The sequence below is a fragment of the Lygodium microphyllum genome, chromosome 17, assembly GCF_053477565.2.
Source record: "Lygodium microphyllum isolate KBCC chromosome 17, Lygodium_microphyllum_v1.1.10, whole genome shotgun sequence".
Lineage (NCBI taxonomy): Eukaryota > Viridiplantae > Streptophyta > Polypodiopsida > Schizaeales > Lygodiaceae > Lygodium > Lygodium microphyllum.
The window spans coordinates 9,451,091-9,523,179 of record NC_141151.1 but is presented as its reverse complement, the minus strand read 5'-3'; the positions used below and the strand labels follow the sequence as shown (position 1 = coordinate 9,523,179).

At 40.4% G+C, this 72,089-nt stretch overlaps 1 protein-coding gene across 2 annotated transcripts; it reads right to left on the bottom strand.

Moving 5' to 3' along the window:
- Positions 1–26,188: 26,188 nt before the first annotated feature.
- LOC148021558 (uncharacterized) lies at positions 26,189–63,189 on the bottom strand. 2 transcript variants are annotated; one of them, XM_087696982.1, is made up of 6 exons: positions 62,497–63,189; positions 27,087–27,186; positions 26,855–27,009; positions 26,737–26,764; positions 26,546–26,651; positions 26,189–26,468 (listed from the first exon to the last, which is right to left on the bottom strand). In XM_087696982.1, the coding sequence occupies exons 1-6, from the start codon at positions 62,728–62,730 to the stop codon at positions 26,357–26,359; spliced, it is 735 nt and encodes a 244-aa protein (XP_087553108.1). In that variant the 5' UTR covers positions 62,731–63,189; the 3' UTR covers positions 26,189–26,356. The 2 variants fall into 2 exon arrangements, with proteins under 2 accessions (XP_087553108.1, XP_087553109.1); XM_087696983.1 differs by having other exon boundaries at positions 26,189–26,451; positions 62,497–63,186.
- Between the last annotated feature and the right edge of the window lie 8,900 nt (positions 63,190–72,089).

Sequence of the window (72,089 nt, the reverse complement as noted above, 5' to 3'; positions counted from 1 at the left end):
TGGACCAACCACCTGATCGAATACCCAACCATCCAATTGGACAACCTTCCCCAACTAGACCATCTAACCACGTAAATCAATCGGACCAAAAACTACAATTGGACCACACAAACAATCGGACCATCTTTCAAGGTCACCAGACCAGTCGAACTGTCCGATTCTGGGAATCGAACGAGTTGGATAGAAGACATAAGAACTAGTAGGACCACCCCCCTAGGGTAGGAACTATTGGGACACATTCTTGAACACCTTAGGAAACCCATTGTGGCTTGCCAAAGCCAGGAACTAGAGGAAACCATAACTATGTCACTTAGAAGTAGACTCTAGGAGCCTGGTCGCATGGCCGACCAAGTTTGTAGCCCAGGGATTGACCTCTTGACTATGACCTTGCCTTGATAAAGTGTAGAGGGAGTAGCATAGTTCTCGTACTACCCTCAGGAGCGACCAGAGACTGCACGCAGAGCCATACTAGGTCATAGACACAAAGGGGGGATAGCTAGAATTGCATGATCATTTCATCAGTGCACCCCACATAGTAATTTCTTCCACAAAAGTGCATTGGAAAAGGACAAAAAGCTTGATTTTGCACCATGCACAATGAAACACCCAGCACTCAGTTTACATAAGTTGAGGATTGTTTTCAATAACAAGGAATGCAGTCAAACTTAATAACTCAAGGAACACACTAATAGGAGGAGACCCCATAACATAGTCAGATACTTTGGAGCCCCATCAATAGGACCTTCGAAAACGAGAGTGGGACCAAAAGGATAGCGAGATTGAGGGCAATGCGCTACCATAGCTGCTAGGACTGATTGACAACCTAGTGGAGGATGAAGCAGGAATGGTGTCAAGAGCAAACATAGACTAGGGAGAGGACACAGCTAGATCTAGGTGAATTCCCAAATCCAGTTGGTGAACGATGTCAAGAGCAAACATAGACTAGGGAGAGGACCAATTGGATCTCGATGAATTCCCAATCCCAGTCCAAGAAGACATGGTTAACAAATACGACATGCTAACTAAGATAGTGATCCATGGTAGGCCAGTAGAGGAGGTGGTGGCAAACCTGGAGGAAGAGAGGAAAGCGGTTAGGAGAGCATTGCAGAGCATAACTGCCTCATAGCTGCCTACAACCGCGAGCAAAGAACTAGCAAGCTACAACAAGACATAGAAGTGCAAGAAGCTCGATGCATGCTAGCCTTACTTGGCAAAAACAAGGCAGGACCAACCGCAAAGAAAGAGAAAGCACTAGAGGCAGACTTCACACTGAGCAAGCTTGTGACCAAGCACCTCATCGACAACATGGCTGCTGAACAAAGTGCAGTAGCATTGGTGACCTCACTACTCTTAGGCCTAGGAATTACTCGGGGGGAAAAGAGCCAATCAAAAATCCCTACGGTAGCTAAGCAGCTGGACAAGCACCAACCTAGTAGCGACCCGTATAGTTTTGTTGAGCAGTTTGAGCAAGTTTGCAAGGCCAACAATCTCACGGGACAAGCACAACGCTCCCAAGATTTCGGACTTTGCTTGGGCAATAGGGGTAGGACATGGTACACCAACTTAGACACAGTAGAGTGGAAAAACTTTGCTCAACTAAAAGATCTCTTCATTAAGAGATTCTTGGAAGTGGGGTACTCTGATAACCTCATAGTCCCGAGTGATGAATGTCAGTCAAAAGCACAAGGAGGACATAAGAGGCTATGTCACTCATGTGCCCGGCCTCTTCAAGAGAATCCCAAAAAATGAGCAACCAAATGAAAGAGTAGTCTCCACCGTGCTCATGAACAAAATTTGCAATGAGGAGTTGTACAAGGCATTGGCAGGTAACTCTAACCTGCAAGCGAGACGTGCTGGCAAGAGTCTTTGATGAAGTAATTAGGGTGGATGAACAGCTGAGAGAGAGGAGCTCTCAAAATTCAAACCACGATAACTCCAATCAGAGGACCTCACTGGGGACCACCTCCTCCAGTAAGGAATCAACTCCTAGCATGCAGGACAAGGGAAAGAATGTAGACCAAGGCCAAGAGCTATCCGAGGTAAGGATGGAGTTAGCATGACTGCAGGAATTGGTGAGAAAACTAACACGACCACACATCCAATGCATGCATTGTGGCAGCAACCACCTCTCGACCGAGTGCTAGGATCCTATGTCTAGGCCTTGTACAAACTGTGGTAGATTTGGCCACGATGCCATACATTATAGGTTGACTAGGAGATTCCCCTATGTCCAACAGTACAACCTATCATACCTCAGGAATGGGCCACCAAATTTTCTTGGAAGAGGAGCCCAGATGATGCGAAGCCCATCATCCCTAAGATAGAGATCAACTAGACAAGCACAGGACCCTATGTGGCCCATCCACTGAGTGATGCCCCAATCCATTACATGGAGAAGCCTAATGAAGACGAAGCCTACGTAAGCCCTTACATCTCATACGACAAAGAGGGCAACCTAGTTCTAATGGACTATCGATTGGTATCAGTGATGGCATTGGGTAGAGGTAGGGGAAGAGGATTCATAAGGCTGACCCAATCTCGTGTTGGACTTGTGGTCATATCATCACGCTGTCTAGAGAGAGAACAACTAAATAAGGAAAAATCCGACCTTAGATGTGTCAAGTGTGGCATCAGTCACCTCTTTGTTGATTTCCCTAGACAAAAGCCATCCCCTAGCTCGACAAACATGCCCTTAGTGCTCTTGGGATTGTTCGGAGTCGAGACATTTGACAACGAGGACGACCCATCCCACTGCATGTCATGACTAGAGCACAGAAAAAGTAGGAGAATATCACTGCCACGACCTAGCAATGTAGATCCATCCTCAATAGGAAAAAAGAGCCGACAGAGAAGGAGAAAAAAGACTGATGCAAAGATCACTCTTAAGACTAAGGGTGTAACAATGCTAGTGACCAGTAAGACGGTCACAGATGTAGAGGCAGAAACTACCACTCCAAAGATGGCAAAGAAAGGGAGTGTCAAGGTAAGGGAGTGTCCCCATCCTAGGCACCAACTCGAGGCAATAGCCAAAGTCAAGGAGTGGGTAAAAGAAGCCCAGGAGCACCTTAAGGATGCTGAATCTATCTTAGAGGATGAGATTGAGGACCTCTCCAGTGTAAGCACGCCAGTCTCACCTACATGACCAAGGTCAAGAGACGCACCCATGCCACACGTGGCACCACTTCAGCCAAGTTTAGACGCCATGGGTTGGCAACCTAGAAGAGAGGCAAGCAACCAGCAACCTCCTCGTGACATTAGTGACCACCCCAGTGACCACGAGTTTAGGATGCCTCCTCAAACAGCACCCCATACTACGGCAAGAATTGAAATGCTGGGTGGAAGAAACAGTGGAGCATGCTGCCACTGACTTGTAGGATCATGATGCAGTCACGCAACAGCTTGACACTGCACTCAGTGCCGAAGTCACTACATGTTAATGCCTTTTGGGAAGGCACTGAAATGCACGCAGTCTTTGCCTATCCTAGCCCTAAGAGACATCACATGGAAAGGAATCGTAGATATCGGGGCAGGAGTGAGTGTGTTGAGCCATATTGTGCTCCAGGCTTGGGGAATCCTGCCCATCAAAACTGCTAGGTTCAATGTCACTCTAGCTAACGAAATGAAAGTAAGACCATTTGGAGTCTTAAAAAGTTGGCCAGTGAAGATTGCGGGTGTCTAGTTCTATGTGAACTTCATTGTCATGAAGGGAGCGGACTATGACATTCTGCTAGGATGACCTTGGAGGATGAGGAACACTCAAGTCATTAAAGATTAGGGCAATGGTCTAATGTTCCTAGGTAACTGAATGGAAGCAGTAAAGGTTGAGATGGACACTTGGAAGACAACCCCTATCAACTTGGATGTCATCTCTACCATGCTCATGGGTGACACCCCAATCAGGAAGTCTCACGGACCCTTGACCAAATACATTCCTTATCCTCACGAAGAGTGAGATTGGATGCATGTACTAGCAACCATCGATCTCTCACACAAGGAGGAGCTGTACAAATAGGCTACAAAAATTATAAGTGTCTCAAGGAGGGAGCCCGTATTGCCATTGTATGATGGCCAAGAGCTCAAGCAGCCAACCTAGACCTATCCCTCCCCATGCTCCTAGAAACAAGCTAGAATTTCATGAGCCCACCATGCTGGAAGCCCCTATCAATGTTCGTGTAGCCACCATCACTGAGCTAGAGGATGAGGATGAAGAGGTAGTAGCACCAACATACCTACGCATCATGGCCACCACTTGGCACACGCATACTTTTTATGTCTTGATTGACGAGGGAGCTGACTGTAACGTTCTGACTCATGCGCATTGGACCCTCATTGGTCAGCCACAATTACAACCCACCAACTCTAAACTTAGCCCATTCGGGGAGGTAGGTCATATGCACTCCTAGGAAAATGCAGGATCGCAGTCTCTATTGAGTTTGAGAGCCTATTCGTCATCTTCTACGTATTTCCGAACACAAAGGGTGCAGGTCAAGAATCGTTATTAGGACGCACCTTTAAGAAACAAGTCCAGTACACCATAGATTATGATCTACAACATATTCACCTGGTCATTGGAAATGTTCGAATCATGACAGCTTTCAGTAAGGGCAATGAGGCTACACCCAAGCCCGCCATGCCACCGATAGAACTACGTAGGACCAAGCCTAGGGAGGAGAGTCATGAGCCACCACAACCCACCCAGACTACAAAACCACTACCAACTAAGGCCATCCTCAAAGTCCTAGATCCCATGCTTAAATGGGTGTGTCGAAGCACCAAAAATGACCTCCCTGTAGCCAGCAAACAAAGCCCCGTACAACTCAAACCATCATTCAAACCCTAAACAACCGACCCGACACTATCGACATAGGCGCAGAGTCAAGCCACGGTGGATCCTAAAAGATCTATTGCAAGCTCAAGGATACTACAAAGGCAACACCTGGATATAGGTGCCCAAGAAGAAACATGTTAGAAGCATGGTCCAACCATGCCCACACATGCCCCCCATCTCCAGGAAGCCATGCTCCTGCTAATGCAGTAAACACCCAGAAAACCCGAGTGGCCAAGACTACAAAACCCACGATGGCTGCAGTCAAAAAACCCCAACCAACCTATCAAACCACACAGATGCACGACATCCCAAAATCATCTAAGGCTGGAGAGCTTGGCACCCCATTGTGGCTGCACATGAGGCAAGAAAAGTACCATCCATGCCCTTGACGCCACCCTCAATACCCCAAAGTTGCACCAGTCCCACTGACCAGGCTAAAGAACTACCTATAGACACACCACTATCATGTCATCCCTTCCTCGAACCATTAGTGTCTAGCTCCCTTCCACCTCAACCACTAGCAAGCCTTAGGCCTCCCTACGAGAGATGTTCATTTCTATCAATTGCCAAGGACCTTGCTGAGAATACGAGAGATGACTTGGTAACTTGCATCAAGCTCTTGGATACCACCTTCACCACATTTGCTAGGAACTACAAAAGACTTTACCTCGGCTTGCTTGATGAAGCCCTTGCTGCCAGGTTTGTTCCTTATCTTGCACTTGGGAAGAATACGAGTTTATAATGGTAACATCCCCCAAAGTCTCAAAGGAGTTGATCGATAATGGTGAAATCTCAAAAGAGCACGCATTCATCAGATAATTAATAACATCCTACCGCAAGCCCCAAAGGCATGCATCAACCGTGGATATTGAGGAAGTTACTCACCTCGCTGACTCTCACTCCTCGTTCCTACAAAAGTGGGATAACCTACGTCTCCAATGGGAGAAATGGGGTTGCCAAATAATGACTAATGCTGAGCAGTGACATGCCATCAAAACAACCGAGTCTGACCCAACCTACATAGCACCAACCTCATTTAGGGTCTTGGCCACCACTCGATCAAAACACTTAGATGACCAGGTCTTGGCCCATCCTTACATTGATCATATCTTTACGGAGAAAGAGCTACATGTAGCTAGCTGCATCAACTCGGGTGACTTTCTAACCAATGTCATGACTTACATTACCCAAGTATGCATTAGCCCTCGTAATCTCCATCAGCATGCCCAATTGGAATACAACCCTGATTTCTATAATTGGTTGATGCCCAAGTAAATAGCACCCTATGGTGGTCATCTGTCTTGCCTCTCCCCTATCCAACCCTGATTTCTATAATTGGTTGATGCCCAAGTAAATAGCACCCTATGGTGGTCATTTGTCTTGCCTCTCCCCTATCCAATCCTAGGAAGGATTCTTCTCTTTCCCAAGGGAGGGGGTAAAGGTGAAGAAAGGTGAAATTGGGGAAAAGTGTCATAAGATATTGGAAATGAATAGAACTGCACAAGGGGAAATTCTTTTTGTTGCTTAAATGCTCAAGGGGGAATTCATTTTGTTGCTTAAAGCATGTTCTTTTTGTCATAAAATCATGATCAATTCCTATTCATTTTCCAACAAGAAAATGTCTTAGGAATAGTAATGGTGAACCATGATGTATGATAGGAACTTAAAATGGCAGGGCAAGATAAAGGCAGCAAGCTTCAGTTCATGGAGGAAGAGCAAGCTAAGTATGGCTTGACGGTAGAAACAAGGGGCTACAGCCAGTTCACATTCAAGCATGTCGTGAACCTAGGGAACGTCATCATGGAAGAGCCACCCATAAAATGACTCGTGGACCAGTGCAACCTACAGAAGTACATAGAAAAGGTTGGGCATGTGGTCAACTATGAAAAATGAGCAAAGTTTTTTAGGAGCTTCAGTGCCGAAAGAAACTACGGCATGGTGACAATCAGGAAAGGGGAATAAGCCTACCAAGTAGAGGTGGAATTGAGCCCTGAGGTGGCGGAGAAGGCCCTAGGCTTAACTAGCAGGACCGAGCGACACCCAAAGAGGGACATGTACAACATGCTAGGGATGAACAAGGTTGTCGTACACACAGTGGATGGGATAAGTTTAGCAGATATTCCAAATCCTGATATCAAGCTGCAAGCAAAGATGGTCCATATTTCTTCTCCAGACAAAGGTACAATGCCCTTATGAATAGAATCGGGGTGCCGTTTTTGGAGAGCATTGCAACAGGATCCCTAAACGAAATAGATTGGAATGCCTACATGTGTAAATCTATTGAAAGATTAGCGAAAGCTTTGACCACTGGTAGAATGGTAACAGGAGGAGAATCCCCGACCTCCACAACAAGATCAGCTTGAAAGAAGTCCTCCTCCAAAGCATCCACCATTAGGTTCGGTGGGATCCTAACGACGATCATCCAGGAGGCCTTGAAGGATACAGAGAAAGATGGAGAGGCAGTAGGGGAAACCCCTAAATGACTACCTCACTGTGAACAGGTGTAGTCAAGCGAAAGGACTATAAGTGATAAGGAAGAGCCGGAGATGCAGTTCGACCAAGGAGATCCAAAGGCACAGACAAAGGAAACCCCATCAAAGCTGTAGAAGGAGACAAAAGAAACAATGACAAGGGAGGAATGGGCCGAGTTGAAGAAGGCCCAAAAAGGGTCCAAAAGGGCCAAGGATGAGAGAAAGAGAAGAGCCGAGAGAGAGGCAGAAGAGCTAAAAGAAAGGACGATGAAGACATGGCAGAGGCCATGCATAGGTCTGTAGAGAAGGCCTACGATTCCAAAGGAATGGCCAACTTGATCCCACGGCATGAAGGCGAACCAAGCGGCAGCACTGAAGTAGCCCCAATCGTCGCAAGAAAGGGTTAAGCCCGTGTTGCACCTCTCCCTTCAACCCTCACACCTCAAACCACCACCACCACCTCCACCACACACAGGAGACAATGTCTGCCATGGACACCACTCAACTCATGTCCATGATGTAGTTCCTGGTCACAAAAATATGAAAAATGGCTCTAGAGGCAGGAGCCAAAAGGTTGTCTATGGCGGACGTTGAGTCTAGCCAGGACCCCAAGTGGCAAAAGTTGGAAGCATCCACCACAGCACTGCCAACTATGCCCCCAGCTGTGAACTATGATGCCTATGTGGTTAAACTCCTAGCCCAACTAGAGAGGGCCAAGGAAGAGAAGAAGGCTACCACTGTGGAGCTAGAGGCTGAAAGAGAGCTTGCCGCGGCCCTACGACTAGAGATGACACGGCAAGCCTCTAAGCATTAGAAAGAAATTCAGAGCTTGAAAAAGCAACTTAGTGCTCAAGAAAATAAGGCTCTAGAAAATGAAGATCGCCTAAGGCAAAGACTAGAGTATGAAGCCCAAGACTTGGTGACGGAGCAACGGGACCACAAGTGGCTCATCTAGCAACATGCTGAGCTCCAACAGCGAATGGGACGGGTGGAAGCTATGCATGCAAAACTACAGGAAATTCCACAAGAAGGAGACCAAGCACCAAAACAACGACGCCAAGAATAGGAGGATGCCTTGGTATTCCATCTATGAACGGAAATGGAAGAGCAAGGAAGGATGGAGAGAGAAATGAAACCCATGTCAGAAATGAGGGACAAGGCCATCCACAAAGCTATAGGAAGCCTACAAGACGACCTGAAGAACGCCCGGGAGGAGATGGAGGCACTAATGGCCATGGCCATGACTGAAAGGAAGATGCATCGAGCAGAGCTTGAAAGTTGTGTGCAAACCACTGAAGATCTATCAGAACGGATCATAGAAACCTACCAACAATACTCTATGGTGGAGTAAGGTAGGAGGAGAGCCGAGGAGCAGCTAAATCATTGGGATAAAGAGAAAACCTAGATGATGGAAATCTAGAGCGAGCAACAACACGTGGTAATGATGTTGTCACTCAAGAGATGGAGAGGGGTAAGGAAAAGATGGAAGAAAAGGTACATCAACGGGAGGAACTCAACCTTGAAAGAGTGCAGGGACTGACAGAGCGCCTAGTAGTATCAGAATGTGAGAGGGTGCTCACAGAGTCCACAGCTGAGGCCACTGAAGCGTGCTCCAACATGTAGAGGCAAGCCTTTTTTTAGTACTGTGCTTCATATCACACAAGTTGAAGGAAAGGACTCGGTGGAGAGAATGAGGAGGAAGCTGGAACTGACAACTAGAGCTTTAAGATATGGCCTGCAAGAGTGCACACTTCCAACCAGCACAAGCATAACCAAGGAGTAGCAACATAGATACTTGCGGCAAGTCGCCCTCTCCACCAATCCAAAGAACAAGAGCATCCCCACCCACCCCCAATCCAACTCTCTATGGAACAAGACACTGAGGAAGGGCCTACTGACCTCAAGCAAGCATTCAAAGAAGAATTGCAAATCAGGAGGCCAATCCGCCCTTACCTAATATACCCCCAAAAGAGTTGAAGGGTACCCAGGTTCCCAAGCACGTTATTGCTACAAGAAGAAGAAGACGGGAACTTGTGGAGCAAGTCCAACAGAGGGCATAGGCATGGCCACAGTAGCTTCCTAACAAGCCCATGCCTCCAGCAAGGATTACCACCCCATTAACTGGCCGTAGGAGGTGATTATCTAGCAATAACAAGAGCTCCAATCTCAACCCTTCGAGTTCTCCTTCCTCTACCCACGGACCTTAAACCGAGTCTTACCCCTCAAAGTGGTGGAAGGAATCATTCGTTTGGGAAATAATCTAGCGAACCGATGGGTCAAGGAGCAGAGCATCATCATCACACAATTTAGACGGGAGCCCACAGACTACTAGCAGGACAAGGTCTATCAAGTTCCCAAAATCGTCCAAGGCTATGAGGCGCAGCCAAAGTGGCAGAGGAGGATTTGGGACACCAATTTTGATGCATGGATGGCCTTTTGCGACATGCTATACCCACAAGTGCCATGGGACTGGCACTCGTCTAGGAGGAGGGTAATGTTAACCCTCAAACAAAAAAGATGAAATATCAGGAAACTCTAAAGCAGAGGACAAGGCTAAGGCAAAAGTGAAACGGAAGACAAAGGAGTGCCAAGAAAAATATGGAAACACAAGAAGTGCTAAAAAGTCCCAAATCAAGGAGAAAGGCACACAAGAAAAAGTGCAAGTCAATACTTTTGTAAAAGAGCGCAAAGTGCACCATGATTTATTTTAAGAGCGCCTATGCAAATTGTAAAAGTAGATGGCGGTAGGAAGGAAGCTAGAAAGATAGAAGGGCGATGGGAAAAATGGCCTAGGCCATGGCCGGTCATGTAAAAAAGGGGATAAGGGGATGACCGCCCAAATTGGATTTAGGGCTTTGTATATAAAGTTCAAAAGATCAATGAGAGCTCATTCTTTGGTGTGTGACAAAGTGAACTCTTCTTCTTCTCTCCTTCTCTTCTCTTTGCTTGCTTGTGTGTGCTTGAGGGAGGGAGTGTGAGAGTGTGAGGGAGTGAGTGTGTGAGGGTGAGGTATCAAGGGAGTGAAGCTCTCCACCATCTCCTCTCGTCTTCTTCTCTCCTCTTCCCTTCTCTTCTCTTGTCTCACGTGTGGCTACAAAGGATGGAGCTTCGAGGTGGAGGTTTGAGGATGCTTGAGCTTGCATCAAGAATTGTGGAGCTATCGGAGTGCTTGAGAGAGGAAGCAACTCAATCGGGCATCAAGGTAAGCTCACTACACTCGTAGAGAGGGATAGCGCGTCATCTATGTGAGAGGTAGCCATTATTGCTTGCTTGAAACGCTTGAACAATAAGCGGTCCATGGGTCTTGGCATTAGAGCTTGCACTCGCCTCTACATTGCCTGTAAAACATTCTTCATAGGTCATACCATGAACTATAACTATCAAAGTTATGTTCATAATGTAGATAGAAATACTTATTATGCCAAAAATGCTTAGATATGTTCTTTTTAGCCACCACCATCAATGCTTGCATAACTTTTGCAATATTTTTATTTTTTATTTCTACAATCCCACTTTATTGTGGGATATGCATGCATGTAAAGTGATGTGTTATCCCATAAGACCTCAGAAAATCACTAAACTTATTAGTGAGCCCCTACATTTACCTCAATCACTTAACTTTCAGGCCTAGTTTTGTTTCAACAATAGCCTTGAAAGTTTTAAAGTGCTCAAACATTTCACTCTTTCCTTCACAAAATATACCCATAGTTTTCTATGACAACGATCAATGAATGTAAAAAAAATACTTATATCACCAATAGATACATTTTGGGTAGGCCCCAAACATCTATATGCACAACATCAAGTATATCATTGCTTACATATCTACTCATGCAAAAATGGTTGACTTGCTTCCTAAACTACTTAGCTCTAGTTTCTTTTCTTCACCTAAAACAAACTTGTAGAGGCCTTTTTCAATAAGAAAGTTGGTCACATGAAACTTCTATGGTGATGGGTAGTTATTCTCATCTAGCTTCTCAATAATTGAATTTTTATTATTCTCATCCATTATGACATAATTAAGTACCAAAAAACAAGCAAGTCATATGTAGCCTTTCACAAGATACGTACAACAAGTTATTAGCCATCCAGGATCCTACTTGCAACATGCAAGAATTATCAACAAACCCTATTTGCACAAGTTCTAATAACAAATCATTAGATGACCCCCTCCAATCTAGTGTCCAAGACTATTCGTCAATCTCCCTTTACATTTCTACCCTTCTTGTTGTGCATCTATTGTCATTTCTAGCATCTTAAGTGAGAATATCTTCCCTCATTTTGACAAGAGTCTATAGTTTCAAGTCTATGGTCTCTTGGCTCATTTCCCGCAAGTCAAATATAGTAGCAACTTTAAAGCTATCTAATGATTTGTGCAATTCTCGAGGTTCTTTCCCCATGTATCTATTTGTTTCCATGGTATTTGTTTTCTAGACTTATGAGCTTGATTACTTTTTCAATCAATGAGGGAACATGAGCATTTACAATCTCTAGTTCTCCTAAGATGTGTTTGAGGCTAGAATAATCCACTATGTATGCATCTATGTTTCTTACCTCTAGGTTAGCCTAATGGTTTGCTCTTGTTCTCTTGCAAGTTTTAGTATTGTTTTTCCTTGCTCTTGCAAGTTTCAACATTGTCCATCCTAAGCTTTTATTTTCTCTTGCAAGTTAGTTTTGCTTATTGTGATTATGTTAGTGTGTGTGTTTGTTGTTTTCTCTAGCTCGTATATTGTGTCCCTTGGGTTTCAATGTTTTCTTCAAGTTGAGTTTGATTCATGGTTTAGGGTATCACACATTTTTACTTAGGGTCTCCATGTCCCACTTCCTTTGCTTTTGTCCTTTCCATAGCCTTCCCTAAATTCATATCCTTTGAGTTTCTTCTTTTAAGTTGGTCTCTTTAGAGATTATGGTCTAACTTCTAAGGGTCTAAAGCACCTTGATGTTTTTTTAAGATCACTTATGATTGGACTTTTAATTCCAACTATGGAACTCCTAAGAGAACACCGAGAAATAGGGAGAACACTACAAGGAAATCTATCTTATAACACCAACAAGCATCTTTTTCTTAGAAGGTTGGAGCAAAAGATTGAATCATGGAGGAGGCTAAACATTGCATCCCAAGGAGATCTCCCCTATTCTAACATTTATCTTACCACACACTAAAAATAGAACCAAAGAAAACAACTTCACACAACATCATAGAATGTAACATACACACCCAACGTTGGCTAAGGGTATCATTTAATAGTCATTTAGGATCCAATTCGTGTTATTTTGCCATTCAAAATCTACCAAAATTCTTGGATTTTATCAACTAGATAGCCCTAAGGGCTAGTGAGTCTACTTCGCGACAACGAATTGCTCGATCTCAACCCATGAGTATCAACCTGAGGGATCTTACAGACCTAATAGTCTCTAATAGCATTTTTTTTACCCAACCACAATCATCACATTGTAATGAATTGAGACTAAGAGTGGGCTAATCACTGCACTTGGTTCAAAGAGAATGAGGGGGAGGTAGACTCGACCACTGTGCCCATAAGACAATATCTCGACTTCGATTCCTTAAAATGGCACTTAATCAAGATCTAAGATAGCAACCTTAGGAATTCTTTGATTGGTCTTGGTCCTATTTTCCATTAGTTGGAAAGCACCTAACCTATTAGATCTACCCAACCCATGTGCACTCTCAATAGGGGAGGTACTCACCTCCTTTCCATGCACACACCCAATTTATTTTAGTTTTCTAAGCAAGGTGTACTATGAACATTGTGTGACATTTAAAATAAACTCCATTGATTAATCCTTACACATGGTTCATTACACTCTCCATTAGATGTGCATACACAAAGCCAAAGAAAGCAATTCTTTTTCCAAATTGTAGTTTAATAACATCCAAGATAGATACAATCCCATACCACTCATTAGAGCTACAAGTCAATCAAATTTGACTAGAGTCCCCCTAGTTCTCACTCCACTATAAGGGGTAACCTTCCATACATGACCTTCTATCTAGACGTTGGCCAAAACACTCATAGGTAGACAAAGATTGGCTTAGATGTAAAAGCCCTAGCAAGGCCTTAGGGAGGCACGATGATAATTAGTTCCATTCCGCATCTAGGGCATGAACTAGATTTAGAATGTTTTATGGAAAAAATCATAGTCAAGGATTTTCAAACAATGTATTCACTTTTTAACAATGCAAGCAACCATTCTTTTCAAATCATGTTAAGAGATTGTAGTACTTTTTTACAAGGGATTTACCAAATGAATCATTGATGTGTAATTTGCCTACATATGATTATTTGGTATCCCAAGGTTCGCATTTCTTTTTTTCTTTGTTAAGTATTATTCACAAGCACTAGATTGTTAAATCATAACAACTATCATCAAGGAATCCTATATCATTATTTTCTAATTAATTTATTTACTAATATATTTTCCTTTTCCTTTCCCTAAATTTGCTAATTCACTCTACATAAGTTTATGGATCTTCATTTAATTTCATTCTTATTTTATGCAAGATATTTTTATGAATGTTTTTTATGGATTAATATTAGTAATTTCCAACAATGTAAAATGACAAATAAGTTAAGTAATATATCTATATCTTTTTCTATGTAATGTTAGGCAAGTTTGCCTAGCACTTTGAGTGGTAATATTATTATTATTCTATATATATACATATATACGCACACACACTCTCACACACACTTAATGCTTACCCTCTATTTAATAAATTTTTTAAATTATTAAATACCAATCTAAGAATTTATTTATTTTATATAATTTTCATTATGCTTGAATTGATTTATTAAATAAATATTTTAATTTATGTGTCGTCCAACATATTGCCCTTTTATTAAGAATATTTTTTCTATCTAAAATTTATTGATTTTTTCCCTAACCTATCAATAAATCAATTTATTTCTTCCTTAAAACATACCTTATTCCTATGGCTAAATTTTCCTTAGGGACTACCTCTTCACTTTTCAATTATGCAAATTAATTATCTACTTTGGTTATTTTTCTTTTATCGTTCTAAATAATAATCAATTAAATTAGTACGAAATGCATCTCATTATTATTTGGAGTGTTCATATGCGTGGTTGAGACAGTGGTGGTAGAAGATGGTCTCCCTGCATCCAAAGGTCTTGCCACATTCACCTGCTTACGTGGGGGCATTATTTAAAGAAATGACGGGGTAGGAGAGATTTAAAAAAGCAGCCTCCACATCATGTGTACTTGTCTTGTGGGGGGCAAGGGGGAAGGGGGGGAGGGAGGGACAAGCACATTAACTTACGCAATTCATCTCTCTCTCTCTCTCTCTCTCTCTCTCTCTCTCTCTCTCTCTCTCTCTCTCTCTCTCTCTCTCTCTCTCTCTCTCTCTCTCTCTCTCTCTCTCTCTCTCGTGTCATGAAGCAAACTAGGGAGAAGAGAGAAGAGTGCAGAAAAAAGAGAAAAGAAGAGAGAGAAAGGCTGACAAGGAGAGAGAAATACTAGAATGAGAGATAAAAGGAGAGAGAAGGCATGAAAGCTTAGAAGAGTTGGAGAGATGAAGATATTATTTTCGATGTTACTGAATGATGAAAAAATTACAAGTCCCTTACATCTTATACCAATGTCAATTTGACATGGCATTTATTTTCCCAAATATATCTAATATATAATTATTTCCAATTTCTTACATTACATCCATGCCCGAAGGTTTTTTTCCCCAAAAACAAAATGGAAAGATATTACAATGGCTGAAAGAATGGGCATGATAGAGTACTACTTTGTTTACAACCTTCCAAATGATAAAAATACTTGGAAAAAATCAAAACTTTAGCTAAAATGAAACTAAAGCAAGTCTCAATAATATATAGCATCCAAATGTCTTCAAAGAAATCTTGAGCCACAAAATCTTCAAGAAAGAGTATCTATAGTTAGTAGACAACTTGTAATAACAAACCATGCTCAACAAATTTAAAGAAACTTTCCAAGGGTTGGTCCAAATGAGCCATGCCACACATCAAAACAAATCTCTCAAGGAGTACTTTCAATATATGTAGGTAGCCTTTTGTTGAAAATTGCATAAAATAAAATGTGTTATAAAACAAGTCATGGTTTGGTGATGTCTGCAACAAAACATGTCCAATTGTGACTAGGTCTCAGCCAAGAATGCGTCTTGAAGGTAGGAAAACTCATCTAATATATATGAAGGCCTCCAAGAAGCCTCCTCAAATATAAATCATTTCCAATTAATCAAATACTCAATAATGGACCTAGAGTGAAGCTTATTTTCATACTAACCTATGACCTCCTCAAGAACATACTATATAAGACCTTCATCGAGAGGAGGTAACTTACCCACATTGTCAACCTGAGTGCCAAAAAAAGGCTTAAGTTGGCTAACATGAAAAATGTTGTGAGACTTAGTAGAAGAGGGAAGTTCCAATCTATAGGCCAAGTCTCCTATGCGCTTAAGAATCATGTATGGCCCAAAGAACCTATGGGCAAGCTTATTGCTTAAGCTATTTTCATAGTGGAGTAGTGAGACTTGGGCACTTTCAACAACACTAATTCTCCTTCCTAGAACTCCATAGGTGCACCTCTTCTCATCATCATACAAACTCATTTGTTCTTGATCTTTCCTAAGATTCACTTTGCACTACTAAAGAAGGGTCTACATGCACTCTAAGTCTTCTTTCCCATGAGGGTTAACCTTCTCACAAAAGAGAACTATAGGAGGCGCTTAGTGCTACAAAAGGCTTCAAAGAGAGAAACTTCAAATTGACACGAGTAGAATTATTATAGGAAAACTTAGCCAAGTGTAGCAAAAAATCCCATACATGTTGCAAATCGTGATAGAAGTGTCTAAGATAGGTCTCCAACCACTTGTTGACTCTTTCTATCTAGCCATCATTCTACAGATGGTAAGCTATAGATGGAGCTTACTTAGTACCTATAGAGCTGAATATCTCTTGCAAGAAATTACTCATGAACTTAGAGTCCCTATCATGTATAATAACCTATGGTAACCCATGCCATTTGAAGTATTCCATAAACTGACTAGCCATAGTTATGTACATCCGCTTTCCTTCAAGAATGGGTAAGGACTACAACAAACCACTTGGCTTATGAGTGATGTCTTCATTCTATTGACCGGGAATGCACCTAGGGACATAATCCTTCACATCCTTCCACAACCGTTCCAATGAAAACTCTTTGAAATCTTATCATAGGTTTTGAAAACACCTATGTCTAGCTAAAGGCGAAGAATGCATCTCCTCCATAATTTTTTTGCTTGGAATGAGAATAATAAGGGATAAAAATCTTTCCATTAAACCATATGAGAAAATTTTCAAACTGAAAATGAGAGTTTTCTTCCATAATCCATTGCTATAATTTCTAAAATATATGGCTAAGTTCTTTATCCAAAAGATAGGCTTCTTATAACTCTTCAATCAAGTCATTGTGAAGCTCAATAATTGCTGAAACTTTGTGTGTCCACATCCTAAAATGAAAATCAGCCACTATATTATATTTACCCCTCATATGTATAATGTCAAAATCATAATTCTATAGTGTACCCACCCACCTACATTGCTTAGGAGTGTGATTTAACAAAGAGAGGAAGTACTTGACCATGTGATCCCTCGACCCTAAATTGACTACCATACAAATAATGATGCCACTTTTTAATTGCATGGAGGATAGCCAACATCTCCTGGTCATGCACATTTATAGCCATCTCCTTCTCTATAAGCTTGCAATTCCTTCTCCTTCTCCTTCTCTATAAGCTTGCAACTCTCAAAAGCAATAACACCATGCTCCTGTAACATTTATAGCCATCTCCTTCTCTATAATCTTGCAACTCTCAAAAGCAGTAACATCATGCTCATGTAACAATGCAACACTTATGCCTTTGCGATTTGCATCACATTTTATAGCAAACTCCTTAGAGAAGTTTGGGTATACTAGAATAGGAGCAAAAGTGAGTAGATACTTCAACTAGTTAAAGCTTTTATCTACAATGGCATCCTAAATGAAAGCTCTCTTCTTCAATCTATCAGTCAAAGTGGCTACTATGGTTGCATAATGCTTGATGCATCTGCAGTAAAATGATGGCATACCAAGAAATACTCTAAGAGAGGTAGTATCAGTAGAGGTGTTGGCTAGTCTGTAACACACCATAGGTTTTTACAATTAGTTAGAGAACCTTCTCACTGACAAATTGTCTTGAATATTCCACGTATGTCTACATAAATGAGCATTTCATCTTCTTAGTAGAGAGCATGTGGTGTCTCAACACATCAAATACCTTCATTATATGAAAGAGATGGTTCTCCAACGATCTGTTGTAAATAAGGATAGTATCAAATAACAATAATACAAACTTGAAGAGAAACGGCTATAGTATCTTATTTGTTGAGCTCTGGAAAGTGTCTAGGGTGTTGGTCAATAAAAATGGCATAACCAAGAAATGGTAAAGCCCATGATCACTGCTAAAGGTTGTTTTCACCTCATCACCCTCTCTCGTGCAAATCTGGTGGTAGCTTGACCTCAAGTCTATCTTCGTGAAGTACTTTGCCCCCTTAAGCTCATCCAATAAATCATCCATTCTTGGAATACGGTACCTATTCTTCACTGTGATCTTGTTAAGATCTCTATAATCTATGCATATCTTAAAAGATCCATTTTTATTCTTAACCAACAATACGAGTGAAGCATAGGGTGAAGAACTAGGTCTAAAGACTCCCATTTCTAATAGCTCCTTGCTTTTCTTGACAACCTCTTTACACTCACATTTAAATAACTTGTAGGGTGGCTTGTTCATTTTTTTTGAGTGAGGCTCCAAATCAATGGGTGATCAGCTACTTTCTTAGGAGGTAATGTCATTGCAGGCACTTGGAATAAATCCCTATTCTCCTTAGGAAGGGCCTTAAATTTTGAATTATATATTGATTATTTTGATTGATCTATTATCTCTTTGTAAAGGTGCAATACAAATATTTATGAGCACTTTTTGAACTCCTTTAGTTACTTTGTAGTAGTGATAAGTTGAAAATTATATTTGCTATGGATTCCATGTAAATGGATAAGTTGTCTGTCACTAACAAACCCCATATACAACTATGAGAAATTCCATAATAACCTTTCCCAATGTCATCAACCAATCACACCTTAGTACCACATGTATGGGCTCCATTTCTAAAGCAATTGAATTCACTTTTACCTCAAAATTTTCAACCAATTTTATGTGAGCTTGTGAACACATGTGGGTGCTAACTTCTTCTTCACCATTGGCTCCTAATATCTTAATTGGGTTTTGTGAATCTATGGAAAGACATCTCAACATGTCAATAGCTGACTCATTGACAAAACTATGGATATTGTCACTAACTATCAAAATAGCTCTCACAAGTTGGGATTGCAAGGTAATTTTTGCTTTGATCATCATAAGGGATTGATTTCATAAGGATTCAAACTAAGGCTACAACTTCTAAAAGTCCATTTGTTAAAGTTGTATGTCTACATAACTCTATTTCAAGGAAATAAAGAACCCTTCCCACATTAAGTACAAATAATCAACATGTTGGTAAATTAGGATGAGTTGGGAAGCTCCCAATAAACTAGAAGAAGAACAGTGGCTCATGTAATATCCTATTATGATAGTACAATGGTACTAGAAGGTAAATGGTAGGTATGTATTGAAGCAAACTAAAAGAAAAATGATAGCCATGCATTGAAGTAGTGTTAGTAGATTGGTAACATTGTCCAAACATGATAGCTCTCAATCTGCTATTTCTAGCTAGTATTTGGATAAAAACACAATGTTAGCTTCAAATGGGGTACTAGATTAGAAGTAGCAAACCAGGTAGTTGACCGAAACTAGTGCCATTACCTAAAAAAGTATTGGTAGCTCTCAATACAATATCTCTAAACTGGTAGCAAGCTAAAAACAAAATGGTGGCTCCCAATTGTATGGCAAATTGAAAGTAGCACACTAGGTAGTTGACTAAAAGTGGACCATGGTATAGAGTGATAGCTACCAATATAATGGAGCTGAAAGTTAAATGGTAGTTGATAGTGGATTGGTGGCTAGTAAACTATTTGTAGCTTCCATCCCATAATCTCCCAGTCTAATAGCATACTAGTAGCTGACCTTGAGCATGGTAGTAGAGTGCTAGCTAACAATATGTTAACTTGCTAGTAGTTTGGTAGCCGTTAATCTTTGTTATATTGGTAGTAGAATGGTAGCTTCCAAAATATTAAGGTGGTAGCTTATACCATGTGCATAGATACATTACTAGCTATAATTTTGTAGTAGATTAGGATGTAATAAAAGACCGATAGTTGATTATGGTTTGGTAGCAAAGGGATACGTGATGTTGGACTAATTGATAGCATCCCTATAGGAACTCAATACAAGATCCCTATCAAGATGATACCAATTACCAGTGCATAATCATATATCTCCATGCATACTTGTATGTCTACTAATTGTTTGGGTGAGAAAGAAAGATGGAGAAGAGAGAAGGATTATGAGAGAGCATATTGAAGTGGAATCTTGGATATCTCCATCCCCACAAAGGAGGAGAAGAGAGAATGAAGAAGAGATGCATTCAAGGAATGCTTCAAAACCTTCTATTTGAGGAGCCATGGAAGCTTGACTCATTATCTCCTCTAACTCTCCTCTCTATCTCTTACTTACCTTCTTTTTATCCATCAAGAAGCTTAGCAATATCAATGTTGGACTATCCACACAAGTCTTCCATCATAACCTTTAAGAAGTGAGAGATGTGAGTCAGCTATGGTTGTCATTATGTGGAGGAGGAGAGTCTACATTTGTTGAACAAGATACAAAATAGACACAGGCTTGCTTTTTAAACATTCAAAACCATGGCCCTATCAAATAGTGCATTTAGGGCCAAGTTGAGACCACAAATGCTTGATTAAGACTTACGTATTGCCACCCCATCATCAATATGCCTACTTGCTCGAGTCTCATCCGATCTAGGTACTACAAACTAGTCTACTTGCTTGAGTCTCATCTTGCCTTGGCACTAGTCTACCTGCTTGCTTGTCTATCTATGCCACATCATCTCTAGTCTATCCACTTGTTTTTTGCTTGATTAAGACTAACCCTACTATATCATCATCAGTCTACCTACATGCTTGTCCAAGAACATGACTGAATTCAATGCATGTGGTTCTACATATGCCATATCAATAGTCTACTTACACAAGCCCATGATTGAGGTAGTCTAGTTTTATGCATGTCTACCCCATCTTTCAGTCTACATACATGTACTCTACCTACTATGTGAATGCTCTTCCACTTGCCCACGATTATATGCTTGTCTAAGTAAGTGCTTGTCTACTTGCCCACGACCATATGCTTGTCTAAGTGAGTGCTAGTCACCTATGTCACATCATCATGTCTACTTGAGTCCTAGTTCACCCAACTTGTCTACCTAGACCACAAATATACAAGACTAAGTCTAAGATTGGCGTAAGCATAAGACCATGACTGAGCAAGCATGCTTGCTTGACTATCTACTTTGGGGTCTTCTTACCTCTACCACATCATCAAAAGCTTGCTTACGTGCTTGTCCACCTACCTACTTGCCTAATTATCTACTTATTCAAGATTTGGGTGGTCTCTCTTTTTGTTTGTGAAATACTAAGAATCAAATGATAAGACTACATAACCTATTCATTCAAGGACAAGACCATGATATCATGTCAAGCTTTCTTGCTTACATAAGCACCTCCCAAGACTACATAGCCTATCTATTCAAGACCACATTTGTAAGATAAGTTGGCTTACATGCTTGTCTACCTACTTACACATCTACTTGTTTCCTTGATTGCATACCTTGCTTGCTTGTCCAAGACCATTATTGGGTAACCTAAGACTAAGACTGCTAGACTAGACTATGCTTGCTTATGTAAGACCAAGAATATGCCAATGTAAGTCCAATATTGCTAACCATGACTGAGTAGGCTTGGTTAAGACTTGGACTGTGTGAACCTACCTAAGATCAAGATTGTGTAGCTTACCTACTTTTAAGACATGACTAGATAGTCTACTTGACGATGATTATAACTTGAAAGCTACCCTTTTCTACCCAAGAAACCCTAAAGCCATCTGTCTTTAGTCATAATTTTGTATGTGTACTTGTTTTACAACTAAAACAATTGAACTTAGTATATTCAAGTGAACTGGTTGAGCACAAAGCACCATTGCATCCTCCATTTAATTAAGTCTTACAATGATGAAGGCTTACATCCATTAAGACTTACAATGATTACGTACAAGAAAAGCTAAAGGAATGGTTGTGCATTGGTGGAGGTGGTTGAACTAGTGTAAATTGTGAAGTCAAGCTCAATGAAGAAAGGATGTGGTTTACAAGCTAGGACACTGTAGAAGAAGCACCTTTCTCTACTCTTAGGGATCTCTTCATCATGTGTTTGGGAAGGGTTAGATAGGGGGACAATCTCATAGTAAGGCTGATGAATGTGAAGTAGGAGGAAGAGAACATAAAAGATTACATCTCCAAAGTGGAAATCCTATACAAAAAAATCCTACTATGGAAAGGGCTAATGCCATGGTTGTAACCAAGGCTTTCTTCAAGGATATTTGAGATGGAGGAATATACAAAGCCATGGCTAGTTGTTCAATCTAAATAGATCCAACATAAATGGAAAAATCGATGAGGCTATGAAAATAGATAACCTCCATAGGGAGAGAAGCAAAGGCAAATGGGGATGCGATCGTCAAATTCCTAGCCCACCAAAAGCAACACCTCAACATTACTCAAGATATTATGGCTACCTTTAAGTAGCAATAGTAAGAGCTCTTAAAGCTCATGGAAATAATCAAGCGGCCAAGGATACACATACAAAACATTTAGTGCATACATGGTGGTGACAATTGTCTACCTAAGAATAACCCAAAACTAGTTAGTTTTGCACTTACTATGATCACTTTCACCATGAAGCAACTTTCTATAGAGCCCCAAGAAGGCTCCATATCTTACGACATATGCTAACATCCGATATGAATAGTAAAATGGAGGGCCTTTCTATCAAAGACCTCAACAATTGGCTTTAGATATCCCACTTAGACCAAAGATTATTTGTGCCACTAGAAAATATCGATCCTTTACCAATACCAATACCTTCAAGTCTAATCGTAATTCACCTACCCAACAATGCTCCCATGTACTACATAGAAGACAACTAGAAGAAAAAGAAAACATGAATCCTTATGTTACATATGACGAGACTTATGGACTACCACTCTATTCCAGTGATGATGTTAGAACATGACCAAGCGAGAGGCATGATCCAAACCCAAGACACTATGAAGTGTTGGAATTGCGGTCAACTTCGGCACACTTGTCTACAAACTACCCACAAAAACAAGAACCCTTGAAGGACCAAAGAGCTAATTAGAGATATGCAGAATGCAACATCACATATCCCAAGATTTTCCTAATGAGGACATGATCCCTGAAAAATGCAATAAGAGTCACATATCCCAAGATTTCCCTAACGAGGACATGATCCCTAAAAAATGCAATGCTCCCATGCATTGTAGAAGGACAACCGGAAGAAGAAGACAGCATGAATCCTTATGTTACATATGACGAGGCTTATGGACTACCACCCTATTTTGGTGATGATGTTAGTAGAACATGGCCGAACGAGAGGCATGATCCAAACCCAAGACACTATCGAATGTTGGAATTGCAGTCAACATGGGCACTTATCTTCAAATTGCCACAAAAACAAGAACACATCAAGGACAAAAAAAGATAATTAGAGATATGTAGAATATGGCACCACATCCCAAGACTTCCCTAATGAGGACATGATCCTTGAAAAATGCAATAACAAGGGTTCAAAGTAAGAAGGGAGGTGTCAGTATACATGGTCCCTCTATAGCTAACAAGTTGATGATTGGATAGAAGAGCTCAAAGAAGAGAAAGAAGCATGTCGACACCAAAGTTTCGTTGAAAAGCAATGGAATTACAACATCATCAAGTCAACTTGCAAATATAGCACTTGAATCTTCTATGGCCTTCATCATTCCTCCTTGCCAACATCCACATGAAAGGTACAATTTAGGGCCTCTTTTAGATCTCAACATATTAATTCTTATTAAGCCCTCAAAATGTAGATCTTAAAAGAGTGGGGATAACATTGTTTCCATCCAACTATAACAAGCTCCAGTTCCCACCCTCATTGCATGTAATTAGGAGTCACGCACATCATTGCATATAGTTAAGAGTCACACACAAATTCCCAACACTTCAACTTCATTGTTAGCATCTTTTATTGGGGACATGACTACAATCGTCATATTTTAGATAGCACATGTCGCAACAACAAAGGCATTGGAAGGGCACTTGCTAAAAAAGGATGTCACTCAATGGGATTTGGCTCAGTAGTAGTGCCATCTATATGGCCCTATTCCATATATTTGGGCTTTTTCTCCACCTTTGACACTTCATAGAGGACCAAGTTCATGCATATTCAAAGCAAGACTTTCAGATGATCTTATGCTTACAAAGAAACTATGTTACATGGTTAAATGCCAAAACAGTGATGCAATATTCTTTAGGATGGTCTTCAACTAACAAAGTAGATGTATAAATAAAAGATGGCCCCACCATCATGTATATCTTTATTAGTTTATTTTATGAATTTACTTGTATACTTTTCATCACATGCTCGCAATATTTTGCTATGGTTAAGATTTAATGAAGTTATATGACATTTCTCCCTAAATCTTAAGAAATAAAACCTTTATGCCAACCAAATTCTTGTCAAAATTTGCTAATAACTGCATATTTTTCATCATCAAATACTCTCAAGATTCATATAAATATACATTATTAAAGGAATGAGATTCCCATGTCCTAGCCCTATAGTAGATATTTAAGGATAATGGGAAATCTATATTATTGATCTATATCTCAAATTTTATTCATGACAAGATGTACTATGGATAAATCTCATCATTTTAATATTATGTCATTACCCTTCAATAGAGCTCTCTCTCTTATATTATTCAATCTTAAGTTTTTTTCATGACAAATATACCATGGATAAATCTCATCATTTTAATCTCACATGTCATTACCCTTCAATAGAGCTCTCTCTCTCTCTCTATGCACAAGCACGATTTGGGCATCACCACCCATGCAAGCCCAATCAAGAGCCAAGCCCATGGAAAAAATATTTATATTGACAAGTTTGCAACTTAGAAGCAAAGAACATGGTTTGGGAAGACTTGACTTGCCAAAATGTTTATGCAGTCATCAAAACTTAAGGGAAAGCTGGTAATAGAGGTGGCTACAATCAATTAGAATATTAAAAATGAAGTCAATGAAGTAATGACCAAAGTACAAGAACAATACAAGAGAAAATCAAAGCAAGGAGGCAAATCAACAAGGTATGGCAAACACCATCTTTTCAATAGTAGTTGATGAAGTTATATTACCAAAGAAGATTGTATGTTTAGGAAGCCTCCCTAAGGGATGGCATGAAGAAACACGAGGAACTAGCTTATGAAAAGTATTAAGGATGTTCAAAGACATACAAGCTAGAGACAAAACTAAGGCCGATGCTAGAAGAAAAAGTTCAAGCGGATAATGCCATGAAAATTCATTGAGCACATAAAAAATCGAACTTCTTACGACTTCAAAAGTATGTAAGATAGAGTCGAAATATTAAAGCAATCAAAATGTTTCAAGGGAACTAAAGTATGGATCACAAATTAACTTACACCACCATAGCTCAAACCACAACCAAGTGACATTGCCAAAATCAAGGCAACCAAAAAGAAGGGCAAATGGATGGTGTATCAAGGTGACAAAGTTATCATAGAAGAGTAAGAAAGCCTAAAAGCATCAAGTTACTTTTGGGTCATGGTAGCTTGATAGTGTGTTAGTTGATTTTCTTTTTGTGCTAATAGCACCCTATGGCTCGCAAAAGCAAATTGTACCTAAAAACTTTGATACGTTTCTCTGTCCTATGCATCTTTGAGGCATCTAAAATGACTTTTTTCACACACACACACACTCTCTCTCTCTCTCTCTCTCTCTCTCTCTCTCTAAAGAAACCAACCATTCATACTACACTTTTCAACAATAACATTGACTCCAGCTCCAACAAGCACAAACTTAAAGGAAATGCCCATGTGCACTTCATGCATTTTCAAACTTGTAAATGAAACAAGTGCAAGACTTGCTTAGTTGATTGGCCGGAAGACTTTCTTTAGGAAGATACACAACATAGAAGAAAATGAACATCTATCATGACCTATATCGACAGTGACCAGAGCCTGGAATACACACTCAAGAAGTAAAGACCTTATTTATTTCATTAAACTCTGCCAATAAAACAATAGTATAGGAGCAGAAAATAAGGTTTTCGCATTTGAAACATTCTCAGAAAGTTTGGAATCCACCTGAATGACTGGAGTATCTTGGTGCTTAACCTTCCTCTTGATGCATTAGCAAAGTTATAATACTGAGCACAGATGTGTTGTACTGTGCTACCAACTTGACTGTATATATGGCCTATAAAGGTAGCACGGATGTGACATATTGTGCTACCAACTATTGGTTGTACTGTGCACCATAGAAAACCTTGATTATCCAACATCCAAAGAATCTCACACATTCAATAACTAGTGGATCACCACAAAACAAACAAAGAAAAACAAAACCATTCAAAGCCAATTTTCTCACTTGTAACAAAACCAAACACACATTAAACACACACAGTTTACTCCCATGCAACTATTCATCCACAGCAGATAACACACCACAATGTGTATTGTCTTTTATATACCATGACCAAGTGAGATAGTAAAATGAGTATATTGCCAATGTAACCACAAATTATGATTCATATAATTGAGCAGGCTTGGAAAGAAAAGAGCACATCGGCCTTAATCAGGCATACTGTACAAATGTTTGTATTTACACATTGAGGAAGGAAATTAGAACCCAGTATCGTTCCATGTAGCTAACAAAGAATCAGTAACCCTTTAAACCTGCACACTACATATATTTGGTGACAAGCTTGACTGATGTCCAAAAGGCATTAGAGGCAGCTTGAACCAAGGCTGGATTATTATACAAACTGCAACCAACCAAAAACTATCAGCAAACCCAATACATTCAGTTGAACTCCTGCTTGATGTCTGCCCACGAGCCACAAAGTGGAATATACTAACCTCACTGCAGTTGCCCCCCACGAAGCGGCAGTATACAGTACCTTACTACCATTCCACAACCTTCGTAATCTGCCTTTCTTCCGGACACCAAAAGCCTTTCTCAGAGCTGTTCAAAGACCCAAAACATTAGTGAGCAATAGAATCATAAGTTCCAAAGACGTCTTCAAATGCACTATTTCAAGATTGCGTACCATCTTGGAGCTGCTTGGGAGTCATTTCCTGTACGCAAAGTAACCCGCATCAGTCAGTCTTTCAAACATGTTAAATCCTAGACTCTAGTACAACAATCAAAGATTCAGATAAGGACACCTTTGTTTGAGGTAGCGAAGCAACATATTTTGCCATAAAACACGCCATTCCCTCTACGATATCTTCCTGATTTATTAGGACATAATTATCAGACCCCAACCCATTGCGTGAGTCCAAATCTGTCTCGGTTATAACGTCCCATGAGCCCTGAGCATCTGTGTAAAATCAAAACATACAGCCTCATTAAGAGCCTATTAAAACTTGAATCTCCTTGGTCCACAAAAGAAAGTACCTTGGCAGTCGGTATTAGCCTCAGGGCAAACTTCATGTATGCTTCCAAGCCTCTCAAGAAAATCTGGTGAGGCAATCTTCACCTCTAATTTGTCATATAACTGCACATTGGAATAAGTGGAGAATCTTGTTCAGTACCTATGTAACAAACATTTTCGAAATGGCTGACAAGGTCACTCCAAAAGCAGAATTATATAATATATTCACTATGAATTGCTCCTCACAAAGAAGAACAAAGCCAAAATTCTGATTTTACAGCTACTTGACTATTGTAGACGATCTACATTTCAGTCTTTAGAAGGCATAATCTGAAAGCCTCACACCTATGATCTCTGGAGAGACTCCAGAGGCATTGCCTCGGCACCATTATAATGTTTTATCTCAGCCTCCTGTGAAGATTCTTTGGATCCAAGACAAAAGAAAGTGGAGGGAATTTTAAAGAATGAGAGACTATAGTCAAGCCTGTCAGATATGCCCATTGCTTGTGATTGCTAGTCACATGTACTGGTGCTTGTCTTGGACAGTATAGTGTCAAAAGAAGCTTAAAAATCTTGTTCAGCACAGAAGCCAAGTTCTATAGTAGGCCATATCTACCTGACAGAATAATTCTTGAAATGGCTGACAAGGTCATTCCAAAAGGAAAATCGAATACCATATTCACTATGAATTGGTCCTCACAAAGATGAACAAAAGCCAAAACTTCTGACTTTACAACTGCTTGACTATTGTTGACCATCTACATTTTGGTCTTTAGAGGGCACAATTTGAAAGCTTCACACCTGTAATCTCTGGAAAGACTCAAGAGGCAGTCCTTCAGCACCATTCTAATGTTTATCTCAGCCTCCTGTGAAGAGTCTTTGGACCCAAGACAAAAGAAAGTGGAGAGAGAAAATGAAAGATAATGGTCAAGCCTATCAGATATGTTCAGTGCTTGTGATTGCTAATCTCATGTACTGGGTGCTTGTCTTTGACCAGAAGTGTCAAAGAACGACAAAATCTAATTAGGCCAATTTTTATACTTTTCTTGTCGAACTCCTTCCAAACTCAAAATGCAGGCCGATCTGTGTATAAAAATTATAAGGTGTATTGAATGCCATTAAGGATGATTTGAGAAAGAAGAGATCAACACTGCATCAGTCAAAAAGGGAGATCTGAAGAAACAAAAAAGGGATCTATTTGCAAGGTGTACCAAACAACAAAATGTGTTTTGCAGGTGCTTGCACATGCTTGCCAGATTGGTGGAGTCATACTCCAATTTTGTTGCCATGATTTCTGTGTAGCCACAACTTCAAAAGCTACCGTGTTTATCATAAAAGCACCTGATCTTTGCTGCAGGTGTCAACTTTCTCTGCAGTCGTTTCTATTTTCCAGCAGTCATTTTTGCTTTTCCTGCTGTTTTGCACATCAAGTAACTATTATTCCTAATTCCTAATCACTTTAGGCTCTGTTACCAATGATAAATTAAGGGTTGCTGATTGCTGATCTGATCAGTAATTAGGGCCTAACAGAGAAAACAGAGCAAAGAAAGTGAAGGAAACAATAGAGAATGGGCTGCCGATGGCGCAACCCTCTTTGTGATTACTTACCTTAATCCATGGCAAGTATATGTGCGTTGTTTAGTGTTCTATAATCTGTGCAAAGTTGCATGGAGCCATCTTTCTTTTTTACCAATAAAATTGCTGAACACTGAAGCCCATGATAAAATTGCTGAACACTGAAGCCCATGGTGAGTTACTGAGTTTAATAAACTCCTTTTCAAGATATCATTTTATCTGCCTTTCCACTTCTCGATGTTAGTTTATACTAAGCCTATTAACATGGTTTATATATTGGGTGAGGGTCTCTAATTAATTTCATTGGATTATCCCTCTTAATTGACAGTCTAGGTTTCAAGTCGTTAGGAAACACATCTTTAAATTCATCTAGCAATTCAGTTAACTTGTTTCTTCTATCCAACTCAAAAGTTTTTTTCTTCCTTATACAAAGACTTTTTAGTTATATTTTTAGTGAACAAATTCAAGGAGAGTTTGATACATCACATTCACCTTGAATTACAATAATTTTACTATCTTTTTTGTTAGGTTAGTGAAACCAGCCTTCCTTCTTGGAATGGGTGATGATAACCTGATTTAAGAGTTAATTACAGCAATAAATAAATGCATATAAAATGAAATACACACTTTACCATAACATTCTTGGATAGTAGACTCCCTGTTGGCCCCAAAATTGGCGCCCCTTGCGGTATTTCTTTAGTTTTCATTCAATTGGAAGGAGTAAAACTTGAGATTCTTCAATCTCCTCCTGCTAACCAATTGCTCTTGCTGTCATAAATGACCAGCAAGCCTTTTGGGTCATTTGCCCCTTGATTCACCCAGGACTTCTTCTCCAATTTGACCCTTGGCTGGCCAAATGCTGCCCCAAATCAATTTGGGATGGGCTGGCTCCAAAAATCCCTTGATAATCTTCAATTATCAGCTGCTGATTTCAGTCCCTTGAGCCTTCAATCTCTGGCACAGTTCCCAAGGTGGCTGCTAAAGTCTAATTTCTGCTGTAAATTAGGGTTTACTACAGAAATTACAGATCAGCCCACCAAAAATGGCTGAAATCTCCTCTGTGTAAAGGGAGAAGATTTTGAGATTTGTCCCGAACTGATCAAAATCAATTGCTGCCCTGCTGTACCAGCCCCAAATGGATACACCAACAACAATAGGAGCATCAAAGACTGTGATCTTCAGGAGAAAGTGCATTAGCAGCAATTGTCAGCTTCCCAAGGTCAAGAATATGCAATCTCCATCACCAAAATGGTCTCCAATGGCTGGGAAATGGCCCCAAAAACTGGCAACAACAGTCCAACACCTCTTCCCAACAGCTCCAAAATGAAAAAATGAGATTTCCCTCTCCCTTCAGTCCTATTTAGCCTTTCCCCCACTTGCATGGGAAAGTTTTGCCAAGTGGCAGCTTTCTTAATCCATTTTCAATAATTTCCAGTCATTTAATTAATTTTCAAAATTAATTAATTCTGAAAATTAATTCAGCCCTTAATCCATGCCCAGAAAATTGACCTTGCCCATCCAAAAATTAATTGGCTAGGCCATTTGCAACCCAAAGTGGTCCCATGCATTAATTGACCCTTGGACAAGCATTAATCCATTAATTAATGCCTAGTCCCTAGTGTCACCACTAACACTTAATGGCCAATTAATGGTCTTAAGGGCAAACTAACACCAAAATTCACCTAGAATCTAACAAGTGTAACTTGTTACAACTTTTGCCTTTGACACCCATCTTTTTCACAAGGTTCTTCGGCCTTCAACTGTGAAAAAGTAGCTTCCACCTCACATGTTCAACACATGTGCATCTTTTAATTGCACATTTACTAAATCCTTTAATCAAATGTCAATTAAGCATAAGCAAAGCATCAAATTTTCACATTCAAGTGACAATTAGGATTTAGCAGCATGCATGAGCACACACACACACTTACAATGAACAAGTGAACTGTAAACGCCCCGAACAACGTAGTATGCTTAACAATTATGATATTCTCTTGTTTTCGAGATTTAATATAAAAGAGAATGAACACTTAAAGCTGAAAATGAAAATTACTCACAAAATTACAGCCATGAAAATGTAAAAGTAATGGAGACAAGATTGAGGGTTGAAGATGGGCAAACCCCCCCCCCCACCCCTCCTGAAGGATATGTATTTCTGCTCAACCCAAGTCTCTTAGGGAAGAGCTCAGTTACAATCAACCTGAGAGTGAGGAGAAGTAATTCTCACTCTCACAAGATCATGCAAAGATGTACAAATACACATGCATTATCTATTATGCAATGATAAGAACTGATTTCTTTACAGTATGAGAGAAGAAAGAGGGAAAATCAGCCTTTCTCCATCGTTGATCAGCAATACATGGATAGGGCTTGCTTCTTGTTGCTAAAATGAAAGAAAGAGCTCGAGAAGGAGGTACTGTAATGAATTTACAAGCTTACTGTCCTGTAAAACAGCAGTGATAGAAGAGGGAATATGGAGGAATTTGATAATGGAGAAGTCGGAGATGATAATGGGGATGGACGGAGCCAATTTCTGGCTATCTGTGGGTGCTGTACATGAGTTTACAGCAAAGAAAAATGATGCTGAATGAAGAAAAACGAGCTCTTATTTATAGGAGAGGGAAGAGCTAGTACAAAAGGGGAAAGTGGAGTAGCACAAGACAAGTGTCCAGCCACATATCATGAGATGTGACAAGTGGTGGGACACTTGGAAACTTATGTGATGTCTCTTCTCTATGGCCTTCCTTTTTGGGCTGAATACTGTCAAGAATAGAAACAACCAAATTTAGTAAGCACAGTCAGAGCACAGAATTTACTATTTTTAGAATGACATCCCTATTTTTTAGAACGAGCATTTTTAGGCTAATTCGAGGCTCCTAAAATTTAGGGATCTCCTAAAATTTAGGGACCCCCCAATATGGGTGTCATATGAAAGCTTTTTCCGTGTATATCACAAAGACGGTATCAGAATCTTCATGTGACTTTCCTATGCAAAGAAATGTGCATTTCAAGCTTTCAACCCACACATGCACATTGTACAAGCATTTCATGATCATGCCATCTTGTTGATTGTAACTGTCTGTTCTGGCGGATCTAGCCTACACTTCAAGGCATCAATCATTTCTGTGTGTGCGTCTAACCCTAATATGCGTGAGTTCTGGTCACAGCCGCCCAATCGGGCCATATAGATGGAAGTGTGAACTATCTTTTCTCTAATCCACCGCGTGGGTCCATCATAACCTGTGACCACTCATCAGTGGCCAGCTCCAATGCACTTTTCTTAATATCTAATTAGTGCAAAGGAAACAAATTTAATAAATCATTATATAGACCAATTAATGAAAAAGGATACAAATTCTGTTTCTATAGAGTTGTGACAGCCCTCTGGCTTTTATTCAGCTGTCCTCAGCTGAAAAGCTTTTTAATATGGCTGCAGAATGTCTGGGTAATCCTTCATGAATTTTTCATCTACCCACTGTGCATCTGTTGTGGGTAGATTCTTGAATTTTAGTAAGAATTTTCGAGTCACAAGGCCACTTCTTGTGGTTCGATCCTTGTGAAACAAAATCTGTTCAGGTTCCAAGAGTTGCTCTGTTTCTTCAACTTCTGGGGGATCTTCAGTAATGGGTTCCTTTGGTTCTGGTCCTATGTAAGGTTTTAGCAAACTTACATGAAAAACATTGTGTATTTTTCAATGAGCAAGAAGCTGAAGTGGAAAAGATGAATTTTGACCGGAACCTTGTTTGAGCTTGCTTTTATCAAACTTTAGCAAGACATATTGACCTTTTTCAAAAGCCAAAGGTCTTCTTCGTTTATCTGCTTGCTTCTTTTGTCGCTCTTGGGCAACTTTGATAGTGGCTCGAACTTGATCCATTGCTGTTTTTAAATCTGAAGCAAACTCATCAGCAGCAAAAATCTTATCTTTAGTGCGAATAATTGGAGGAGGAATCACTTTACCCTGTACTATTTCATTTGGAGCTTTTCCTGTGGATGAGTACACTATATTGTTGTAAGCAAACTGCAATAATGCAAGATATTTCTCCCATTGTGACTTATGTTCACTAATATAAACTTTCAACATATCCAAAAGAGTGAGATTCATCACCTCTATTTAGCCGTCAGTTTGAGGATAAAAAGCTGAGGAGAGCTTTAAAGTGGTTCCCAAACTCTCAGATAAAGCACGCCAAAAGTTACTTGTGAATTTGGAGTCTCTATCTGAAATGATCTTAGAAGGCATACCATGTAATCTGAAGATATGTTGAATGAAAAGTCTTGCAGCTTGTGCGGATTTTAATGTTTCATGACATGGAATAAAATGTGATTTCTTGCTGAATCGATCAATTATGACCCAAATCATATCATGACCTTGAGGTGTCCTTGGAATACCTGAGATGGAGAGCTTTGGAAAAGATGAATTTTGACCGAAACCTTGTTTGAGCTTGCTTTTATCAAACTTTAGCAAGACATATTGACCTTTTTCAAAAGCCAAAGGCCTTCTTCGTTTATCTGCTTACTTCTTTTGTCGCTCTTGGGCAACTTTGATAGTGGCTCGTAGTTGATCCATTGCTGTTTTTAAATCTAAAGCAAACTCATCAACAGCAAAAATCTTATCTTTAGTGCGAGTAATTGGAGGAGGAATCACTTTACCTTGTACTATTTCATTTGGAGCTTTCCCTGTGGATGAGTGCACTATATTGTTGTAAGCAAACTGCAATAATGGAAGATATTTCTCCCATTGTGACTTATGTTCACTAATATAAACTTTCAACATATCCAAAAGAGTGAGATTCATCACCTCTGTTTAGCCGTCAGTTTGAGAATGAAAAGCTGAGGAGAGCTTTAAAGTGGTTCCCAAATTCTCAAATAAAGCACGCCAAAAGTTACTTGTGAATTTTGAGTCTCTATCTGAAATGATCTCAGAAGGCATACCATATAATCTGAAGATATGTTGAATGAAAAGTCTTGCAGCTTGTGCGGATTTTAATGTTTCATGACATGGAATAAAATGTGATTTCTTGCTGAATCGATCAATTATGACCCAAATCATATCATGACCTTGAGGTGTCCTTGGAATACCTGAGATGGAGAGCTTTGGAAAAGATGAATTTTGACCGGAACCTTGTTTGAGCTTTGTTTTTATCAAACTTTAGCAAGACATATTGACCTTTTTCAAAAGCCAAAGGTCTTCTTCGTTTATCTGCTTGCTTCTTTTGTCGCTCTTGGGCAACTTTGATAGTGGCTCGAACTTTTGATCCATTGCTGTTTTTAAATCTAAAGCAAACTCATCAACAGCAAAAATCTTATCTTTAGTGCGAGTAATTGGAGGAGGAATCACTTTACCCTGTACTATTTTATTTGGAGCTTCCCCTGTGGATGAGTGCACTGTATTGTTGTAAGCAAACTGCAATAATGGAAGATATTTCTCCCATTGTGACTTATGTTCACTAATATAAACTTTCAACATATCCAAAAGAGTGAGATTCATCACCTCTGTTTAGCCGTCACTTTGAGGATGAAAAGCTGAGAAGAGCTTTAAAGTGGTTCCCAAATTCTCAAATAAAGCACGCCAAAAGTTACTTGTGAATTTGGAGTCTCTATCTGAAATAATCTCAGAAGGCATACCATGTAATCTGAAGATATGTTGAATGAAAAGTCTTGCAGCTTGTGCGGATTTTAATGTTTCATGACATGGAATAAAATGTGATTTCTTGCTGAATCGATCAATTATGACCCAAATCATATCATGACCTTGAGGTGTCCTTGGAATACCTAAGATGAAATCTATTGTGATAGATTCCCATGGATCTTTGGGCACTGGAAGAGGTTGCAACAATCCTGGAGTCTTCTACCTATCATACCTGGATTTTTGGCATACTAGACAAGCCTCAATGAAGTTATGTGTATCTCTTCGTAATGTTGGCCAATAAAAGTAGCGCTCAATTGCTCTTAGAGTGGCTGCCCTCCCTCTATGCCCTGCATAAGGGGATTCATGACTTTCTTTAAGCACCTTTTGTCGAACAAGAAGAGTGACACAAAGGCGATTGTTCATGAGAAGGTAACCGTCTTTGATGGAATAATCTGGATGAGAACCTCCTTGCTGTAAATTTGACCAAATTGCTACAAAATCAATATCTTCATCATAAGTATTCTTCATCGTTTGAAAATCTTCATGATGAGCCACTGTAATAGTTGCAATGCGAGGCACTCTAGAAAGTGCATCAGCAACTACATTTTGTTTCCCTGGAGTGTACATAATTTGAAAATGAAACATAGACAAGAAATTTTCCCATCTTGCATGTTTCTCCTGCAAATGCTTTTGAGTCTTGAAATACTTCAAGCTCTGATAATCAGTTTTAATAAGGAATTCATTGCCTAAAAGATAATATTTCCATATATTCAAAGCATAAACCACTGCTAAGAGCTCCTTTACATAAATGTCATACCTTTTCTCCACATCATTTAGACGGCGGCTTTGAAAGGCTACGGCATGGCCTTCTTGATTTAGCACTGCACCAATACAATCACTGCAAGCATCTGCTTCCACCACAAATGGTTTTACCAAATCTGGAATGATAAGAACAGGTCCAAAAGTAAGAGCTGTTTTCACCCTTGAAAAGGCTGCCTTCTCTTTTTCCTTCCATTGGAAAGAGGTCTTCTTCTTTGTAAGGTCATGAAGTGAAGAAGCCATATGTGCAAAATGCTTGATAAAGCGGCGGTAATAAGAGCATAAGCAAAGAAACGATCGCACCTCATGTACATCATGAAGATGAGGCCATTCTTGGATTATCTTGATCTTTTCAGAATCCATCTGAATCCCTTCAGAAGAGATGACATGCCCAAGGTAATTTATTTTATGCATGAAAAATTCACTCTTTTTACCATTTACCAAGAGTTGATTTTGTTGAAGTAATTGTAGAACAATCTCCAAGTGCTGATGATGCTCCTATTCATTCTTGCTAAAGACAAGAATATCATCAAAGAAAGTACCGACATATTGTCGATGCTCTCTAAAGATGCGCTCCATCATTCGATTAAAGGTGACTGGTGCATTGGTTAATCCGAAAGGAACCACCAAGAATTCATAAAGACCGTATGAAGTGCGGAAAGCAGTATTGTGTACATCTTGTGATATTACCCTAATTTGATGATAACCACTCTTTAGATCAATGCGGCTATAAACCTTTGAGCCTCCTAGACGATCCAAAATCTCATCAATAGTGATTTCGTTAAGGGCTCGATAATCAATGCACATCCTGAATGTGCCATCTTTCTTTTGAACAAGAAGAACCGCTGAACAAAATGGTGAGCTACTTGGCCTAATTAGCCCACGGTTGAGTAGGTCTTCGACTTGCTTTCTAATTTCTTCTTGTTGAGGACGGCTCACACGGTATGGTGCTATATTAGGAGGAGAACTGCCCGGAATAATATCAATATGATGATCTTCTGGCCTTTCTGGGGAAAGCTAATAAGGAAGATCTTCCGAAAAATAATCTTTATACTTTTCGAAGAGCTGAAGTCGCTCTTGGTTTTCAGCATTCATATTATCTTTTACATCAGTGACATAAAGCAAACAACATTGAACACAATCCTTAATTGCTCTAGAGACTTGCATATGGCTTACCATAGGTATGGTGTCTCCAGAAACTCCAGCTTGGATCTCGTACTTCTTGCCTTTGTTGGTGAGTTCTACCTTCTTTTTTTTAGAGAAGATGGTTGAATCTACTCTATGATTCCAGGGCATGCCAAGAATCACATCACAACCATCAAGGTCTCCGATACAGCAGGTATCTTCATCACTGTAGCCTTGAATTTGAAACTTGAGCTTGCCAATGTAGGGTGTCACACTCTTCACTGTGTCACCTTCATTGGCATTTAAAGCTTCGCGAACTTTTGCCGAAGTGTCCATCTCTTCATTATTTAATCCAAGCTCCTTAGCTAATTGCAAGAAAATGACATTTTCATTCACCCCAAGATCTATCAAGAATAGTGCTTGCTTACCTTGCAACTGTCCCCAAGCTTTAAATAATTTGCGCATCTTTGGAGAGTGAGTTGTGTTTGCAACTACATCACTGATAGCATTGATTTTCACTAGCGACTTAGGCTTGTTGTCAAAAACCTTGCTTTGTCCTTTGTTTGGACATTGCTTCGCTATGTGGCCTGTTTGTCCACATTTAAAGCACTTCCCTTCTTTCATGAAGCACTGCTTTTCTTCTTCGGAAAGTTACTTTACTTGTGGGTATAGATTGGAGCAAAATTGAGAATCATTAGGAGGTGCATAGAGCTTCATCTTCTTTTGATTTGATGGCTGCTTTTGCCGCTGTTTTTGTCCTTCATTTGGGACTGAACACTCCTCATCATCAGCTACTCTCTTATTATCATTCTTTTGGAATGATTTGTTGCCATTGTGCTCCATTTCCCATGTCTCAGTATGGTCAATGAGTTCCCTGAGACTAGAACAATGATAATGATTAAGAGCAGTACGAAGTTTAAAATGCAAACCTCCTTGAAACTCCCTAAGCTTTTCCGAACTGCTAATCTTCTTGAAATGTTGGACCTTCAAAAGTAGTTTCCAAAATCTCTTGATATAGTCACCAAGTGACTCATTTTTCCTTTGCCAAAGCCGATTCCATTCCATTTTTACATCTCTTTTGAAATGAACAGGAAGAAATTAGCTTTATATCATGCGAACAAAGGACCGCCATGATTTTGGGACAGCATAATCATATTCCAACCCTGTCCACCAAGTATGGGCTAAGTCAATCAAATGTAAAGCTGTAAACTTAATCTTTTCTTTTTCTTTATACTTGTCACGACCATACAAAATTTGAAATTAACGAATAAACTTTAAAAGAAGATCAGGATTTTGGAAACCATCATACATACTGAACTTGATCTTCTTTTCAAGTTGAGATAGTGACTTAGTCTTCTTCTTCTTCTTATGCCTTCGTCCATGCCCGGATCTTGAGGTTGAAGATGATGAAGTGCTTGATGGGGATGAAAATGGAGACGAGGGTGAAGAATGTGGACACCTTTGACGATGATGAGGTCTTTCACGAGAAGGGTGTGACTCTTCGTCACTAGAAGAGGGTCCATCAGAGTAGGCGCCAGATGACTTTGAAAAAGAGGATGAGCTTCGACGCGATCTCTTTCTTTGTCTTCAAGTAGAATGGGACTATCTCTTAGAAGTAGTTGGACTTCTTGATCGGCTCCTTTCATTGGTATGGCTTTGTCTCCTTGAAGCAGATGGGCTTCTTTCCTTGAATTCTTTGGGATTCTCAACTTTTTCTAGTTTGAGAAGTTGCTCACGAATTTGCTGATTCTCCTCTCTAAGACTTTGAATGGCTTGAAGGATAGCACTCGACTGATCGATTGAGACTCTAAGAAAAATATGCTCAAGCACTCGATGCAAGGGCTGAAAACTTATAATTGTTAAGCACTACCAGTGTTGAGATGAGGACCAAGCCAAAGCTCTGATGCCACTGTAAACGCCCCGAACAACGTAGTATACTTAACAATTATGATATTCGCTTGTTTTCGAGATTTAATATAAAAGAGAATGAACACTTAAAGCTGAAAATGAAAATTACTCACAAAATTACAGCCATGAAAATGTAAAAGTAATGGAGACAAGATTGAGGGTTGAAGATGGGTAAACCCCCCTCCCCTCCCCGAAGGAATGTATTTCTGCTCAACCCAAGTCCCTTAGGGAAGAGCTCAGTTACAATCAACCTGAGAGTGAGGAGAAGTAATTCTCTCTCACAAGATCATGCAAAGATGTACAAATACACATGCATTATCTATTATGCAATGATAAGAACTGATTTCTTTACAGTGTGAGAGAAGAAAGAGGGGAAATCAGCCTTTCTCCATCGTTGATCAGCAGTACATGGATAGGGCTTGCTTCTTGTTGCTAAAATGGAAAAAAGAGCTCGAGAAGAAGGTGCTGTAATGAATTTACAGGCTTGCTGTCCTATAAAACAGCAATGATAGAAGAGGAAATATGGAGGAATTTGATAATGCAGAAGTGGGGGATGATGATGTGAGAGTGCACAACGGAAGAGGAAATACGAACACGGAGGGAGAGAGAGAGAGAAAGCAGAAAATAAGGAAGAGAAATCTGCACTGACTGAAATGAATGCTGAATACACTGAAATGGACTGATCAGTCCCTGCACGCAGCCCACAGCGTCAGTGAGAGCACCAGATCAGGCTGATGACGATGGCAGCACCACCACGGGGGAGGAGTGTCGGAATCTGCAAGAAGACAACTAACCAAGTGGGGAGGGGGGCTGCCAATAAATAGGCAACGGACAAACCCTAACCCTAACCCTAAAATGGGCGCCAACCCTAAAATGGGCGCAAACCCTAAAAGTGCCCTAAAATGGGCGCCCCACAACAGTGACCAAAAAGGTGGCCGGGCAGCCAGTGGCTGCCCACTAAAAGAGGCCAAAAAGAAATACACAACCTAAGATAGCCAATCAAGAGTGACTAGCCTCCCCCATCATAACACATGACAGACATGTCAGAGCTCCTAATGTCCTCGTCTGACTCAAACTGAGGCTCACAGGCAGGAGATGACAAGGCATGACAAACATGACTGCTAACACCTCCTCGCAGATCCTGGATGTGGCTGAAGGCCAAGGGAGAAACGGATCCTGGGGCGGCAAGAGGAATGCCAATGTCGATGAAGTCCGTCGATGTAGACTGCCGTTGAAGGAGCTCCTCACGATCCTGGAAAGCCCCCTCTAAAACACTAGGGGCCAGGGAATCCACAGCCGCATCACCGAGATCGTCCCCCTCTGAAAGGGATGGGAGGTACGAGGGAACCACCGGAGGAGAGGGTGGGGGATGGGAAGGAACCTGTGGAATAGAAGGTGCACAAGTGGAAACGGGTGTAGCAATAGACTGCCGCGGAGGACCCTGCATCAAAGAAGGGGAATGGAGCATGTAAAGCCCGCTCTCCTGCCAACCTGTAGATAAGACACCTCCTGTAAAAGAATCCTCAATAACAACGGCATGCTCGGTGAAGATCACTCGTGTGCCAAGCCTCGTAAGGCCATAAACTGAGAGGAGGGGAAGGCCCAAATCCGAAACATGTAGGGCCTGTGAAAGGAAGCTCGTAGGTCGGTCTGTAAACAAAGGCAATGTGCCAACACCACTAATAGGCACCGATAAAATGTCACCAACAGTGACTGAACCCTTTGATGGACGGAGATCCTGTAACAAATCACCTCGGGGAGTCATATGACTCGAAGCACCACTGTCCACTAACCAAGGCTACGCAGAAGACACTGCAGCCACGGAAGAAGGATCCTCCTCCAAAGCATGGATATGAAGGAACACTGACTCATGGGTAACAGCGGGTGTAGAGGTAGAAGAAGGCTCCGATGTAGATCCACCCGTCGCTCCTGGACGAAGGTGAGGGTACTTCTTCCAGCATTTCTCCTCGGGATGTGTCCCTTTCCCACAGTGTGGGCACTTCGGTCTCTCTGAATCTGAGTCAGAGCCTGAAGAATTGTCCTTCTTCTTAGCCTTTGACTTCTTCTTCTTCTTCTGTCCTCCCGAACCTGCAACAAAGGCTCTAGTGGAGTCGGATCCACTAGCACTGACCTCTCTGAGTCGCTCGTCATGCTCCAAGACAAGCGGAGATAGCTCCTCCCATAGAAGCTTCTCACGGGTCCTCGATGTAAGTAGGCTGGTATAGAAGACATCAAACCGAGGCAATGGCAGCTGAGTCAAAAGAATCATAGCCATGTCTTCAGAAGATATCGTCCAACCGAGGGATACAAGCTCATCCCTCGTATCCTGTAATCTATTGATGTGGTCCTTCACGGAAGGACTATCATCAATAGTGAGCATCCGCAACTTCTTTTCGAGAGATATCCGGTGGGCAAACGTCTTCTGCTGATAGAGAGACGCTAGCTTCTGCCACACGTCCGCTGCAGTCTTCAACCTGTGAACATGAACAAGGACAGAATCCTGCAAACTCAGAAAGAGGAAAGATCTGGCTCTAGAATTGAGCCGATCCCATAAGGCTGCACGATCCATAGATGTCCCATCTGCAGGATCCACCTGAGGCCGGGGAATAGGAACAGAAACAAGCTCCCAAAGATCGAAGGAGTCCAAGATACACTCCACCTTGCAAGACCATAGAGAAAAGTTGGAGCCATCCAACCGGTCCTCTTTGGGCAGCTGAGGAAGTACGGGTACCTGTACAAGGGGTACCAAAGGCTGCATCTTCGGCCCACTGGAAGGGGATCGCCGAGATACATGAATAGAAGGGGGACGGGAACAAGGAAGAGACTCCATATGACGATCCTCGCGATAGAAATCACGCCTCCGTTCAGATGAATGTCGAGACAAAAGCTCATCATCTGAGTCATCAAAACCTGTAGACTGATGAGAAGACATCTTCCAATCTGCAAACACCAAAACACAACAAGGGAAGGTTACCGGTGCCGAAACACAAACACCAGAAGCTCCTGAGCTGGCCGCCTTGCACAGAACGCAAGGATGATGTCAAACGCAAATGCTGATGATGTAATCACCACAGAAAAACAGCCGCCTGCCTGAAAACGCAGCCTGGGAAGAAGTCGCCAGCAGGAAAAGAGCCGCCGGACGATGGAACAACAGCCAGAACAGCAAGGCGCAGGCTGGAAGGGTGTCGCCCAGCTGGAGAAGGGCCACCCAGGCCGAAAACGCAAGCAGGAAGAGGGTGGTGATGACGTGGCAGCCACTGGAGAAGGCGCCAGCAGCAAACGCAAATTTGTTGATACCAAAACAGGCCGCCCTGATCAAGGAGATGGTGCAGAGGATGACGCCTCAGCTGTTGGAGACGTCTTGACCAGCAAACGCAGAGTGGTGGGTGTTCTCCCGCGTAAAACTCAGCTCCATGTACTCTCAATTTGGCGATGATACCATGTGAGAGTGCGCAACGGAAGAGGAAATACGAACACGGAGGGAGAGAGAGAGAGAGAGAGAAAGCAAAAAATAAGGAAGAGAAATCTGCACTGACTGAAATGAATGCTGAATACACTGAAATGGACTGATCAGTCCCTGCACGCAGCCCACAGCGTCAGTGAGGGCACCAGATCAGGCTGATGACGATGGTAGCACCACCACGGGGGAGAAGGAGTGTCGGAATCTGCGAGAAGACAACTAACCAAGTGGGGAGGGGGGCTGCCAATAAATAGGCAACGGACAAACCCTAACCCTAACCCTAACCCTAAAATGGGCGCAAACCCTAAAAGTGCCCTAAAATGGGCGCCCCACAACAGTGACCAAAAAGCTGGCCGGGCAGCCAGTGGCTGCCCACTAAAAGAGGCCAAAAAGAAATACACAACCTAAGACAGCCAATCAAGAGTGACTAGCCTCCCCCATCATAACACATGACAGACATGTCAGAGCTCCTAATGTCCTCGTCTGACTCAGACTGAGGCTCACAGGCAGGAGATGACAAGGCATGACAAACATGACTGCTAACAGATGATGGGGATGGATGAGGCCAGTTTCTGGCTATCTGTGGGTGCTGTACATGAGTTTACAGCAAAGAAAAATGATGCTGAATGAAGAAAAACGAGCTCTTATTTATAGGAGAGGGAAGAGCTAGTACAAAAGGGGAAAGTGGAGTAGCACAAGACAAGTGTCCAGCCACATATCATGAGATGTGACAAGTGGTGGGACACTTGGAAACTTGTGTAACAAGTGTCTTGACACTTGTCTCTTCTCTATGGCCTTCCTTTTTGGACTGAATACTGTCAAGAATAGAAACAACCAAATTTAGTAAGCACAGTCAGAGTATAGAATTTACTATTTTTAGAATGACATCCCTATTTTTTAGAACTAGCATTTTTAGGCTAATTCGAGGCTCCTAAAATTTAGGGACCTCCTAAAATTTAGGGACCCCCCCAATATGGGTGTCATATGAAAGCTTTTTCCGTGTACATCGCAAAGACGGTATCAGAATCTTCATGTGACTTTCCTATGCAAAGAAATGTGCATTTCAAGCTTTCAGCCCACACATGCACATTGTACAAGCATTTCATGATCATGCCATCTTGTTGATTGTAACTGTCTGTTCTGGCGGATCTAGCCCACACTTCAAGGCATCAATCCTTTCTGTGTGCGAGTCTAACCCTGATATGCGTGAGTTCTGGTCACAGGCGCCCAATCGGGCCATATAGGTGGAAATATGAACTATCTTTTCTCTAACCCACCACGTGGGTCCACCATAACCTGTGACCACTCATCAGTGGCCAGCTCCAATGCACTTTTCTTAATATCTAATTAGTGCAAAGAAAACAAATTTAATAAATCATTATATAGACAAATTAATGAAAAAGAATACAAATTTTGTTTCTATAGAGTTGTGACATGAACAACAAAAGAGAAGTGTTGGAAGGTCACATTCACTATGTACGAATAATAAATGAAAGTACAATCCCTAAGGAACTAAAGTATTACATCCACTAATGGTTGTTCACACGGAGAAATGACCCTTTTCCAACTAGAAGGTAAACTAGAAGGTAAAAAATGCCCATGGATAAGAAAGTGTTCACACCAATATACGGAGGAACATGATACGTGTAACAAACCCCCCTTGAGTGAATGACGTGAACCGTTGAATGTATACAAGAAATCAGCAACTGAATCCCCAAACGGTATTAGGTCTAAAGCCTTGCAAGGCTTCAAACTTCTCTCTAGAGAGGGCTTTTGTAAACACATCTGCCAAGTTGTCTTGTGTAGGAACCTAAACCAAGTCAATCTCCCCTACATGGCTTCTCTGAGATAATTATAATGCACCTCACTATTGTTCCACACTAAGATCGACCAAAAGGTGTCTCAGCCATATACATGTTCCAATGTAGTTCTGAATACTGCCCTTTATCCAACTTCATAGCTAGTTGTGGCCATTGTCGATTGCTTCTTGCCCATCCAAGAGATACATAAATCACCAAGCATGAAACAATTACCACTAGTGGACACTCGCATGTCAAACTATCCAGCGCAATCACTATCTGTGAATGCATGTAAGTAAAGAGGAGTGCCTCTAGGGTAGAAAGGCATGTGCCATGAGTGCCTTTAAGATAGCAAAAGACATGTTTGATTACTTGCCAATGCATAGTACCAAGGTTGTGCATTAAGAATGACAAATGAAAGACCCCACACTGAATATCTGGCAATGTATAATACAAATACTATAGACAATCAACAGCCTGCTGATAGAGAGAAGCATCAAATGGATCTCCTATATCCTCAAGTGTAAACTTGTGGCCTATCTCAACTAGAATAGAGATAGGCCTACAGTCTTACATCTGAAAATGATCAAGGAGCTGCCCACTGTACTTGGACTGTTGCAAAACGATGCCCCCCTCAACTACAAAAACTATATGCAAGATAGTAGTGCAAGCGGCCAAGATCTATGACATCAAAAGCATGCTATAACTTGTGTCTCATGAGATCCAAATAATAACATTTCATCAACATAAAGAATGAGAATCAAGAGATTATCCCCATCGTTGTACTGACATAAAGCGTACTTTCAATGTGTGAATTCCTGAGACTAAGAGTAATCATACATGCATGTATCTTTTCGTACCATGCCCTAGGTGCCCATTTCAAACCATAAAAGGCCCTATGCAACTAACACACTTTGTTGCCTAAGCCTTTCTAAACAAAGCCGAGATTGTGCGACATAAACCTCCTCGTGTAAATCACCATTCAAAAAGGCAATCTTCACATCCAACCAATGCACAATGACAATGCAAATGGTAGTCATACGTGAAGTGAATGCTAATGTTTCATCATAGTCAATCCCATTCCATTGGGCATACCCTTTGGCAACAAGACACACCTTCTAGTGATCAATGTTACCATCAAATCTATGTTCTCATTTGTAAACCCACTTTGTGCCTATAGCACGCTCGCTAACTAGCAAGTCACATAACTCCCATGTGCCGTTTTCATAGATAGAGTCCATCTCTGACTACATAACTACCATCCAATGCTCATCCTCTAAAGCATTTTGTAAAGAAACAAGTTCCTCGTTGCATGCAATAAATGTCAAAAGTGGATGCAATGAAGGAAGTGTGAAAGACTACTATAATAGACTGCTAAACAAGAGAAAAAAATAGAAACGTTGCAAAAGAAAAGAACGTTGCACAAAGAACTCAAAAGCAAAGAGATGCTCGAGAAATGGAATCCATATACCAAGATATGAGACAGTACAAATCCAACGTGAGTCATTCATTGTGAAGGGACTAGCACCTGCTCTCTCTCCACCAAAACCTATAGGAGATGAATGATACAATGTGGAGGAGGGAGTGGCTAGAATGTATAGGCCAAATCTAAGTCATAAATAATCTCAAATTAGCTAGCAATAAATGTCTCAATCATGATTAAAAAATGACAAATATAAAATGCCTAAAACAACTAGAATGTGCCTAGCCCTCTCTCTAACATGCACAAACTCACACATGAATTGACATATCTGCTAACACCCTCTCTTAGATCATCAGTGATCTAATACAATATAATGATACAATGATAAGAACCCATCAAAGTCCATACAACAATAACCACCAAGAGAGAACCATGGATATCCATGTAGGGGGGGGCCATCCTGTTAGAGTGCAGCGGTGCGGAAGCGTAGGACTGAGAGAGAGAGAACGCAGAGAGAGAGAAGAGAGAGAAAGAGACAGTGGAAGATGAAGATCTGCTGTATAAAGTGTGCTGTATACAAAGATATGCAGATATATACACGGGCGCAGTGCGCTGGACTGCGTGTCTCCACCTCGACGATGCAACCTGCTGTTCACCTCAAAGTCCGCTGCAGTCTGCACTGTCTCCTGTCAGAAATCTGCGAACAGAGACGGAATCTGCGCGTGCCACCAGTCTGTAATCTGCGAGCAGAAAAGTGTGTGTAGACTGCAGAAATCTCGGCTATAAATAGCCAGAAAACAGGCACCAGAAATAGGCCTGTCGGCTGCACTAAATGCAGCCGACTGTACTGCAGTCAGTTGGACTGCCACATGGCAGTCTGACTGTACAGTCCGACTAGACTGTGCAGTCCGACCAGGGCGATGATCTCTAACACCCCCTCTCAGAGCCTGGGCAGGGCAGAAGCCTAAGAAATCTGGAATGTCTCCGAAGTAGAGCCTAGGGAAGTGCCTTCGTAAACAAATCTGCAAGATTGTCCTCCGTCTTGCAGTACTCCACGGTGATGGTCTCATCCAGAAGCTTCTCTCTGATGAAGTGGTACTAGATCTCTATGTGCTTCGTCCGGGCATGAAAAACAAGATTCCGTGCCAAGGCAATGCAACTCTCATTGTCGCATTGCAGCAAAGTAGGACGAGTCTGGGGGCAGCCAAGCTCCTCCAACAATCTCCGAAGCCACACAACCTCACATGTGGTGGAAGACGCGGCCCGATACTCCCCCTCAGTAGACGAAAGGGCTACCGTGGGCAACTTCTTGCTACTCCATGAGATAACACCTGCACCCAAGGTAAAACAGTAACCCATAGTAGACCGCCTGTGGTCCACATCACCGGCCCAATCGGAGTCGCTCCAACCTGCAAAAACAAGATCTGAACCACCTGTGTCTGCGGGATAATGAATCCCTAAATCAGACGTCCCCCTCAAATATCAAAGTATCCTGGGACAAATCAATAAAATGGTACACGGTTGATGTGTAAGGCATTCAATAAAAAGGTGATAGATGCTGAAATAATAACAGGGACAAATGTAGGGGAACAAGTTTTTATTCCTAGGATCACTTTTATTCCTAGCACCTTGCAATTTCCGTTTTCTAGGAGATAGAGGCAATTTCCTATTCGATTGGCCTTTGCTATGACAATCAATAAGTCGTAAGGCCAGACATTGTCTGTTGTTGGTCTTTACTTAAAGACACTAGTATTTACACATGGACAGTTGTATGTTGCATTTTCAAGGGTGAAATCCTCATGCGGTGTGAGGGTGTTATTGGATGAGAATGGAAGCACTGTGAATGTCACGACGAACATTGTGTACAAGGAGATAATTCAGAAGATGCAATGAGGTGCATTGCTTTTTTGCAAAGATGCATACGGAGATGAATTTTTTAGAGAGTGGAAGATATGCTTGCATTTTTTTAGAGATGTATCTATTGAATTTTAATGGCTTTGTAGTCCTTGCTTGGTGTGTAGGTGAGATAACCTCGAAGTTGTATTCGGTTAGCATATACTCGATGGTAATTGAGTATATATTCCCTACACTGTATATAAGTGTTTGCTTGACTTTTGCAGATGCCTACTCCAAGCTGGGGTTATTATCCAGCTTCTGAGTATCAAAAGAAACTGCAGTGTAACTTGCGCGCAGTGATAACGTATGATATTATAAGAAGAACGCTTGCAAGGGTCATTGAGCGTTTGTATGATGATGTCAACATAGAGATTTTACTTCCAGTCTTTATTGAGGTGGTGCATTGTGGGTATACTCAGTGCTTTCGAGTGCATATGGGTGAAACTGAGCAAGACAAGAGGTTTCGGCGATCTCACACTGATAGAATACCGAGGGGGTGGCGGGCGTATGAATTTGAGGACCTCAGTTGTTTTGTGACGCTACATCAAGCTGTGACAATGCTTGCCAAGTGGTTTGCAAGTGTTAAGCCAGGTATTGTTATTCCAATGTTAAGTGATCTTTGTCAATTGTTGGATGTGTTCATATTTACAATGTGAGCTTTTAAAATTTTAGGTGCAAGAAAGAGAGGAAAGACTATCATGTCCCCTGTACCATCACCGGGACGAAGAGTGGCAATGGGACTTGCTTCTCCTGAGCATGCTGTGTTGGAGAATGGAAATTTTCCCAGTGATTCCTCAAAGAAAAGAAAGCTTCATTTTGGTTAGGCCTGATGGAACGTTTCAACATTTTTTGTTTGGATGTAGATGTATCTATATCTACTTATCATAGGTGTAATCAAGAAGTGGTACTTCGTGGTTTGTTGATACTTGGATTTATGGTACAAAGTTTTCGGCTTTGGAGCAAGGTTTGGTTTTGGGCTTTGCTTCACCTATTTGTATTTGATGCTTGAATATGCTTACACTTTGTGGTTCATTTCAGCATAGCAATGTTATTTTTTATTGTAACATCGAATGATCATGTAGAGCTACTTCTAGCTATTGCGCATAGCAGGTATTGTTGTTTTAATGTTAAGTCCCTTGTACCATCAACAAGACGAAGAGTGGCAATCGGACTTGCTTCGCCTGGCCATGCTGCCTTCGTCTCTTGGACCTTCTGTGCATGATCACCTGTGACAATTAAATCATCAACATACAACACAAAAAGCACACAACCATCCTCGGAAGTGTGTACATAAAGCTGCAGATCGGCCTTAGAATGCCGATATCCCAACTGTGACTGAAGGAACGAATCAATCTTCTCGTTCCATGCACGGGGAGCTTGCTTGAGGCCATACAAGGCCTTCTTCAACCTGTAGACTTTCCCATCTGAAGATCCAAAGCTAGGAGGCTGCTCGACATAGATCTCCTCCTTCAAATCACCATTGAGGAAGGCCGACTTCACATCCAACTGATAGACAGGCCATCTCCTATGGCCAGCCAAGGCAAGAACAGCTCGAATAGTCGCCATACGAGCAGTGGGGGCAAAAGTATCATGGCAATCAATCCCTGGGCGCTGTGCAAAACCTTTAGCAACAAGGCGAGCCTTTTGCTTGTCCAAAGAACCATCGCTAAGGTACTTGGTCTTGAAGACCCATTTGACGCCAATCACCTTCTTATTCGGGGAGCATGGCACGAGTGACCAAGTGCCATTCCTCTCAATAGCCTCCAACTCGGCTTCCATAGCTTTCTTCCATGGTGCGGACTGTAAAGCCTCCTTCACGGAGGTGGGCTCTCGATCTTGCATAACATGGGTCATCAAACAATAGTTAGAGCAAACAAGCTCCGTAGAATGTGCGTGGTGCCGCCGTGACCGCCGCGGACCATCCGACAGTCCCCACTCCTCAGGGACCCCCTCGATCCCTGAATCACGGAGTGTGTCACGGGCCCAACGAGGAGGAGGCCGGACCTCCCCTCGCCTCTCTCCATCAGTTGAAGACTCTGGGATATCCACCGGTGGTAACTCCTTGGGGGTGACCGGTGGAACAGTAGACTCTGTGTCAGAAACAGAATCAGAATCAAAAGACGTGGGCTCCAAAGGAACTGTAGCAAGAACCCAATTCTCCCCTGGATCTCCAAGAACGGGATGCTCCTCACCCGCTGATATGGCCAGAACCTCCACAAACCGCACATCTCGACTAGTGTACACATCCCGCTTAACGGGATCATACAAACAATAGCCTTGGGACTGGGAGCTGTAGCCAACAAATACCTGTCGTCGGGAAGCTGCTTCAAATTTATCACGATGAGCCTTGGGAATGTGAACATAGGCATCACACCCAAAAACCCTAAAATAAGAAACATCGGGCTTAGTCCCAAAGTAAGCCTCAAAAGGTGTCATCCCATCAACGGCCGAAGTGGGGGATCGATTAAGGATGTGGACTGCAGTAGCCACAGCCTCGGCCCACAGAAACTGAGGTATCTGTCGGTGCTCCATCATGGTGCGCGCCATCTCGATCACATTGCGGTTTTTCCATTCAAGAATACCATTTTCTTGAGGAGTGTTGGTATTAGCAAACTCCTGGTGAATACCTTTATCTGCATAAAAACGAGCAAACTCATTAGAAACAAATTCACCACCCTTGTCGGATCGCAAGGTCGTCAATCTCCGGCCTGATCGGTTCTCCTCAAAGAGAAGCCAATCCTTGAAGTGGGAGAAGGCTTCTGACTTCAATGCCAAGAAATAGGCCCATGTCATCCTGCTGTAGTCATCTACGATCAACATGAAGTACGAGCTCCCTCGCAAGGACTCGTTCCTCATAGGGCCACAAAGATCCGTAGATACAAGCTCCATCGGTGAAGTAGACCGCCGCGAAGCTTTGTGGGGAATGGCATCCCTATGCTGCTTCCCACGAATGCAGAAGACGCATGGCTGCTGGCTCACCACTATATCCGGCAACCCTCGAACAAGCTGTCCACGTGACACCCTCCGAAGATAATCATAGTTGAGGTGACCAAACCGAGCATGCCATAACTCTGTCTGTGTTTGAGAGGTAAGAAGAAGAGTAGAGAGGGCGGTGGAAGACTTCAATTTATAGATGCCGTTCTCCTCATATCCGGATGAGAGAACCTTCATTGACCCACGATCAAGGACTCGCACTGTATCACTGTCAAACTTCACCATAAGTCCAAGGGAGCAAATCTTATGAACTGACAGAAGATGATATCCTAAACCTGGTACATGCAAGACCTCTGAGGTATGGATACCGCCGCATCCATCTGGAATAAGCTGCATCTCACCCCGTCTTGCAATAGACACGGAAGAGCTATCTCCAATGAGAATCTGCCCACGCGAGGGTCGCAACTGGGCAACACCATCTGATGAAGGAGTCATGTGCCGGGAGGCACCACTGTCAACGATCCACTCTCGAGCCTGGGGGGCGGTCATCGCAACATCAGAAGCATTCGGTGTAGAGTCCTCAATGACAGCTAGATGAAGAAATGCAGCTGATGAGGGTGCAGCCACCGCTCCAGAATCCTTCGTGTCCTTCTTGTTGGTATCCTTCTTGTCTTTGTCAGGGCAATCCTTCTTCCAATGGCCAGTCTTTCCACAAATATGGCATGTGGATTCTTTGTCCTTGTCCTTGTCCTTCTTTGACTTATTATCCCCCTTCTTCTTCTTTTGGTCCTTCCCCTTCTTTTGAGAGGCTTGACCTGTCAGTGCCTCTGACTTGGAAGCATTATGTCCCTTTAGTTGTTCCTCTTGGTCCAAGACCATAGGAACCAACTCTTCCCACCGAAGAGTGGACTCACGCCCTGAAGCGATAAGGGCGGAATAGAAAGCACCGAATCGTGGCGGGAACTGGGACAAGAGTGTGATCGCCATGTCTTCGGAGGAAATCGGCTTCCCCGCATTCTGAACCTGCATCTGAAGCTGTCTAAGCTTGTTGATGTGCTCCCGCAACGAAGAAGACTTGTTCACGGACAAGGTCCGCATCTGAACCTCCAAAGAAACCCGCTTCATAAGGGTCATCCGGTTATACATCTGATCAAGCTCCAGCCATATCTCCCGAGCCACCGTCAAGTGCTCAATGTGAGCTATCACGGCTGTAGTACAAGAGAAAAAGAAAGGAACGAATCCTGACATTCAGTTTGTCCCAGTGAGACTGTGCCTTGGCCAACTCCGCACGAGCGTCGGAAGAGAGTTTGGACTCATCTCTCACCGAGGGCTGGTCGATCTCTTGTACAAGCTTCGCCAAATCGTAGGACTCAAGGATGGCCAACATCATTACGCGCCAGATGCGGTAGTTGTCGCCATCGAGCTTCTGATCTGCGGGAAGAGCCAGTAAGCCAAGCACCTTCCGGTCCATAATCGTCTGGAACTCCAAGTCAATCTCTGTAGACATCTTCACCTATAATGCCTTCACAAACGCAACAGCAGCCCCCTCTGACTGTGAAAACTCAGCCTGCTAGGGCTCTTCCGCGTCCCAAAACTTCTTCACCCGCTGGAGGCGATGAAAAAGCAAAACCTGCACTTGAAAGCTGAAAACTCAAACTTCCTCCTCGTCAAACAGCAGTAAACAGCAGCAAATCCACCACCTGGACTCCTTTCCTACGCGCCCACACTTGCTTCAGCCTTGTTTCGAGGCGCAACCCTCCTGCCTACCCTCAAACGCTGAAAACGCAGCCTTGTGTCGCAATAGAAACTCCTCTTCAGGTTGGTTCTGCACTCAATCAGCCCTTCAACACTGCTCTGATACCATGTCAGAGTGCAGCGGTGCGGAAGCGTAGGACTGAGAGAGAGAGAGAACGCAGAGAGAGAGAAGAGAGAAAGAGACAGTGGAAGATGAAGATCTGCTGCATAAAGTGTGCTGTATACAAAGATATGCAGATATATACACGGGCGCAGTGCGCTGGACTGCGTGTCTCCACCTCGACGATGCAACCTGCTGTTCACCTCGAAGTCCGCTGCAGTCTGCACTGTCTCCTGTCAGAAATCTGCGAACAGAGACGGAATCTGCGCATGCCACCAGTCTGTAATCTGAGAGCAAAAAAGTGTGTGTAGACTGCAGAAATCTCGGCTATAAATAGCCAGAAAACAGGCGCCAGAAATAGGCCTGTCGGCTGCATTAAATGCAGCCAACTGTACTGCAGTCAGTTGGACTGCCACGTGGCAGTCCGACTGGACTGTGCAGTCCGACCAGGGCGATGATCTCTAACACATCCCACCATCAAGATGCCTCAGAGAGAATCTAATGTCAATGTTGATCATACCAACTCTTGAAAACAAATGAAAACAAAGAAGAATCATAGCAACTCTCAATATCTGTCAACAATGTCTTGCACTAGTATACAAGACCATCCTATCAAAAAAATGCCTCTAAACATATATGGCCATGGATTCCCAGCCAAAGTGTCCCCTCATGTAGCTCAAACTAGGAGCCAATCCCACTCTTTGTCGAGAAAGCAACTTATCATGAACCTAGACGTCAATCCCAACTCCAAGATTTGAACCTACCAAACTTCGGTTGATGAGCCAAGGAAATCTCTCTCTGGAACCTGTGCACCTATATACCTATATAGATGAGGCACAACTACCCCACCTCACCACCCTCTCATACTCCCTCTCTGGCACTGGAGAGTTGTGAGGGATGTCTTGCATCACATGTACTGGTAACCTAGAAGGTAGGCCCCAACAACCATCGTCAAGGTCACATAGCTAGAGCCTAGAGCCTAAACTTGGACCTAGATAGGAGGAAGACTCGCCAAGAGAGTCATCACCCTTCATCACTATCCGCACTGGCTCCTTTCGTAAAGCTACTAATGTCATGCAATCCTTCCAAAGGTGTCTCTTCTTGCCACAAGAATAGAATTGAGACTTCGTCTTCTTCTTTCATATATGACCCCTCTCTGAAACTAAAACATCCGAAGTACCAAGAGATAGCATCCTCACAAAAACCTAAATCTGAACACAGCAAGTCTCCAACATAGCACTTGTAGATGAGTAAGAAATGTTTGCATGCTGACCAACAGGAGGAGATGCCAAAGGAGCCATGATGAGGAAAATACACAGAAGATGAAGAAAGACAAGGGAACTTCAAGGGAAAAGTATGCCAAAGATACAAACTCACAAGGATTGCCGAAGTTCAAAGAAGGAATGAAAGCATATAGAGAAAAGAGCAATAATAACCAAAGTATAGTGATGAGAACGTGACAACCGAATACACATGAACCCTCTCTAAAGTTGAGCAATGTACCACAAAGTGAAAAGTCACACCAAGCAAAGCCAGAACCAAACTGAAATACTATCACCCAACCCTACATAAATGCAAAGGAACAAAATAAAAATATTGATGACAAAACACAATCAACAACTGCAATGCAATTGCCTAAAATATCTAAAATGTGCCCAACCCTCTCTAGCCTGCACAAACTCTCACATGAACTAACATATCCGCTAACAGTGGCTACAAGTGTCTATTCAACCAAGTTAGCCTTTGCATGGCAAGTGGCTGCTCTAGTTCTACCGAGAAGTGGATTGAACCATTTGTTGTCCCATAATGTATCCAACAGCCATCTAGTCACTGTTTTGCCTTCCAAATAGCAGCCCTCTCATCGGCCACTTCATCATCAGCAGTATCCTAATCAATGGGTTGAAAATCAAATTGTCGTTCAACATGTGTTTAGTGCTGATTTAGCTGTTGTAAACCCCCCTTTCAGCCAAAAAAGAGCTAAACTCACATGATATATACTACCCCCCTCATTCTATGCAGAGCACAATCAACTTGCATCCACTACCATTTTTAGCCAAGGCCAAGGAGGTTTTAAAGAATGCAAACACTTTTAATTTGTGCCTCGAAGCATATGCCCAACAATGACAAGTCATGTCATCAATTAAGGTAACAAATTACAAGTATCCTTAGATGGATTTGACTATATTTCTAATCACAATACACAAGCCATAACTTCTAATCAGCACACATAGATACACTCTTAGGAAACGATACAAGATGCACTTTGCTAAGTACACAACTCTCACATACATTATAAATAGGTGCTTTCAATGGAGGATCAAGCACCATGTTTTTGCTTCTCAAGCAAAGCAAACTACCATAATTAAGAAGACGGAATCGAGCATTCTATAACGGAATGTCATCCATAATAGTGACATCAACTTGTAATGCATCCTCTAATGCTCTCCTGTCATATAAATGAAGCTCATACAGGGCATTATACAATATGCCAATGACAATGAGAGCAAACTTGCCAAATGAGCTATTGCATCCTTTTGCCCTTGTTGAATTTTCAACACCAATCATGTATGATTTCTTCTTTTTTCGAGTAGCAATTCTCCTTTCGCATTCCTCAATGAAAAGGCAGATTTGCCTTTGCCCTTTGAGTTTGATAGCTGCCATGGCTTCCCTTTGTTCCTATGGTTGGCTACAAATGTTTGATTTTCTATACTTATGTTAGAGCAATTCAACTATGATTGCTCTTCTTGCAATACCAATGATACCAATGCATCAAATGTGCATGCATCAATATCTCTTGCAAGCAAGCAAAGTTACCAAACTCTGATAAGACTCAAGTAGGCCAACCAAGACTGTAGAAACAACAAAAGCATCAAAAATAATCTCATCAGTAGTTGCAAGCTACTTTGTTAAATCCTTTACACATGTAACGTAGACATCCACCAAATCACCCTTTGTCATGTGCTCCACTTCAAGCTACTTATGCAAACAAGCTATACAAGCCTCATTGCACACCTAGTACAACAAAGCAAGTTTATTCCAAGCATCCTTGGCCATTGTGCACAATCTAATATGTGGAATAACCTCCAAAGCATGTGTCTAGGCATCATGCCCATCCCATCTCAATTGATAGCAGGAGAGAGCTGCAACAGGGATTGAAGTAGTTGTAACATTGGATAGACTAGATGAGCCTAGAGCATTTTGTGCATGGAGCCTATAAACCTAACCTCTGAATCAGATACATAGCCCCAAAGTCGTTTGGCAACCAAAACATGCTTCATCATGTATGCCCACATTGAATAGTTTGGGCGTCCAATTTATCAAAATCCCCATACATACTTGACGAGTCATTTTGGCCTATAATTGCTTGCTGTGTAAAACTGAATTTTCACAACAGCAGTTGACCATTGTGTACTTGTAAGTGCAATAGTGTGAAAAAACGCAAGGAAAAGCTCAAAAAACTTACAAATTTGAGCACAGTTAATGATGTCAAAGAAAATTTTGCAGCTGAGAGTGCTCCAATATCCCCGAATGTCAATGCAGAGGATGAAATCAGCCTCAATGTCCAAAGATTGGGACAAATTTCCCAAAAGGCCCAAATTTATTTGATGAAATTTGGTGAAATTTAGGTTTGAATGTGAAAAGCCCCAAATTTTTGACGTGAAAGTGGGCAATATTTGTACAGCAAACACAAAATCCGCAAAATTTTCGTGAAATTTGGGGGCTTTGGACAAAAGCCCCAATTTTATGAAGAAATTGAGCAGAATTTGATGTCTGCAGCAAAAATCCCCAAATATTGTGCTTGTGAAGGGGCTGCACATGATCAGTAGTTTATTTTATGGGATTAATGCTAATCAAGGTTGGGAAATAAGAATACTTTAATGTTGGGACTGTCAGGGCGGAATTGGCAGCTTTTGGAAGTGGCAAAAACAGGGTGCATGCTGTTGGGGGCAGTGATAAGACTGTCAGGTACTGTCGCATTAGGTACCGAGATGTTCGTCAATGCAATCTAGTGGGAGACACATGACGCAGATGCTGCGCAGGTCATCACGGCTGAGCTGATTCAAGATGTTTCTTCAGGCTGTTGTGTCAAGCAGGCAGGGAACTGATTACAGGCAGGTTGCGTAGCACTGCAGATGGGCGACCTGTTCAAACATGACTGTCTAGGGCTGACAAGCTGATAGTGAGAAGGTTGAGGCAGGAGTGACCAGGCTATGCAGCAACTTCTGGACAGGCAGGGCGATAGACAATTGCTGTATGGGCACAAACAGGCTGCTCAGGGTGGGAAGCTTCACACGCAAGATACGCAGGCAGAATTTCAACATAGATAGATCGCAAACAACACTGCCCAAGTTCAAGACTCAATGGCAGCTGAGGCCATGGTGGCTCGGGAGTAAAGTGGCAGTTGATAAGAGGTATGGCTGTGATACCACTGGTAGGTTAGGATTCAAGAGCATGCACGCGCACACACACTCTCAAGTGAAGAGCAAGAGGAGTGTGCTAGAAGGTCAAATCCACTATGTGAGAATAATACTGAAAGTACAATCTCTAAGGTACTAAAGTACCATACCCACTGACCGGTGTTCACACACAAAAAAAACCCTTCTCCACCTACAAGGTAAAAAGTGCCCATGGATAAGGGAGCATTCACACTAGGACTACAGAGGAACACGATAAGTGTAATATTTTTAAAAATTCCAATGTATTATATGGTGTTAAAATCCACTTTGCATAGAGCAATGTCCATGTTCATGATTTGAAAATTAACCTTATTCTCATAACCTTAACTTCCAAATAGGACAATGTGCCATATTTTACTCTGGTCTTTCTTCATCATCTACAAAAAGATTAATGCTGACTAGACAGTTGGAAAAGCTTAAGCTTCTTGTCAAGGCCATGATAGATAAAATGATGTGTGGCCTAGTCATCAATCAAGACACTAACCCTATGCCCTTCTACAAAACTAAGCATTCTTACCAACTCATGTTGCACAAAACGACGACGTGCTACTCCAATGTGTGTTGTCCATGTGCAAAATCTCTTAAGGATCTAGATTTTTCATGCCCCCAAGTTTCCATTTTTCCAACTTTTCAATGCCAAAAATTGGGGATCTTTTAAAATTTCAATTGATTGCAATGGGTGAAATTCTTCACAAAGATAGATTTTAGGTCCAACTATTATCAAGTTAGAATTAAGGCAAAGATGTTCCTAAGACCAATGGACACTAAGTTTTTGGTAATGTCATTCAATCTTACAATACAAATGCACCAACCACAATCCATGAAGCTCAAGAAAAATGTCTTCTGGCCTTTTCTAGGTCTCACTTTGTAGTAGCCTTTCTTAATGATATCCTAATCCATAGTAAATCTAAACAGGAAAACTGAAATAGTTGGAACATTTCAAAAAACTATTCCAATTGTTGAAAGCCCGTTGAATTTTTGCCAAGAATCCCATGAAAATTTTATACAAGAGGCCAAGCATTTAGAACAAAATACCTTGAAGAAGAGAGTCAAGATGGATCCTCCGTTCTCATCCCCGTTCCATGTTACAATGATGCCTAATTTTGCCCCTTAAAAACAGCCCAAAAAGGCTTTGTTTGTATTAGGAGGCTTAATTTATGCATAACGGGACAAATGCCCTATAAAACAACATGTGGATATCCTTACCTCTCCTTCAAATCCTCTCATACTTTCTCTATTCTCTCCTCATCTCCAAGTATTTTCCTCTTCATCATTGCCATCCCATGCATTTTGAAGTAGCCAACTGTCACTAATGACATGAGGATGAAAAAGATTGATAAAGAGGAGAGGATTGATAGAGCCCTTGATCCTATTTAGGCCATATGGACAAAATATAGTTGCTCTACTCACCAATGGATGGAGTGATCGTAAGAAACGAGGTATTATCAATATAACCGTCTCATGTCCACTACGCACTTACTTTTTGCAGGCATTGACATCAACAAGAGGGGGAGGAAAAGGACAAGCACATTCATCTATCGCCACATTCGGTAAGCTATTCTTGAGGTATACATTGTCTTTTAAATTTGTTCCTTTCATTATTCATAATTTTCTCTCTCTCTATTCTCTCTAATATTTATCTTGATTCTCTTTTCCACCCAAGTCTCTATCTCTCTTGATTCTTGAAAGTTGAATCTTTCAAGCCTCAACTCTCTCTCTCTTTGAGCTAAAAATGCATTAGCTTTACTTAAAACAGCCCCAAAACATGCTCAATTAATGAAGAAACCTTGTTTATTTAAAAGAACCGCAATCCTAGAGAGTTTCTATGTCCCATAAGCACAAACCCACTTGGGAGGGCCCAAACTTTCTATAAATACATATGCTGCCCTCCATTCAGCCCTCAATCTCGTTTTTGTAGATTTCAAGTGTTTCAGCTTGCTGCCCACACCCCATTCGCGGAGGACATCTCATCCGAAGCTGTCCATTGCTGTCTCCATCAGTTGGCGCTTGATTAACAGCTCTCTTCACGCAGTTTGGAGCTGATTCTAACCAGGCGACTGCTGTTCCTGTACAAAACTGCTGCCGTACAGCCTACCACATCATCACATCCCTACATTTGCTTCCTGCAAGTTGTCGCCCAACTGATACAGGTGTCGACTAGCAATTTTCTCTCCTCCAGCAGTCGCCAGCTCCTACAAGTTATCGCCAAGCTGTTCTGCCTGTGTTTGGCAATTTTCTCTCGCTGACAAGCTGTCTTACCTGCGTTTTTAGTCTTTCTCTCTCTTGCAAGCTGTCCTGCTTGCGTTTTTAGTATTTCTCTCTCCTCACTGATATCTGCATCAGATCCAACTTCTCACTACTGCGTTTGTTGGTGTTCAACATCCGGAGGCTGCCTTGCTGCAATTCAAGATCCGTTCAGACTCCAAAGTACGACACTCTCCAACTCATTATCCTTGCCCTAATCCTTGAGATATAGGAGTTGGAGGTACAGTATTCATTCACTACATAGTGTGTTTGCTGCATAAGCATCGTATATTCAGTAGTCATATCACTTCATTCATTCACTGTGTTCATTGTCTTTGAGTTACCCTAACCCTAACTGTGTTCTTTTATCAATATGTGCTTTGTCGTACAGTTTTTTTTTTATGTTTCTGAGTGAGGGTCTCTCTCTCTCTCTCTCTCTCTCTCTCTCAGTATTGTGACTTGGGATTGTGGGCCCCTTGAATGTGGTGCAAGTTGTTACCGACAATGCATCAAATTGTTGACACATGGACCTTTTGCTTGAGGCTGAGTTTCCCACGATTGTGTGGACTCCATGTGCAAGTCATTGAAGTGCATCGAGAAGCTCAAGTGGGTGGTCCACAAAGCTACATCAATTGTCACCTTCTTCACGATAAAGGTAAAGGTGCTTGCACTACATCACCGACATAGCACACTCCTATTGAAAAAGCCCTCTTCAACTTGATTTGCTTGCATGTGATTGTTGCTTGAGCACCTTTATGAGATCCGATCTGCCTTGCACCAAACAATGGTGTCCACCCTATGGAATGAGTGGAATGAGCACAAGACAGAGACCAAAGCCATGCAACACTTTGCCTCAATGAGCAATTTTGGCACACAATCCGCGCTATTGTCATTGTCATGACTCCCTTTTATAGAGTATTACAAATAAGTGATTGCGAGGGGTCCGTCATCATGGACCTCATTCACTTCTATAGAGCGGCATTGGTGGAGACACGTGCTTGCACAATGATCACAAAGACGCGGCATATACATGTTTTAAAGATAGGAGAGAGATGGGTATAGATGCATAAGCCCATCCATGGTCTTGTAGCATTGATACATCTAGCCTACAAGTCGCAGCAGTGCTAAATGATAGAGTACTCCGTTCGGAACTGCTTGAAAATTTGACTCGTGTGGTCCCTGTAGAATGCTGCATAGATCAAAGAGAGCATGTAGCTTTTGCTTCTCCCACTTGCTGGAGGAGTCACTTGTGATGCTTCTATTTGGGTGGCAAAACTTTGGATGCATACTAGAGACTCTTCTAGCCTTAGGCATGAGAGTCCTTGCTCAAGATTGCTCTTCAAGTTCATGTGAGAGAAATTGGAGGATCTATTCTCTCATTTACACCAAGATTCGCACATAGCACACAATAATTAGAGTGGCTAGTCTATCGCCACACTAGCTTATGCATGATGAGGGCTATGATGACTATGGGTAGTCCAAAGCAGGTAAGCACTTTGCCATAAAATTTAAAATTTATCATTTTAAGATTTAAAGTTTATCATTTACAATTTAAACTTTAGCATTTGCAATCTTATGTGCATTGCGTTGGTGAATGTTGATACATTCAAGTTAACAAGCGACACTCGAGAGATAGATGAGAAGAATAGGAGAATCTTTACGGAGCTTTATAGAGAGCTCATAGCAATGGATACTCGTGGCACTCACGGTCAATATGCTCGTGGGTAAGAAGTTTGAGTAGGTGGCAACAAGGGCATGGTCATTCGGCACCCTCCGACATCAAGGAGAGTGGGTTCGAGTAGCTTGCAAACATATGTGAGACAAAACTCTAGTAGCTCCCATTCCATGCCTCATAATGACATCCCCCTGCCTACATAGTCGATGCCTAGGTAACCATCATTTGATGATGATGGTAACCTCATCAATGAGAGAGTGTGAGAGTGTCTCATCATCCAATATCGAGGAGTCATCTTCAAACTCCTTTGATGAGCACTCGGATGGTTCTAATGATGATGATGATAGTGATGCCTCATTGTAGATACATATGCCCCTCTCTTTTTAGTATCTACTATCATTGTTGGCAACAATGAAGATGATAAGGTCATTGAGCACCCATGGAACAATTGTGTTGTAAGAAACTACTGAAAATCAAGCCATTTGTATCTAATTTGAGGCATCAATAATCTAAAGAAATACTAATAGGGGTACTAGCTTTGGGGCTAAGAAGTATCCCATGTGGTGTAGGAGCACTCTACATCCAATTGTGTGTCGGCATTTCTTGCAACAATTTACTCTCATGCTAAATTAAGCGACTAGGTAACCACAAGCCCAAACCCTTCATCTTCAAAATCTTAATGGTATTGTTTTGTCCAAAAAACATGCTCAAATAATCTCATAAAAATAAGTTTTGGTGATACCCATAGATCATAGCATATGCATCAATGCCTGACCCAAGTTGAGAATTTCCCCTCTACTTTAAATACACACACTAAAGCCATAACATCCAAGTCTTGTTTCTTGTATACGCCGATTTCCTAGACTACCAAGAGCATGTTCAAATCCTCTAGCTCATCTCGAGATCTGATTCTCTAGACCATCCTTGAATCCAATCCAAATTCCCTAGGTCATTTCATAATACATCCACACCTTAAGATGGCCCATTCATATCCAAATAGATGTCAATGTTGTCCCCCATAAAAATGGTCTTTCCAAAATCCTCCCTTGCCAAATGCAAACACTCAACCCATTTCCAATTACAAAATATAGGCTTTCAATATTCCTCCCATGCCATATGTAGACACTCTTAGGCCACTCACATTCAAAATTGTCTATTGAATACATTATCTATTGAATACACATCACATGCCTCGTTGTGATGTATCCAAGTACTCCATTCTAAATAACATAGATTAATTTACTTGTTCCAAATGGGGACTTTGAGCCAATAGTTGATTGGGTAATAAATGTGTAGTAGGGAAATGCTCAAAAGAGGAAATTAAGACCAAGAAATTAGGGAAGGCTACATCTCTTACAAGTCATCTCCATGGGAAGTCTTCAATCCTAGACTCTAGGCCCCAAGATTCAATGATTTGTGGTTCTTGCTACCAATCTTAAACTGGGGTGAGCATATGTGGCTCTTTGGTTGCAAGAAATAAGTGAGATGAGTGAGTCCTTCCAGTGCCAGTTCATGCCTATAATCTTTCTAGTCCTAGGGCTCATCAAGGGTAAAGATGGAGACAAGTTAACCTTCAAATGAAGCACCTCAAACTTCAGCTCATTTTGCCCTCCAAAGTCCCCATAATATCCTCCATGCTTAGCAATGCTACTGGAAGGACAGTGGAAAAAATATGGCCTTGCTCTTATGATGAAGATAACACCCAGGCTAATATGAATGAAAATCAAAATTCAATGATTTGTGGTTCATGCTACCAATCTTAAGCTGGGGTGAGCCTACGTGGCTCTCTAGTTGCAAGAAATGAGTGAGATGAGAGAGTCCTTCCAACGCTAGTTCATGCCTATAATCAGCCTGGTCCTAGAGCTCCATCAAGGGTAAAGATGGAAACAAGTTAACCTTCAGATGAAGCAGCTCAAACTTCAGCTCATTTTGCCCTCCAAGTCCCCATCATGTCCTCCTACTACTAGAAGGATGGCAGAAAAAATATGGTCTTGCTCTAATGATAAAGATACCACCCATGCTAATATGAATGAAAATCAAAATTGTAAAAGTGAACATAAATGCAACTCTTATCCTAGGCACAAGTACAATCTCAAGGAAAAGTTACTAATGTCGGAGATGCCCAGGGAAGATAATGTTGGACCTAGCTAGCATCCTTTCAAAAAGGGGTTGCAGCCTAGCCAACTTGGGCATGGCACCAACCTGACTGGCTACAGTCAAGCACATGGCTGTTACTACATCACCATTCACACAGTGCACCTGCACTTTCAGGGTTCTCCTTTCTGTGCCAGATGTGGAGAAGAGTTGAGAGTTCAAGAGCTTACAAGAAGAGGAGATGGAGGGATCTCACTGTTGGTACATTATTCTAGTCTGAAAAATGGTAAAGGATCTTCACTCCCAGCAGATTAGCACTCCTGGATAAGTCCTCTCTTTGTCCAGACCGTATGCATCAATGTCCTCGCAGATCTCCAAAAACTTTTTGAGAGGCAGTCCACCAATTTCGAAATAATCAAGGACCTCGGAAGGTGTTTCTTCATTTCGTAAAAAGTCTCAGAAGGTGTAAGCCTGAAAGGGCTCACCATCAATCTGTACAACACCTTTGTATAATATTGACGCAGAGGAAAAAGTAAGCAGTACCTTATCACTGTCGAACTGTTTACCAAAAGGCTTCTTCAATGTAAACATCCGGAGGTCCTCCACAGCTTTCTGAAATTGATCCAGCACAGCACGAATGCGTTCTGTTTCATCCAGACTTCCCGAGGTTAAAGCTCCCTGCATTTCCTGGGCTGCAACATGCGCATTTGCGGGATCATCTTGCTGTGTATTGGCCGGGCAAATGGTAGGTGGCGGGACAACCTGACCTTCTTCCATTAAGGCGGCTGTTATGTGCAAAACAACGGTGTGGCGGAGGCTCTGTCCTATTTGGTGAAACCTAAACCATCTACGATTCTGCAGGAAGAGGCATCCAGTCCACGTGTGAATCCGTTGTGTATCAAGAAAATTTCGGAAAAGCTCTGCCGTGCCCTGATTGGTTGGGCCAGGGCTGCAACGGAGATGGAAGAATCCACAGAGAGAGAACTATATGAATCAGACGGAATTTTGGCCTGTCCCTCCTCCTCCTCCTGCTCCACCCTTCTTCTCCCGATGCGCGCCTTCCTTCTTCTTTCACTTCCGAAGACGCTGTGTCTTTTGAGTCTGTCCCTCTTCTCGTGTCGGAGAGACAAAGTCCGCAAGGTTTGTCACCGCTGCCTTGCCATGTCCGACATGGCTTCTCCTCCTCTCTTTCTCTGTTTTTTCTAATTACATAAATAACATGCCGAAATAGCATCAAAAGCCTAGTGTTGTGGGGCGCTTTCTCGAAGGCACGATTTTCACTTGGCCATTTTCCATGCAATCATTGTCCCCTTAGGTAGTTACAAAACAAACTCAAGTGGATGAGTGTGTGAGAGAGTGGGATCGTGGGCATTAATCAAAGGTCGCTGCAATTAATATCTATATCTATATCTATATCTACTTATCATTTTGGTTGGAGGTTTGGTATCTCTCGAACCTCCATTTCTTTCCCTAGGCCTACTTTTGAATCCCAAACCTGTTTTTGAATTTTGAATTGCATGCATACAAGGTTGTGGGAGGTTAACGTGGCTTTAATATCCCACGACCTCTTTCTCTTATGATTAGTGAGAGACATCTATATGACACATTTTTTATCTCTCTCCGTTCACATTTTTGTTTGGTTGCAGGGTGGAATTGGCTTCACGCTTGGATTCTCTGGAGCAGCTTGCAAGATTCTCTGGAGCCAGACGCTTGCAGGGGGGAGCCAGACGCTTGCAGAGGACCGCTCACTCAAGTGCAAGAGACTCTCTCTCTCTCTCTCTCTCTCTCTCTCTCTCTCCGTTCACGTCTTTGACGGTGAAGGCGCCCCCCCAGCCCGCCAGGTCCACACCCCGCCAAGTCTCCCCCCCCCCCCCCCCCCGCCCACCAAGGCGCCCCCACCCCCCGCCAAGGTGCCCACCCAGCCCCCCCTGGCCCGCCCGCCCGCCAAACCAGCAAGTCCCCCCGGCGCCCCCCCTCCCCCGGGGCACGCGGCCCATAGCGCTACCAGCCCAGTCGCACCCCCCCCAACCCGCCCACCCACCAAGGCGCCCCCGCCAAGGTGCCTACCCAGCCCCCCTCGGCCTGCCCGCCACCAAACCAACGAGCCCCCCGGCACCCCCCCCCTCGGGCACACGGCCCATAGCGCTACCAGCCCAGTCGCCCCCCCCCTCGCGACGTTAATTAGATTAGATTATTAATTATTAATATTAATTAGTTAAAGTTAGTTTAGTTATTATAATAGTTTATTTTTATTATTATTATTATATTAGTTATTATTATTATTATATTAATTATTATTAGTTTTGTTAATATTATGTTATGTTAATATAATTATGTTAATGTTAATGTTAATTTTATTATTATTATGTTATGTTTATGTTATGTTATTATTGTTAATGTTATGTTAATGTTAATATGTTTAATGTTATGTTATCTATCTATCTAATTATTATGTTTATAAGTTTATAAGTTTTATTAGTTATAGTTATTAGTTTATTGTTATCTATCTAATTAGTTTATTTATTTATTTATTTATTTATGTTAGATTATTAGAAGTTTATTTATTAGTTTATTTATTATTATCTAATTCGTTTATTAATGTTATGTTATGGTTATGTTTATGTTATGTTATTATTGTCAATGTTATGTTATGTTTATGTTTATGTTATGTTATTATTGTTAATTAATGTTATGTTATGTTATGTTATCTATCTAATTATTATGTTTATAAGTTTAAGTTTATAAGTTTTATTAGTTTCTAGTTTATTGTTATCTATCTAATTAGTTTGTTTACTAATTTGCTAATTAGTTTATTAGTTTATTGTTATCTATCTAATTAGTTTATTTATGTATTTATTTATATTAGATTATTAGAAGTTAGAATTAGAATTACAAGTTAGAAGATTAGATTATTAGATTAGATAACATGAGTATTTTATTAGTTTATCTAATCTAAATGATTATCTAATCTAAATCTAAATAAATAATTAAGTTTATCTAATTTAAATAATTATCTAATCTAAATAAATAATTAATAATATGAAATTATGAACTATGAATATGAATATGAATTATGATTATGATATGATGATTAATGATTATGATATGATGATTATGATTATGACTATTTTATTATGTTTATTGTTATCTAACTAGCTAATTAGTTTTATTAGTTTATCTAATTAGTTTATTTTTTAGATTTTTAGATATTAGATTACTAAGTTTTATTGGTTTATTGTTAATGTTAATGTTAATTATTAATAATAATAATTAATTAATTATTAATTATTAATGATAATGATGAAATTCTTTTATTAGTTTATTAGTTTACTAATTATTTATTAGTTTACTAATTATTTATTAGTTTACTAATTAGTTTATTAGTTTACTGATTAGTTTATTGGTTTATTTAGTGTTATCTAATTAGTTTATTGTTATCTAACTAACTAATTAGTTTATTTACTAAGTAGTTTATTAGTTTATTTATTGTTATCTAATTAGTTTATTGTTATCTAACTAACTAACTAATTAGTTTTATTAGTTTATTGTTATCTATCTAATCTAATTAGTTTGTTTATTAGATAGATTATTAGATATTAGATTAGATAAACTAATAAACTACTATTAGATTAGATAGATAAACTAATAAAACTAATCTAAATAATAAAATAATATCTATATCTAATATCTAATATCTAATTAGTTTATATGATATGATGATGATGATGATGATGAATTATTTTATTGTGATTGAGATATAAGATTTAGAATTTAGATTTAGATCATTTAATTATATTTAATGTATTTAATTGATGAAATTGTTTTATTAGTTTATTATTTTGTTGTTATTATTATCTAATTAGTTTATTGTTATCTAACTAACTAATTAGTTTTATTAGTTTATATATATATCTAAATCTAAATAATAATATCTAATTAGTTTATATGATGGTGATGATGACTGACTAGTTTATTTATATCATGATGATGATAATGATGTTTAGATTAAGATAAGATTTAGATATTGTTTATTATTATTGTTGTTGTTGTTGTTGTTGTCATCTAATTAGTTTATTAGTTTACTAATTTACTAATTAGTTTTAGCTTATAGTTATAGTTTAAGTTTAGTTATTATTATTTATGATTATTTTTTATCTAATTAGTTTATATGATGATGATGATGACTAATTAGTTTATTTATATGATGATGATGATGATGACGATGTTTAGATTAAGATAAGAATAAGATGATGATGACTAATTAGTTTATTTATATTTATACCACAATAATAATAATAATATCTAATTAGTTTATATGATGATGATGATGACTGATTAGTTTATTTTAGATTTAGATATTGTTTTACTAGTTTATGTTAGTTTATTGTGGTATCTAATTAGATATTATTATTATGATGATGATTATTATTATTATTATTATATTATCTAATTGGTTTATTAGTTTACTAATTAGTTTATTATTATCTAACTAACTAATTAGTTTTATTTATAATTATTGTTATCTAATTAGTTTATGATTTTATTGTTATCTTATTAGTTTATTGTTAGTTTATAATGATGATAATGATTGTTATTGTTAGTTTATTGTTGTGGTATTATTTTGTTTTATTTAGATTAGATTAGATTTAGATATTATTAGTTTATTATTGTTTAGACTAGATAGATATTATTAGTTTATATATATCTAAATAATAATAATATATAATATCTAATTAGTTTAGATGATGATGATGAATTATTTTATTGTGATTAAGATAAGATATAAGATTTAGAATTTAGATTTAGATAATTTAATTAATTAATAGTTAATAGTTATAGTTTAAGTTTAGTTATTATTATTTATGATTATGATTATGATTAGGATTAGTTTATTATTATTATTTTTTATTTAGTTATTATTTTATCATTGTTTAGATGGATATTATTAGTTTATTTATGATGATGATGATTGTTGTTGTATTGTTTATTAGTTTAATGTTATAGTTAATTAATTAATTAATAGTTAATAGTTATAATTTAATTATGATGATTATTTTATTATTATTATTGTTTATTATTGTTGTTGTTGTTTTTTATTTAGATATTATTATTTTATTATTGTTTAGATATTATTAGTCTATCTAATTAATAATAATAATATCTAACTAATTAGTTTATATAATATAATAATAATAATGATGATAATGATAACGATAATGATAATAATGATGATGATTATTATTATTATTATTGTATTGTTTATTAGTTTATTTATTGTTAGTTTATAATTTATAATTTATTGTGGTCTTATTTTATTTAGATTAGATTAAGATAAGATTTAGATTAGATATTGTTTTATTAGTTTATTGTTATCTAATTAGTTTATAGATATAGATATAGAATATTAGATTAGATATTAGATATAAATATTAGTTTATTGTTTTTGTTATCTTATTTTATTGTTGTTATTATCTTACTGATAAATGTTTTTAGGATATGTGGATAGAACTATCCTTTGCCTCATTGATTGCAATTCGTAGGGCATTATTCAACTTAGAAAGCTATTGTTAATTATATTACTATTTACTTATTCGTGGTCGTGACTTTCATTATTCAGAGGTACAACTATCCTTCAGATCAACTCATTGCGATTTGTGGGGTTGGCATGGATGTGGTAACCCTTCATGGCATTAAAAATTCGTTATTGACGTTTTTAAACTTAGGAGATTGTTTAGTGTGTGAATTATAGTTTCATTGGCAGGGGTGGGGCATGATTTTCTAAGAAAGGATATTGTGTGGTGTGCACCATGCAATGTTAGGTACATCACCTAAAATACCAACTCACTGGTCATTGTGGCATTGGCGTTGATCCTTGACTTTTCTCATTATGCAAGGGGGGTTTTGCATCATAAAATGGATACATCCATTGTGACAAAAAGCCTAATCTCTCAACTAGGGAGCCATGAGAATTTGCTTGAAATAATCCAAATGCATCTTGAAGACCCACTTGAGTCCTATGTGTGGGATAAACAAATTGAAACCTCACTTTAGATGCTACTTACTATAGCAAATTCTATTATAGTCAATCATATGGTCTAATGCACATATGTTTAAATTTAATGCATTGGAAGTTAATCTAATGTCATCTAGGATCTTCCACTGTTTCTAATTTTTAAGATAAGATAAGAATAGTTGATATGCACCTGGATGTTGACGCATGTGTTTTGTGCAGCATGGAGGAAAAAAATGCATCTCTAGCAAATGTTGTGCAGTGCGCTCCCATTGCGCAAATGAATGTGTGCAAAGGGAAAGAGGTTGTAAGGAAGAAGGCAAGTCGTCGTGCACTCAGGCATGTTGGAGGATATGAAAGTTATGTTAGTTTTTTGAGATTCATTCATCACTTGGATGGGCTTGAGAAGCAAGTAAAGGCACTATTTCGACATCAAAGGGCTTCGATTTCTCTTGGTGAGAGCATTGATAGCTGTCTACAGAGGATTGAGAGAATTTTGGAGGAGAAATATGAAGGAAACCTTTGTGATGGGGTGAGGATACAGGATGAGTTGGAAGAAATCAAGGGTTACATGGGCGAGATATATGACCATGTCCGAAAGTATTGGCCACGTATTGGATCCTTGGATGATCATGATGAGAAGATGAAAGATCTTATTGACAGTGGTGGTCATATAGAGGATGGCGTATGTGAGTTAACTGCTCACAAGAATGAAAATGTTTCCCTTGATGTGTAACTTACTTCTTTGAAAGTTTCCCTTAATAGGTTTTCCGCAATGTTAACCCAGATGAATCACCGTGTGGGTTCATTCCCTTTCACTCGAGAGCATTGCCCTTAATGTGCAATTTGCTTCCTTCAAAGTTTATCTAGATAGGTTTTTGGCAATGTTAACTTGGATGAGTCGCCGCTCCATAAGCACATCCTTGAAAATCTCCATTTTGAAAAACATTGTCTATCTCTTCCAAATTGAAAATCTCCACATACTTGATATATATAATCCTTGCAAGACTTTTTAAATGGGTTGTGTAAAGACTTTTTAAATTGATGAAAATCTCCATTTTAATAAACATTGTCTATCTCTTCCAAATTATTAAGATTTTTTTATTTTTGATCTCATTTTGATAGTTTATATTTCCATATTTTCACCTTGGTATTCATTAATCTTTGAGCATCGAACATATTTGGATCTTTAACACATTCGAGCCTTTGCCAAGACCTATGTATGGATCTAGACGAATGAACATCCATTAGTAGGCCTTGCACACAAAGAGAGAGAGAGAGAGAGAGAGAGAGAGAGAGAGAGAGAGAGAGAGAGAGAGAGGAGAGGAGGTAAGGCATGGCTATATAGTTGGTGAGTGTCATGTGCACATGTGGATGAATGGACATCCATTGAAGAGGGGAATCATTAATTGGATTTTGGTGAGCACTGTGTATGTGTGTGCTCATGTATGATTATTTACACATGTTCGTGCATGATTGTTCTTTTGTCTTCGAGTCCAACACACTTTCAATTTAGGGTTTTCAGTTGGAAATGTGTTTGTCTTCAATGGCTTTGAGATTTCTCTATTGGGACTCTTATACTCTATTGAAAGTTTCGTGCAGTCATCATGGAACAAAGCAAATCTATGAACGATGTTCCAGACATAGTGCATTCGACTCCATTGAATGCAATTGAGTTGGTTGAATCAAAGAAAACAACGACAACATCATCTCTTCGACGCTTGCCTACTTGGAGCCATTCTCATGGGTATGGAAGATAGTTATTATTCTAATAATTGTATTTTCACCAAGGTATTTTGTTCTTTTTTGGGAGATAGTCATTTGTGTATTTTGTTGCAGCCAAAATGTGGAGTTTAATAGAGTGAATAAAGTTAATGTGCGAAAGATGAAAGAAGTGGCGAGGCAACAGGGAGGGCATGTTAGTAAATCCACAAGGACATCAACGATCCAAAGAAACACAAAGGCTGCTTCAAGTTCTTTGGAGTTTAAACGCCTCGAGACCAAGATGAATGAGTTGATGGAATTGCAGACGAGTTTATCCACACATGTCGATCATGCACTTGCTATTTACTCTACAGAGTTGCATGAACAAGCTAAGGGTTTATATGGTGTTGTGTGCGAGACAAAGCACACCCAGAGTGTTCTTCAACAAGTCTCGAGTGGTTTGGGTGGTGAAGTGAGGGAACTTTCAGCAATTGTCTCTGAGACAAGTAGGTTGATGAATTTGTTGTTGAATGATATGTGGGCATCGTTTTGGGGGCATGGAGATGACCGCGAGCCTATGATTTGCCAGACGGGTTGTCGACTACCGTTTTTGCAGTTCCAAATGAATGTTAATAGGTTCAATGCCTTGCTACAACAATTGAGTTGTCAAATGAACGGTCCCAATTGAGGAGGATTTGCTTGGCTGAGGCTTATGATCTATTATCGTCTCGCTTATATCTTGCTTGGAAGTGCTTGGACCAATGTTTTTTTTGTAATGATGTGTGCTTCCTTTTTGTGAAGCTTATATTGGTTTTAATTTAATGATGTGATACCTCTTTCTTGAGGTTTGATTTGCATAAAGAATTCTATGGTCTAATTGTAATATTCTCTCTCTCCCTCTCTCTCTCTCTCTCTCTCTCTCTCTCTCTCTCTCTCTCTACAGTGTTTGGTTCAATTTATTGGGGGTGATGCATTCTTCTCTCTTTTAAAGAGTTTGTAAACATTGATCTATATCTATAGTTTATTCATAGATATAATTATTATGTCTTGCAATCTAGAGAGAAAACTTCATTGATTTTTGCTATGTAGTACGTATCAGAGAGTAATATTTTTGCAATGTAGTACGTATCAAAGAGTAATATTTTTTGTAAAATATGTTTCAATGCCTAGGAACTTGCTATGTATTGGAATAAGATTGTGTATTCTTTCTCTTTTCAAGACTTTATAAATATTAAGTACATTTTTATTTTTAAGTATATTGTCTCTTTCTTGAGGTTTGATCTATAGAAATACTTATTATGTCTTGCAATCTATAGAGAATAGTTCATTGATTTTAAAATCCTAACGGTTTATAGTTTATTACACATTTATGTTGAAGAGTGATGTTTGGGTTTGAGTTGTAGGTTGGGGGATCGTGCGCTGGTTGGATATAGCTTTTTTTTTGTCTTTGGGTTAGATATATCTAATTGTATAGAATATATAAAAATATATGATGATTCTAATTTTGACTACTATTGTTCCTTGCACGTAGGAGGATTGTGCTGATTTGAATTGTCGTAGTATTTTTTGGATTATGTGATTCTAGATTGATTCTACTTTTAAGTCTTTTTGAAAATACTAATCCCAATCAAGTCTCTCCTTGAAAGAATGCATGTTTTCTCTTGATGTGCAGGCTTTGTGAGAATCCAAACAATATGGGATTAAATAATCCGAGAACTAGCAGGGATTATGTGTTGCGTATTCATAGGCATAGACTCAACTTTACACGATATAGACGACGACAGATTGCTAGGCTTAGGGCTCAAATGGCAAGACATGACCGGAGGGGGTATAAAGAGATGTGTTCTACTATAGTTGAGTGCCAGAACATTTTGCAAGGAGGGGCTCTAAATCATGATAGCTTGATTCGTGAGAGACTTCAAAGCTTGATTGAGTAGCAATTTGCTAATGATTATAATTGTGATGCTGAAAATCACCAAAACTTAGGAAATGCTGTGATTAATGAGTCACGTGTCAATAATGCACCAACCTTTAGTGCTCGAAATGGAGGTTTTTGCTCCATTTTACATGCTTTGCCTACAATGGATATTCATCCTGCAACTATAATATTGCTATTTCAAGATCCGATTGTGCATTCCATGGGGAGTCTTTCTGAGATGTGTGAGCGATGTTCGACTAAATTGTGGAGATGTGAGGCTCAAGTTTTGTTCGGTAAACATTGTTGTCGAAATGGAAAAGTAATGTTGCCACAGTTGCAATATCCACCACAACTATTGCATGATTTGTTGCATGGTATGCATCCTCAAAGCAGAGTATTTAAAAATAATATACGAGCATATAATAGTGCTCTTGCATTTGTGTCACTTGGTGTCAATGTTGATGAGCTTTTGCCTGTTGTGGAAAATTCTTATACCTTTAGAGT

Bases quoted from the DNA above. Each gene is read 5' to 3' on its own strand.
- LOC148021558 (XM_087696982.1), bottom strand. From the start codon at position 62,730: ATGGAAGAAGGTCAGGTTGTCCCGCCACCTACCATTTGCCCGGCCAAT. The intron at 27,187-62,496 runs GTACTGCTTACT...TCCAATGTGCAG, and splicing joins AACAGTTCGACAGTGATAAG to TTATATGACAAATTAGAGGT. The intron at 26,469-26,545 runs GTTAGTATATTC...GTTTGCTGATAG, and splicing joins TGGGGGGCAACTGCAGTGAG to TTTTTGGTTGGTTGCAGTTT.